The 61,658-nt window shown below is 40.6% G+C and overlaps 1 pseudogene; it reads right to left on the bottom strand.

The window, feature by feature from the left end:
* Positions 1–16,869: 16,869 nt before the first annotated feature.
* Positions 16,870–18,552, bottom strand: LOC111546921 (annotated as a pseudogene).
* Between the last annotated feature and the right edge of the window lie 43,106 nt (positions 18,553–61,658).

The raw sequence follows: 61,658 nt of genomic DNA, 5'->3' as shown, positions 1-61,658 counted from the left end.
CCTCCCCTCCCCTCCCCTCCCCTCCCCTCCCCTCCCCACTCCTCCCCTCCCTTCCCCTTCCGTTCCCTTCCCTTCCTTCCTTCCTTCCTTTCTTGAGATGGAGTCTTGTCCTGTCACCCAGGCTGGAGTGCAGTGGTTCGATCTTGGCTTATTGCAACCGCTGCCTCCCAGGTTCAAGTGATTCTCCTGCTCAGCTTCCCAAGCAGCTGAGACTACAGGTGTGTGCCACCACGTCTAGCCAATTTTTTTATTTTTTTCAGTAGAGATGGGGTTTCACTATGTGTTGACCGGGCTGGTCTCAAATTCCTGACCTCAGGTGATCCACCCACATTAGCCTCCCAAAATGCTGGGATTATAGGTGTGAGCCACTGTGCCCAGCTGACTTTTCTTTATGTTACTAAGAAGAGTAGATCATGCTAAACAGGGTAGATTGGAAGAAATAACTATATTTATTAAAAGCCATGATGAGCTCTATTTACATACATTTATGCTCCAGGAAAAAGGTTGCTTTTAAAGCGACCTTTTAAAAAAATTGGAGAGTTCACAAATTGGAAAGTTAAAGTTTCCATTTTATTAAAACACAAAATGTAGGAATAAGGTAAGTAAATTTAAGTGCTAAATTTAGAAATAACAATGCGTGTCTCTAAAGGAATAGATCAAAGCTCAAGAGATTCAGCCTAACACACTTCTGGTTTTCTTTCCTTTTCTGATGGGGCAAATGTGAGGTTTCCTGATCATCTTCCTTTTTGCCTTTGCTTAAGCAATAACAAGGCAGGAATTAGCTGGGAGGAGGGGAAGAGAAATGGGGAGAGGAGGTAGGGCCTGGGGCTAGCAGTAGTTCTCAAACTTACAGGCTTAAGAGCAATTTTTACCTAACAAAATTGTGCTAGGCCATAACAGCCTGGCACAGTTATGATGGAGTACGTCTGGGCCTGGGGTGGGCCCAGGAATTCGTGTTTCCAATAAGCATTACAGGTACTTCTGTTGCAGTGTCTAAGGGCCATATTTTGAGAAACACTGGGGGACCAATCAAATTGTCCTTGTAAAGCCCATCAGCCCAGCTAGCGAGGTAAAGCAGTCTCTTAGGACCTAGGATGGTGCGAAGCTGCTGGCAGATGAAAGCACTATATGTCAGAGTTTGACGCCAGGCTGTTCAAGTGCTTCCAATTGCTACTCAGGTGCAGACTATAGACCAGCTGTCTTGGCCTCACCTGGGAGCTGGTTAGTAGGTCTAGGATGAGCCAATGCGGCTGGTCTGTTGGCCCCACTTTGAGTAACAGGGCTAGAAAAAAGCAACCTATGCCAATAGCTGGGAAAGTTTCAATGCCAAGTTTAAAAAGACTTTGAGTGAGTTAATTTTATTTATTTGCAAGATAAAAATCAGAATTAAATTCAGCAAGCGGGGGAAATGTGTTTAAACATTTCTTTTTTTCTTAAATTTCTGTAAGTTGTATAGTCTGTTTAAACTCAATACTAATATGAACACTAATGTAACTTAATTTTATCGATGTAATGTTCTAATTATGAACATATCAATGCTAATTGAAGAAAATTTAGAAAACACAGAGAATCAGAAAGCAGAATAAATCATACATATTCCTGCCATGTAGGTAAACCAATAACTTTTTCTTTAATTTACTTTCAGTATTTTATCTATGTGTGTGTATGTATGTGCATAACATACAATATGTATTACAGAATACTTGCACTCGATATGAACAAGGTTTAGAGCATGGCGGGGTGCGGTGGCTCATGCCTGTAATCCCAGCACTTTGGGAGGCCGAGGTGGAAGGACTGCTTGAGGCTAGGAGTTCAAGACCAGCCTGGCCAACATAGTGAGACCCCCCGTCTCTACTAAATACACAAAAATTAGCCAGGTATGGTGGTGGACACCTGCAATCCTAGCTACTCAGGAAGCTGAGGCAGGAGAATCACTTGAACCCGGGAGGCTGAGGTTGCAGTGAGCTGAGATTGCGCCACTGCACTCCAGCCTGGGTGACAGAGTGAGACTCCATCTCCCTAAAAAGGTTTAGAGCATGTTGGAAAATAGTATTCTGAATGAATAGCTGCTAAATGGGATTGAGCAAAAGTCCCTGTGGGGTGGTTCTGGAATCACACACCTGTCCAATATGCAGGGCTGGGTTTATGCTGAAAGCGGCATCCATGAAGATGTCGGTCCTAAGAAGCTGTGCCAGAGAAAATATATAATGGAAAATGTTACTTGTTTAAAATAGATGTTTACTAAAATTATATACCTGTCCCTACTTTTTCATTGGGAGGATCAAGTTTATTGTTATTTACAACATTGATTATTCTTTACAGTGTTAGTGTTTACACTGAAGATGGTGGAATAGAAACATCAGTCTTTACCTTATGAGCCCCCGTGAGACAGTCGACTTCAACCTCAGAATAGGCTGCTCCATAAACATAATACGGGTAAGCATTACCCTCCCCCTTCTCCCAGTCCATATTTGTCTGGTAGCCTCTGAGAAGAGAAATCAGGAGTGAGGAGAAGAGGCACTTTCCCCACTCGTGGTTGGATCACCCCAAGGTGAGAAATCTTGGAGATGAGCAGAAGAGAAGGGCTGACCCACAGGGGCTCCAGGCAGCGTCTGTACCCAGTGGCTGGAGGCCTCCCCACCTTCTCCTGCAAGGATCATGAGGTCAGGGCCGCAAGGCTCCACCGAAGACACAGGGAGAAGACCAGCCGGTATTGGACCCCTGCCCTCCAGTGCACAGTTCCTGACATAGGCCAGGGCATGCATGTAGAGACAGCTATGGTGTCCCTCTGGGCTGCTGAACAGCTGCTGCCTCTGGATAGTCCCCAGCCCCTGGCCCTCCCCCAGATCTCCTTCCCTACCCTCCACGATCCCATGACTAAGGGGTTAACACTGGGCACAGCAGAGCTCCGGCACTATCTGGCCATCTGTCCAGACTGATGAGTGTGCATCACCCCTGCCCAAGTGTAGTTTAAACCAAAGTAAAAATGTCCTTTACTTGAAATATCCAGTAGCTGAGAGACTGATGGAGTCTTCAAAGGCTTTTGCAATCTGAAAGAGATGATGAGTTACAAAAAAATATGAATTTGGGGAAAGTAATGGAAATGCCTTCCATGCTGGGCTTGCCCTCTCTTGTTTGTCCCAAGGTCTGCACCCATACTTCCCTGCAGCGAGACTTAGGCCTGGGTACAAGCTACAGGTCATGCTTTTCAAGGGAGGTTCTTAAGGGCAGCTGCTAGCTGTACTCTGGGACTCTGTGTTTTGTAGGGCTGCTACACAGTGTAAAGTTTGTTATTTTTCACACTTTTTGACTTTTTTTTAATCTTTAAATTTTTTTAATTTTTTGAGACAGGGTCTCGCTCTCTCCCAGACTGGAGTGCAGCGGCCGGATCTTGGCTCACCACAACCTCCACCTCCCAGGCTCAAGGGATTCTCCTCCCTCAGTCTCCCGAGTAGCTGGGACTACAGGCACGTGCCACTACTACCTGGCTAATTTTTGTATTTTTAGTAGAGATGGGGTTTCACCATGTTGGCCAGGCTGGTCTTGAATTCCTGACCTCAAATGATCCACCCGCCTCAGCCTCCCAAAGTGCTGGAATTATAAGTGTGAGTCACTGTGACCGGCCACTTTTTGGCTCTTTAAATTAGGAGAGGGCTAGGCTATATTTAGGTACTTCTATATAGGTATGTACATAGGCATGTTTACCCTGCTTTGTTCCCAAATAATTTGGCTGTCTCAATATATGATTATGTCAGTTTTCCTGCTGGAGTAAACTGTACAGGAGTGGGGAATAATAATCAAGATGGTAATAATAACTATTATTATTAGAAATTCAATAATCCTTTGATCTTAGGATGACTATTATCTCCATTGTACAGGTAAGAAAACTCCACGATCCTGAGGCTGTGGTCTGAATGTTTGTGTTCACTCAAAATTCTCATGTTGACATCTCAGTCCCCCAGGGCGATGGTATTAAGAGGTAGGGTCTTTGGGAGGTGATTAGGTCAGGAGGGCAGAGCCCTAAAGAATGAATTGAGTTAGTGACTTCATCAAAGAGGCCCTAGAGAGCTACCTTGCCCCTCCATCCTGTGAAAACACAGCAAGAAAGCCCCATCTGTGGACCAGGGAACGAGCCCTCACCAGACACCAAATCTGCAGAGGCCTTGATCTTGGACTTCCCAGCCTCCAGAATTGTGAGAAACGAATTTCTGTTGTTTATAAGCCACCCAGCCTACAGCATTGTTTTTTTTTTTTTTTTTTTTTTTTTTTTACAGCAGCCAAACAGACTCAGATGGGGTAAGTGACTTGCCCCATAGGCTAGTGGTGATGAAACAGGGACAGCAGCCCTAGGGGTGCCTTACTTTAGAGCCCATCCTGCTCTTATGCTTAGTGAGAAATGAGGCTCTGAAATAAAGCCAGGTTTCAATGTATACAGTCATCTCTTTTACCCTTTTGAAAAAATAGAACTAAATGCCAGTACATGCTTTGTTTCTTGAAGGGGCACCACCCATCAGCCTATGCGTCTAGGACTGTTTCCTATCTGGATGTAGTTGCCTTTCTGGAAAGGGATAATGTAGAGAACTCACCCAATCCTCCCATTTTCCTTTACGGTTTTTCCTGATGATGGGATGAAGATGGGCCATAAGAGTTTGGCAGACATTCTAAAAATAAACATTTGAAATAATGTCAGAAATAAAAGGCACAAGGAATAGCAAGATGTTAACTCTTTAAATTGATTCAAATGCAGACCATCAATTTGGTGAACCTGCTTCCTAGTCATCTAGGCAGGGTTTCCTAAACTTAAGTAACACATGGAATCTCTTCAAAGGAAAACACATTCTGTGAATACCGCAGTGTTGATTTAAAATTATTTTTATTATAATGTTGTAATATATGCTAACATGAAGCTGGGTAGAGTCTCCTTAGAGTTGTAGCTGTTTTATAACTAGAAAACAAAAACATAATCACAGAGTGTGCGTACCCATCTACATGCCAATGAAACTCAAAATAACAACATTAATTTAGTTGATCGATGATGTTTTCTGGAGCTAAATTGCTGCTTGGAATATGGAAAAAGTATTGACTGCTGTGGCATAGGTACTTTGGAGTTTGACATGCCTATTATGTGCTAGTGGATGGATCGATTTTCTCCCCACTCTTCTTACTGAAATCACCCCTATATTCATTTGCATTTTATTTCTTGCCATCGTCCGCTCTCCACGGGGCAAGAAAACATCATTTACATATGAAGTCCATCTCTGCTCTTGTTGCTTTGGCACAAAGCATACTCTTGGTCCCAAATGCGGACAGAGATCTCACAGCAATATTCAGTTATAAAGCAGTCATTTGGATGATATGAAATATACCTCTACTTACTTTAAGTTTTAAAAGTTTATCATTAAAACGAACATAAAAATTATTGAAGTAAAACCTTGGATTCCTGAGATTACACCTGCTGACTCCTGAGGGTCTGTGAACCCCAGCATGGCTTCCACTTGTAATTCCAGTAAAAATCCATTCAGATCTCTGCTTTTACTCATTCATCTCAGCCTCAGAATGAGACCCCATCTCAAAAAAAGAACCAAAAATAACAACAACAACAAACCAAAAAAACCCCCCTCAGCTTCTGCTGTATGTTTCTTTTGAAAATCTGATGTGATTGTTGGCTGAAAAAAATCTAGAAACTTGGGTTGCTGTGAGTCTTGGTGAGCCTTGAAAGCTCTTCATAATCAACCCATGCAAGCCCACCGAGGAGCTGCAGGCTGTCTGAAGGACACGCAGAGGACCAATCTTCACCCTCTGCATTCCAAGGAGCACTCTCTCAATCTGCTGGGTGCGTTTCTGCCCAAGCCAGATGGAAGCCAGTGTACCGAAAGGCTTCTGTTCACTTTAGAGTTTTCCTACATCTACATTTTTGGACTCCAGATGAAGAATTTTACTTTGTTTCAAAGGTGGCTTGGCAATGTTCACATAGTCCTAAAAGAATTTTTCATGTCGTAATTTGAACTGTATCCATTGTAAAAACAATCTTATTCTTACATGCATTTTTTTTTTTTTTTTTTGGTGCAACCATCACCACTATCTGTTTCTAATACTTTCTTATCAACTCCAAAAGAAACTCTAAAACCATTAAGCAATAACTCCCTCCTGGACCCTACAACCTGGTCCCTCCCTCCAGCTCCTCTGACCTCTAATCTCCAGGTTTGAAAAGGAACTCATCTATAAGGCCTTCCTGCAAAGGGTGAAGTGCCTCAATAGAAAGAGACTGGAGGGGACTTGGCGCTCAGGTGGAGCTGGGGCAGGGCGCAAGAGGCTAAAGCCAGAGGAGAGGCTCTGCCCATGCCCAAGACGCCCGGGAGGGACTCTCAGAAGGCATCAGATGTAACATGGCCAGATTACACTGATGCCAGCCAAGTGAGGTCTTTTCTGCTTTTTACCTCTATGCCCTTCCCTCCTCTGACTCTACAGGGGTCTGAAAAGTAGGTTAAGAAGCTGGAGGGCAGCGCAAAAGGTACAGGGAGGGAGCTGGGGAGAAGCCACTCCCACCCCCTTTCTCTCTGCAGACCCTGATGGGAGGTAGCAGAGACACTGCAATTTGAAGTACATTTTGGGATTTTGGACTAGACATTTTAATTATTGAAATGAGGTTATTTCTGTGAATAAAAGTGATCCGTGGAGTTTTAATGATCTTAGAGTAAATAGAAAGCTCTAGGTAGATTTTATTCAGGGGAAAGAAAGGGGAAGCCCACAGAGGGAACTTGAACCAACCTTGGGAGGAGAAGGCGTGAAGCTGTTTCCTGCAGCGTGCCTTGGAGCGTCACATGGCACTCTTCACAGTAACAGTTTCATGCATTTATTTATTGTCTGCCAGAATGTGAGCCTGGGCTCTTTGGATTTTGTCCTGTTTCATTTATTGCTACACCCCTAGTGCTTAGAACAGGATCCGACACCTGGTAAGCCTCAGTAAATGTTTGTTAAACCCATGCTGAATTAATAAAATAATTGTGAAGTCACACAAATTTATGACTTTCATATGATGACTCATCAAAAATCATCATCAAATACGGAAAATTTTCAAAAAATATTTTTGTTTCCTCATTTTTTTGGGTGTCCCTGTCTTACCATGCCTGAGATCATAGCTAGTTGTTTATTGGGTGTCTCTTTGCATCGTGTGCTTGCAAGGCAATTAACATCTGGATGAAAGGTGAAAAAATGGACTCAGTCATTTACATGGTTTTATAAAAATTTGAGTTTTCCAGAGCATTTTCCTTGAGCAGGTTTCTCTACTACAAAACTTCTCAGAGCCTTTAATATGCAATGTGCCTTAGTGGTGGCTCATGCCTGTAATCCCAGCACTTTGGGAGGCCAAGGCGGGTGGATCACCTGAGGTCATGAGTTTGAGACCAGCCTGGCCAACATGGTGAAACCCCCGTCTCTACTAAAAATACAAAAATTAGCCAGGCCTGGTGGCAAGTGCCTGTAATCCCAGCTACTTGGGAGGCTGGGGCAGGAGAATCGCTTGAACCTGGGAGGTGAAGTCTGCAGTGAGCTGAGATTGCACCACTGCACTCCAGCCTGGGCAACAGAACGAGACTCCATCTCAAAAAAAAAAAAAAAAAAAAAAAAAAAAAAAAGTGCAATATGCCTTAGAAGCCTCTATGAGTGGGATGCAGTAAGCATGCAACATTTTCCAAATCTGTTGACTGTAGAATTCTTTGTTTTTTCCACCAAGCATTTCATGGGACCACTATCCCAAGGAGCATACTTTGTGAAGCCATGGTTCATACGAAATATGAATATATTTCATAGGCTCAAAGCTTCTCTTTTCATCCAGGTGCTTGTCACTTTGTGGAGATGGTCTCTATGGGTGACTAATGGCCAATCAATAGTTTTCTAGTGGAGAGGAAGGTAGTGGTGGTGGCTTTACTCTATAATCCCTGTAATCCGCCCAGCAATTCTATGAGGTGGGTGGTGTTCATATCTCCAGTTTTGCAAAAGAGGAAAAAGATACCTAGAGAGGTTAATGACTGGCCTGAGCCCTTTGTGGAACCAGGATGGGATAACCCTGCATTGCTCTGGTATGCTGCGGTGAGAGAAGATAGAGAGTCTCAGATAAGACGAAGGGAGGTTGCTGAAGGTGCAGGTTTTCACATGCAACAGAACATCAACTATAAAAACAGCTCAGCATGGCAGGAGGAGCACTAAACGGGAGCCTCAGAAAACCTGATGCGGAGCCTTGGCTCTGTCAGTCATTAGCCAAATGTCCTAGAACTTGACCTTTCTTGGCCTCGGTTTCATCTTCCACAAAAGAAAGGATGGGACGATGTTCTTTCCAGCACTATCTTTGAGTTACTGGGAAATGAAAGAAAAGTCACCTGCACAGCCTTTCCATTGATGTCTGTCCCCATTGATCCCGATGTGAGGACACCATTGGGCACTGTGACTGTGCTTGTTTCAGACAGGTGTATGTATGACTGGGGGATATTGAGTTCGTGACTAGCCACCTGCCAGAATCAGAAGAAAAACATTTATTGCATGGACTTTAAGCCTCTCCCCCAAATTAAAAGTTACAGTCTTTTTAGAACTGAGTATAAACCTGGCTATTCTTCTATAGAGACAAACACTTTAGCTGGTATCTTGAGTTTATATGTAGATTAGTGCACTAGAAGACTTTAAATGGCACTGTTAAAGATACATTCCTTTTCAGCGACATGTGGCCAACCAATGCCTTCTTTTAATGCCACTCTCATGGAAGCCATGTGTCAGGATGTTCACTCTAGTGTAGTAAGACAGGTGCAGGCAAGCTCGAGGCCCTTGTCTTAATATTTCACCTTCGTCTTCCCCTTGTGGTTTACAGATAATTTAACAGATTATGTTTCCTTCATGGGACATTTTGGAGGCATAAGGGTTTTGTTGCGAAGAAGCAAGATATATTCAAAGAAGGCCCTGTGGGTTTATGTGATTTCCTAACTCCAAGTATACTATTAAATAATATTCTTTCCTTAAAGAAAATGTCTTCTCTCTATCTCTCTTTGGGAGTGAAGGTTTGTTTCCCATGCACGTTTTTTAATCAAATGTCTCATTTCACATTTTAAAAAAGGGGAAATTTCTTATTTCATATTTTAAAAAAGGGCAAATTTCTGAATGCAGTAATCTCTTGCTCTTTCAACCATATTTGAAACATTTTCTTAAATTGGCACATATAAGGGCCAGTCATGTAATGTTCCTAAGTAGATTGTTAATTCTAAAAGCGTAAATTTTTATCCTACTAAACACATTCACTTCTAATTGAGGATTTGGATGAACACAGTATTGCTCTGAGCAGTTGCCAGAAAGCTTACAAGTATCTTATCTTTGAAATCTGGAATCACATTTTTCAGAAGACCTGTGGACTTGATTCTGTTGTATGCAGGAAGAACAATAGAAAATACTTCCTTAATTCTAGGCCGAGCATGGTGGCTCATGTCTGTATTCCCTGCACTTTGGGAGGCAGACGGGGGTGGACTACTTGAGCTCGGGAGTTCAAAACCTAGGTAACATGGTGAGACCCTGTCTCTACAAAAAATACAAAAATTATCTGGGTGCACTATAGGTGGTGCACACCTTAGTCCCAGCTACTCAGGAGGCCGAGATGGGAGAACTGCTTGAGCCCAGGAGGTTGAGGCTGCAGTGAGCTGTGATTGTGCCAATGCACTCACTCCAGCCTGGGCAACAGAGTGAGACCCTGTCTTAAAAAAATAATAATTTCCTCATCCTAACACTTATTTCCCTCACTCCCCTGCATTTTTGCCTTCCTAAAGTCAGAAGTCTTACAATTGACTTGTGCATTTAGTGTGATGGCATTTCTCAAGAAAAGGCTGTTAAGTTGAATGTAACATGCATATTCTTCTATATTGGAGAAGACAGATACTGATCTCACCTGAATCATTTTGGTGTACAGGCCTTGTCCCAGTTCACAGCCACCATGAGTCACCAAGACAGAGCCATCTAGATAGATGTGAACGAGAGCTGCCGCCTGGAGGGAAATAATTATACCAGTTTGGAAATTGATACAGCCAAATGTTGTTGTGAGTGTAGCCTAGGTTGCTGGATGAACAATCTTGTTTCATTAAGCCAATCTTTTATTTTTTCTTTTACAATTTAAATATATTTATTTCATTAAAAATATTCCAGAGAATACTATATTATTCTGGAGAAGAATGCTATTATTAGTGGCTACAGACAACCTCTTGCAAGGCTTCAAAACCATCAATGTAGATAGATGAATATGTTTATTGCCCATCACTCCCGTCTTCTGCCTACTGGAGGTCTTGTGTGGTTGCCTTGGGAGCTGCCTCTCCAAAGCCCCAACCCACAAACATTTTATAATTCTTCCCTCCTTGGGTATGAAAATTAATTTCAAAGCAAATATAACTCACATGAGTACATTTACAGGCACAGCCTCTTCTTGCTACTAGAGGAACTGGAAGAACCTTGAGGTGTTTTAATGGTTTCCAAACACTGATCTTTTAGAATCACATGGCTGGGGTCCCATTCTGGAGATTCCAATTTGGTGGCAGGAATGACAGGTTGGAGGTGAATTCCAAATACCCATTTTTTAAAAAAAACTCCCAGGTGATCTTAATGATTGGCCAGATTTGGGATCCACTGATTTGTCCAAATTCTTTACTTTGCACATGGGGAATAGAAGCCTAGAGAGGGGGAGACTTGGTAAAACTCAGCTGTCTGATTTGTGGTAAAATCAGGACTGGAGCCCACAGCTCCTAACTTGAGCCCAGTGATCTTGGCGACCATGCCATGCTGCCTTTCAAACTAATTGCTGTTGTCCGTCTCTGGGGCTGATGGTTCTGACTGAAGAATCTATAGAATGTGCATGTGGCTCCAGGGATCAGACGGCAGGAAGGAGGAGGCTGGCTACGTAGGGTGGTTCTGCAAGTGGCTGGAATCTTTCTTTAGAGCAATCCCCATCATATGCTCATGCACGTAGCCAGGATCCTACTTCCTTGTTGATGTCTGTACCCCTGCCTCCAAGCATTCAAATATCGACGAACTCATCTCTTCCAGTCTCCAGAATATGACACTGTATTTGCAGAATCATTAAGTCCTCTACAAGAACTTTTAAACTTTGTGTTTTCACCTCGAAGACAATCTAACAAGAGTGGTGGATGATCCTGTATAAATGAGTATTGCCATGTGCTTTCAGATAACATGCTAGATTTTATGTTGATAATTATGTAAGCACCAAGTACGATTACTTTAATTGATGGAGCATATTAGAGCCAAGAGGTGAGACAGTGACCCACAGACTTTTAGAATTAAAAACTTCACAATGACTTGTGAAGCAGCAGCCATTATCTTTTTTTTTTTTTTTTTTTTTTTTTTTTTTTTTGAGACGGAGTCTTGCTCTGTCGCCCAGGCTGGAGTGCAGTGGCACGATCTCCGCTCACTGCAAGCTCCGCTGCCTCCCAGGTTCACGCCATTCTCCTGCCTCAGCCTCCCGAGTAGCTGGGACTACAGGCGCCCGCCACCTCGCCCGGCTAATTTTTTTGTTTGTATTTTTAGTAGAGATAGGGTTTCACCGTGTTTGCCAGGATGGTCTCGATCTCCTGAACTTGTGATCCACCGGCCTCGGCCTCCGAAAGTGCTGGGATTACAGGTGTGAGCCACCGTGCCCGGCCCAGAGCCATTATCTTTTTGTGAGTGAGGATTTGGTTTTAGAAAAGCAGCATCATTCACCACGTTACATTAATGTTATTTTGAATGCTACTGGCATTAATAGATTATTTTTACTTATTTTGCAAATTTGCTTGTGTTTTATAAAGGCAGGAGCAAAAGAAGCTCATTCTTTGGTTTTTGGTTATATATAGTTGACGAACATTAACATAAATAATTTAAGCAATTTTTGAGAGTCCACAAAAAGGTTCTTCTTAAAGGGGGTCTCAGTGTTACTCTGGCTTGAGAAGTACTACCTGGGGGAAAGATGAACACCTGTTCCAGGGAGAGCAGTGCTCATGGCCTTTCCCCTACTCCTTGTTTGGCTTCCTACCTTGTTAGCGGACTCTGGGGAAGCGTGTGCACAGGAAGTAATTTGGTAAGAGACAGCTTGGGCACACCTCATTCACACCATGAAGGGGTTGTGTGTTCTTTCCTTCGCGTGGGTTTGATTATGGGAACATTTCAGAGATTAATAGGAGTAGAAAAATAATAAAAGAATCAGACACTGAACACCACACACACACACACACACACACACACACACACACACACACACACACAGAGACACAGAAACAAATTAGTTATGGTGAAACTAAAAAGGAGGCTGGGTAGTCACTGAGCCTCATTATAGTAGCTCCAAGTTTCCATGTAAGTCATGTAGCTCTGTCTGTTCTCATGTGGTTTTGAAAACTGTCTTCAGATTACCCTGCTGCGCTCACTAAGGAACTAGGAAAGAGAAAGCGACCCTCTTGTTACTCCCAGTTTTCTCATGGATTTGAAATTTGGCCCCATATGCCAATACCCATGTTTGGGGCCCTTCTATACCAGCCCAGAACCCCTGGGCTGGACTTTACTGTTGATTGCTTTCAGTGTGCCCACCAGGTCTGCCCTGGCACTTGTGGTCCCCAATGCTTGCCTAAACCCACTCTGTTTCCTGCTAAGGAAACTGCCCCAGTTCTTTTGTCTGTCCCCAGAGGGGATCATCCCTTGTTGCACATGATTGATCTTCTCAGGCAGCAGGTCATTTGGAATAAAGCTTTTGCTGAGAAGACATCTCTCCCAGTCTCACCTGATTGTAGTAAGCTGTGGGGATCCCCATGGAAAGTTTCATGGGGACTATGGCAAGTCCCCTCTTCTGCCAGTAATTCTTTTTGTTAAATTCCTCTGCGGCCAGTTTCCTAGCATAGAACGAAGATTTCTCCAGACATTCTTTCCAGCATCTTCGCAATGGCTCTGGATTAAATGTCTGCTTAAAGGCTGTTTTGCTAATTCTCTTATGCATGTTTATTTCTTTAACCTGAAAGATGATAAAATAAAATGGATTTAGGGATAGAAGCTTGTTTCACATGTGCAGTGTGTGTTTTTGTTATATGCCTGATATGCAGAAAGTCTTTCTAAAGAAAGAAAACTATTTTAATGGCTATAAATATGCAAGTGCAAGTGTACGTGTATAAACATCAGAGTAATAATAAAAACAGTATAAACTACTCTTGAGCATTCCATATGCACCAGGCTCTAGACTAAGTGTATTATCTAGTTAACATCACAATCACCCTGAGAAATAGTAGGTTCCAACCATTGTGAACTCTGTCACAAGTTTGTCAGTGGTGAGACAAAATTCTCCTGATTCAAAATCCTTTTACACCCACACAACGTTGCCTCATTCTTAACTGTTCTCAAATTAGCTCCCCAAAGCCTTGAATTGTGGCAAAATATCTGCACAAATGGCTGTAACCATTCTGTGCTCTCTGTCCCCTGGGTGGCTTCACACTGATTCTAAAGCGTGGCTTGCTCTAGCCAATGGGACAGTAAGTATGTGAGGTGGACAGAGATTTGAAAAGCACGTGTACACCAGGGCTTACCACATTCTTGCTGTTCGTGGCAGCTCTGTGACCACCACTACAAGAAAGAATCTGGGCTGGCATACTGGAGGGTGAGAGACTGTGGCGTGGAGATGTGCCTTCCCGACTGAGGCATCCTCGACGAACCAGCGTGATGACCACCAGACATGTCAGTGAAGCTACCTTAGACCATGAAGCTCCAGTTGCTCTCACCCAGACCAGAAGAGCTACCCAGCTGACCCACAGAATCATACAAAATACTGTTGTTTTTTTAAGTTTTGTGGTTGACTTACCACATAGCAAAATCTAACTGATACATAGATGATGTGCTTTATTGTTTTTGAATCCACATAGGGGTTGACATAAAGCATATATAGGCATTTAAGATATATTGGAAGCAGTGATCTGAGGATTTTATTAGGGGGTTATGACTTATTACCTCCTCAGGGGGTAAGTTGCATTGAGATGCCACGGCAATTATGTAAGCTTCGACTACCACCGTACCCTGAGGAAAGCCAAATCCTCGAAAGGCTGTGTTGGATGGCAAATTTGTTTTGCAAGCGCTACCCCGGCACCGGAAATTAGGAATATAGTATGCATTTTCAGATTTCAGCACAATGAACTCCACCACCTGAGTTGAAGCAAAACAAAGTGAAATCTCACATCTGACAGATATTCAAAACCACTTATCTGGATTTTATCTAATTTGAACCTGTCACAGGCAGAAGTTATCTGATTTGTAAGACAAATCTTTATGCAAATAAAGTATAATACATACAGCTCAACTGGTAACCTATGGGAAAGGCATGTTTCTCTCAGACTCATCAGGAGTGCACCCGCCATTGACGTAGTATTTGACATCAGCAGCTTTTATCACACCATTGTTCATGAATCCAATCTGCAAAGTGATAGCAAGTAAGGCAATTTTCTCAATAGTCCTTCTGTGCAATGAAATCATGCTGTACACAAACACATCTTGTCACAATTGTCAATGCATGCTTAGCTTATATACGTGATTGGATATGACAGGAACCAGAGGAATATCAAGGATGGTGCCCAAGTTGAACATGATACCAATAGAAAGTTTTGGGTGGTTTTAGGCAACGTCTAAATATCTCTTTCAAGTGGTGTAGGATGTAGTAATTGTCTTTACTATTGGTTGGTTAACACTGAACAATGTCTTAGGCGGTTTGATTAACTTTTGCTTTTACCTACTTTGTATTTTCCGAGGAGTGGGTGGCGGCCAGCAGTTATCAGCATGTCATCACCACGTTCTAGGATAAACCAGATTGGACGGCCAGTCCTATAGGAAATGACTCTGTTAATACACTGGATGCTTCATAAAGTTGTAGAAACATAGTGATGGGGGAGGGAGACTTGAGATAATCTAGCTTATTGGTTGTCAGTGAGGGCAGTAACATTCTTTAGACAAGCTCCTTGGAAGTGTGTGGGGCATTAGTATTCTTCAAAAAGATCATAATTATTCTGGTTTAGTCATGTCTGAGAACTTATATATTGCAATGATACATTATTTGGTTACAAGTTACTTTCTTTTTTATATTATACTAAGGAATTGTATTATTGTTTTGCAATTATGTATAGTAGGTTTTACTGCTGTGAATTTCACTTTGAGATAGTTAAGACAGCATTAAAATATTAGGTTGGTGCAAAAGTAATTGCGATTTTAAACATTTGCCTTAAAGGGAATGTTGAAGCTAAAAGGGTTGAGCTCCAATACTCCATCGAGCGTAACCTTCCTTGCATTCAGACTCCCTTTTCATAAAATGTCCATCGAGGACTCCTCTGGTTTCTGATGGAATGTTCCCAGTGCCTACAAACCTGCCATTTATAGGACAGTTTTTCCTATTGTTGGAGAGTGTCAATGAGCTAAGATGTTCATGGTTTTTCTGTTTGTAGAAGTAGCCTGGGATAAGTTAGTTTGAATAAGTGAACTTTGGTAGTTACAAGGTTCACAAAAGTCATGGCTATTCCAGTGTTTGGGTATTCCAGCTGGATGACACAGAGGCTAAGTGAACATTCCCAGGTGGTTGCAGAGACCCTGCTTTATTTCATGACAAACTGTGTCTCTTTTGGGGCTGGGGTCTGACATTCCTTCCACATGGCCAACCTCAGCTGAGTTGAAAGCTGAGACGAAAGCTGGGGTGCTGGGCTGAAAGAATGCAGATGGCATCAATGCTATTTGGACTGCTAATGATGCCACTGTGACTCTTACTTGTTGGCAGCCACAGCACTGACAGCTCCTAGCACAGCAGGCTTGGCCACTTTCCCTCCAAACACTCCTCCAGTTCTTTTCATGCGGCAGGTGATTCTATTCCTTGGGACATTCAGTGCTGCAGCCACATATTCCTGCAAGATGTAAGTTCTCAAAGTGATGGAAATGCAATTTTAATAGTCTACTTTCTCATCCTTCTATTTCCCCTCTGCCCAGCAAAAGAAATCTAGTAATTCAACAAATACTTATATTTACAGAATTGTGTAACCATCACCATAATCTAATTTTAGAACAGTTTCAGCATCTGCAAAGAAATTTTGTATCCATTAAGCACTTGCTCCTCATCTTCCCCAAACCCCCAGCACTGGGCAACCATTAATCTACTTTCTGTCTATAGAGATTTACCCACTATGGACATTTCATGTCAGTGGAATCATACACTACGTGGTCTTTTGTGACTGGCTTCTTTCTCTTAGCATAATATTTTCAAGTTTCATCCATGTTGTAGCATGTGTCAGTACTCCATTCCTTTTTTTTTTTAGTTCAGAGTCAATAACTTTATTAGAAGGAGAATAATACTAAAATTTGTCAATGACAGAGACAATCAACTTTGTAACAGAAAGTCAGGGAAACTTTATTTTTACTTCTAAATCCAAAGGCTAAGTATAGCAGAGTTGTAAAAATGAAATCCCACTTAGTCTGATTTACACAAGTACTAACGTTTAATCTTGTTTTCAAAGTCCAAGAACGAAAACTTGCAATTAAACACTGAGCAAGCCACATGTTTAAGTAAAATTTCTTAAAAAGTCTTAAAAAAATATGATACGGGACCTAAGTTTTCATTGGCATATATACTATTAACATATGTTCTGAAAACTGGTAGGTTACATCAGTCCTGAATTAATTTTTAATAATAACAATTTTAAAAACTGACTGAGCTTTATACTTTTTCTATGCTACTATAGTTTTCTTTCACCTCATTTGTTAAATGTCAGTCTTCACTTTATGCCATTTTCACATTCTTCCAAAAATCTTCAAACAGTAGTACTCTGTCTGATCTAAGGCCTTATCAGATTGGTTTTAATTGAACCAAGTATCACATTCAGATTTAGTGTCTTCACTGGTCCCATTGACCTCATTCTTAGTATCGCTTTACTTTGATTCAATGTTTGTGTCTTCACTCTGTTTTTCTTGACTACCAGACTTCACACTATTTTTTATTAATCATCAAATCTTCTCTTTCTCCTTGGATTTTCTATCTTGTTCTCTGTCCCAACTTTTGTCCTGTGCTTATATGACTTTCAATTCTGGCTTTTTGATCTTCTTTGATCCCAACTTCGAGATCTATGTTTTCTTTCTGACTGCCCATGGCTTCTGCTTCTTCATTGATTTCTACTTCTGCTTCACCTTCTTTCTCTGCTTCATGATCTTTTGTGGTCTCAAGACCTGCTGCACATTCAGTCTGAAGTTTGGCTTGAGTGCTGTATTAGTCTGTTCTCACATTGTGAATAAAGACATACCCAAGACTGGGTAATTTATAAAGGAAAAAAGTTTAATTGACTCACAGTTCTACATGGCGAGGGAGCCTCACAATCATGGCAGACGGCAAAGGCAAAACAAAGTCATGTCTTACATGGCGGCAGGCAAGAGAGTTTGTACAGGGGAACTCCCATTTATAAAACCATCAGCTCTTGTGACACTTATTCACTCCTATGGGAACAGTATGAGTAAACTGTCCCCATGATTCAGTTATCTCCACCTGGCCCCACCCTTGACACATGGAGATTATTACAATTCAATGTGAGATTTGGGTGGGGACACAGCCAAACCATATCAAGTGCCTATTTCATGAACACCTTCTCTTTCTTCTTTCTCTGTCATAAGCCCTTTCTTTTTCTCTTTCTTCTTCCCTTCATCTTTTCCTTTCTCCTTCACTTCCTCTCTCACGTTCTTTATCTCTTCCTTTTCTTGCTTCTCCTTTTTTAGGCGCTCATCATGATCAGGTTCTTGAGTCCTTTTTCTTAACTTTTCTTTTGATTCTTCTACAGTAGTTTTAATTTTGGCATATTCCATGTGTTGTTTTTCCAACAAATGGTCATCTACCCAGGACTGGTCATCTCCTACTATCAAAAAGGCTCCACACACTTCACAAGCTTCCATTTGTTTTGTGTGTTTGTGTGTGTGTGTGTGTGTGTGTGTGTGCAGCAAAACTTTCAATTTTCAAGGTTGTGGATCTAGGCAATTCTCTCTCTTCTTTTAATTGTTCAACTAATTTCATCATCCCCTGGGTTTCTACTTTTCCTTCAGACCCTAATTCTTCAGTCTTCTGCAGAAGTACATCAATGTTGTCTGTTAGAACTTGAATTTTTTCTTCATTTTTTCCTGTTAGGCCAGCCACCTCAGAAGACTGCTGGATTTGAGACAATGCCAAATGAGCATGGCCTCCTTCTGGTTCTACATTCTACTTTTGCAAGTAAGCTCTGTAAGTATGGCAAAACAAACAAACAAACAAAAAACACCTCTCTCATAGCCACCTTTCATGAAATGAGAACTCTTCTCAGACTGTTTCTGTAGCTTTGCAGTATGAATTTTCACATGGACCAAGATCAGAATGTGTATATGTGAACAATTCTGCAGAAAAACCACAGAGATAATATTTATAAATGTTCTGTGGTCCCACCACATGTTGCTGCACTTCTTGTCCGGGGTGAGGTTTTGGTCCCAGCCCATTAACTCATCCAACAATTGTGTGGCCAAAATCATAGTGCTTCCTTTGGGTGGTTTCTCCCAGCCCAGGCACCCAGCGACAAAAGTGCTGGTGACACTATCACCAACCTCCTCAGTCTGCTCTCAGGTTGAAAAGCCTCCTTTACATAGGAGCCTACAAGACAAAATCTCCATTCATTTTATGGCTAAATAATATTCCACTGCATGGATATACCACATTTTGTTTCTCCATTCATCAGCTGGACACTGGGTTGTTTATACTTTTGTTTATTATGAGTAATGCTGCTGTGAACATTTGTTCGTAAGTGTTTTTGCATTTATCTGGGGTGGATATTTACTTGCAGAATTGCTGAATTATACGTTCAGTCTATGTTTAACATCCTAAGAAACCACCAAACTATTTTTCAAAGTGGCTGTGCCATTTTTCATGCCCATCAGCAATGTATGAAGGTTCCAGTTTCTCTACATCCTTGCCAACACTTGTTATCGTCTGTCTTTTTGATTACAGACATTCTAGTGGGTGGGAAATGGTATTTCATTGTGGTTTTGATTTGTATTTCCCTAATGACTAATGATGCTGAGCATTTTTTCATGTGCTTATTGTTCATTCACATATCTTCTTTGGAGAAATGTCTACTCAAATCCTTTACTGGGACTGCTTTTGATACTGCCTTAGCTTCTGGGCTACGGCAGGCTGTGGGTACCCAGTGCCCTAGTAACTCTCAAGGAAATGTCTGCTGTTGTGTAGCTGACTGATTGTGACTCAGGAAATGTTAGTAATAAGTGGCAATGGTGACTTTGGGACATACATGTTGTTCATTGGAACTCAGAGTCACATACCCCCCGCCAAAAGGGACCTCAGGAGTGATCTTTATCACCTTTTGCAATTTACAGAAAAGGATGTAGATGCCCAGTGACTTCCAGGAGATCACATAACTGCTTAGGGGTAAAGCCTGTATCTCCTCCAGTTACCTGCACGCGGGTTGGATACTGTGTTCCAAGGTGTAACACCATTTCTTTATCTTCTTCTTTTGGAAGAGCCAGGATAGGCGATGTTTCCATATACAAATGTTCCTGTTCTTCCACATGGACTTCACCTGTAAAGCACAAAACACAAGGCAATGTTTAATCATAAGTTCCAACGTGGGCGCTCTTGGTGGTGTTTTGCTTATGAAGAGTGAATTGCTTTAGCTTATGGAAAGCTGGACTTTTTTTTTTTTAACAGCAGAAAAAAGTTTTTTTTCATATGCATATGGGAGGGCGTCACAGAAATGAATGGAAAATCCCAATGAGGTGATTAGGTGGTTAGACCCAGAAGCTTATATACTATTTTAACAAAGGACAATACATTTGTGGAGAAGTGAGAAGACAAAGGAAATGGGTTTTGAGCTTCTGGGGGTGGCAAATTGTGGAGAGATAAATATACAGGGGAAATTAATGGAGGATAAGGGTTATTTTAGTAAGGTTTGTTATGCAGATTTATTTCAGGGCCATCTCTGGGCTGATAAGAGTCTGGAGTTGTCTCTTGTTCTGCTCATCCTGGTACAAGACAGGGGTCAGGAAACATCTTCATAAAGGGACATTTATGCCCTACTTTTAGGTCAATAGGAGGCGAGTAGATAACTTTTTTCTGTGTCTGCTGCTTCTCAGTTGCCTTTAGCTCAAAATAATCCTTATGTGAAAGTGGCGTATTTTAAACCCAAATTTATTTACTTAACAATCAGATGGTGTTGACAATATACTAGGTATTTCTCTAAGGCTGAGCACTTTATAGACAATTAATTCACTTAATCCTTCTATCAATCTGATGAGGTATGTATCATTACCCCCATCTTGCCAGATGGGGAAGCTGAGACATGGAAAGGTGAAGTAAGCTGCCCAAAGTGACACAGATAGTAAGTGGCAGAGCTGGGATTCAAACCTAGGCAGCCTGACTGACTCATGCTGTGAACCACGACTCCACACTGCTCCATATTGGCATGCTGTGTGACTCTTAGTCATTCCTGCCAAAATTCCTTTCACGTTTCAAATTTCCTACTTGTGCCAAAATTCTGAACTCTCACAAATTTCCGAAATCTCAATTGGCAAAGGTTCCAAATGGTACTCTGTCAATCTGTGCCCTCTGGGTGAGAATAATAATTAAAAAAAATATAGCATGGTGCTTTAGAGCTAGGGCCTTGGGATCAGCCAGTCCTGGTTCTACTGATAACTGAACATGAGACCTCAGCCAATTATCTAACTTTTATAAGCCTCAGTTTCCTCATTTTGAGAAATGAAGCTTCTGATATGTTCCTTCTCAGAGTTGTCCTGCTTGCATGTTAAAAAGTAAGCAGTAAATAGTAGCTTAAAATAAGTTTAATAATAATATTAATCTCTTAGGATTGTTATTAGGATTAAATAATATAATACATGTAAAATGCTTAGACATGGCGCCTGGCACAGTAAGTACTTGATAAGTGTTAGCTGATATTATTATTATTAAATCGTCTTTGACCCAAATTTATAGTTTTTATGAAACCTCATTTAATTTTAAAAATAAAATCCTGTGGAGTAATGAATGTTTGGTATAAGTAGCAGTTACTGTCAGACATCTGAACATCTCTCATAAGTTTACTGGTTGTGTCCTACTATTCTTACAAGGTAGTGTATTGTTTTTATAATTGAGAGGCAGTCTACATTTTCTACTTAAACAGAATGATGTTAGGAAATATACATCCTAAAGGTCTCTCTCAGGTTTTAATAAAAGATAAAAGCTTACACCACTTGCCATTCTAGTTACTTAGAATAATGTAATAGATCCTGTGAAGATTCGTTTTTCTTACCAAAGACCAGCAGTGATTCTGTTACTAAAGACAACCGTGGTTATCTGGCCACACATTAGCATCACTTGGGGGAGCTTTTAAAAAAATATTAATGCCCTTTTCCCATATTCCAATATTCTAATTTGACTGGTCTGAGGTGGGACCTAGGTATTGTGTGTGTGTATGTGTGTGTGTGTGTGTGTGTGTGTGTGTGTGTGTGTGTGTTTTGAGATGGAGTTTTGCTCTTGCTGCCCAGGCAGGAGTGCAGTGGCGTGATCTTGGCTCATTGCAACCTCTGCCTCCTGGGTTCAAATGATTCTCCTGCCTCAGCCTCCCAAGTAGCTGGGATGACAGGCACTTGCCACCAGGCCTGGCTAATTTTTGTATTTTTAGTAGAGACCTGGTTTCACCATGTTGGCCAGACTGGTCTCGAACTCCTGACCTCAGGTGATTCATCTGCCTCAGCCTCCCAAAGTGCTGGAATTACAGGTGTGAGCCACCATGGCCAGCCAATATTGCTGTTTTTTTTTTGAGACGAAGTCGCCCTCTGTGGCCCAGGCTGGAGTGCAGTGGCCTGATCTCGGCTCACTGCAAGCTCCACCTCCAGGGTTTATGCCATTCTCCTGCCGCAGCCTCCCAAGTAGCTGGGACTACAGACGCCGGCCACGTCACCCGGCTAGTTTTTTTTGTATTTTTTAGTAGAGACGGGGTTTTGCTGTGTTAGCCAGGATGGTCTCGACCTCCTGACCTCATGATCCGCCCGTCTTGGCCTCCCAAAGTGCTGGGATTACAGGCTTGAGCCACCGTGCCCAGCCTGCTATTTTTTAAAATATAAAATATCTTTTTTTATGGCTGTATAATATTCCATGGTGTATATGTGCCACATTTTCTTTATCCAGTGTATCACTGATGGGCATTTGGGTTGATACCATGTCTTTGCTATTGTCAGTAGTGCTGCAATGAACATGCATATGCATGTATCTTTATACGAGAATGATTTGTATTCCTCTGGGTATATACCCAGTAATGGGATTGCTGGGTCAAATGGCATTTCTGGTTTTAGATCTTTGAGGAATCGCCACACTGTCTCCTAAAATGGTAGAACTAATTTACATTGCCAACAACAGTGTAAAAGCATTCCTATTTCTCTGCAGCCTTGCCACCATCTGTTGTTTTGAATTTTTAACAAAAGCCATTCTGACTGGCATGAGATGGTATCTCACTGTGGTTTTGATTCGCATTTCTCTAATGAGCAGTGATGTTGAGCTTTTTTCTTCTGGTTGTGGGCTGCATAAATGTCTTCTTTTGAGAAGTGTCTGTTTATGTCCTTTGCCCACTTTTTAATGAGGAATGTTCTTTGCATTGTCATGGATGGAGCTGGAAGCCATTATCCTCTGCACACTAATGCAGGAAAGAAAACCAAACACCGCATGTTTTCACTCATAAATGGGAGCCAAACAATGGGAACACATGGACACAGGGAGGTGAACAACACACACTGGGGCCTCTTGGGGAGTGCAGGGAGGGAGAGCATCAGGAAAAATAGTTAATGCATGTTGGGCTTAATATTTAGGTGATGGGTTAATAGGGGAAGCGAACTACCATGGAACATGTTTACCTATGTAACAGACCTGCACATCCTGTATGTGTACCCCAGAACTTTAATAAAATTAAAATACAGATACATGCACACACACACACACACACACCTAGAACTTAAAAAAATAATCTTAGCCAGAACATTAAGTCTAAAGAAATCAATTAACAAATAACAGTGTCAAGACTGGAAAGGATAAATAAAACTGTCATACAACTATGTACATAGAAAATTCAAGAGAATCTCTGTCTATTAAAATAGTAAAGGAATTAAGCAAAATTGCTAGATATAAGATCAATATACAAAAATTAACTGCGTTCTTATATACTAGACACACAAGTTAAATAAAGTTAAATAAAAATAACCATAGTATCACAAAGCATAAAATACTAGGAATAAATATTAAAAAGGAGTTGCAAGATCTCTATAGTGAAAACTAAAAATTACTGAGAAAAGTTAAAGAAAACCTAGATAAAAGGCAAAATGTACTATGCTTATGGATTAGAAGACATAATATTGTTAAGATTTCAATTCTCTCAAATTGATATATTGTTTCAATGCAATCCCAATCAAAATCCCAACAAATTATTTTTGGCGAGATTTATGAATTAATGATAAATTTATCTGAAAATGCAAAGGACCTATAATAGCTAAGGTCATATTGAAGAAGCAGCAGCAAAAGTAACTTAAATTATTGGGTTTTAAGACTCACTATAAAGTTACAGCAAGTAAGACACTGGTATTAGCAAGATAGGTAAATAGACAAATAGAATATGATAGAGAACTCAGAAGTAGAACAACACATATGTAGACATCTGGAAAACAACAAAAGCTGCACTGCAATTCAGTAAAGGAAAGGATAGTCTTCAATAAATGGTGTTGGGTCAACTGAATATCCACATGAAAAAGATGGAATATTGACTCATATCTGACATCATACAGAAAATTTAATTTGAGGTGAATCATAGACCTAAGTGCAAAAGCTAAAACAATCAAGTTTCTAGGAGAAAACATAAGAATATCTTCATGACCTTTGGACAGGCAAAATTTCTTCAACGAGCACAAAATCATTAGCTATAAATAAAAGACTGAAAAATTGATATTCATTAAAATGAAGAAATTAGACTGGGCGCAGTGGCTTAAGCCTGTAATCCCAGCACTTTGGGAGGCTGAGGTGGGCAGATCACCTGAGGTCAGGAGTTCGAGCCCAGCTTGGCCAACATGGTGAAACTCCATCTTTACTAAAATTACAAAAATTAGCCAGGCGTGGTGGTGCAAGCCCGTAATCCCAGCTACTAGGTAGGCTGAGGCAGGAGAATCGCTTGAACCCGGGAGGTGGAGGTTGCAGTGAGTTGAGACCACTCCATTGCACTCCAGCCTGGGCAACAAGAGTGAAACTTCATCTCAAAAATAAATAAATAAATAAATGGAAGAAATTGTCTGGGCATGGTGGCTCACACTGTAATCCCAGCACTTTGGGAGGCTAAAGAAGGGGGATCATTTGAGCCCAGGAGTTTGAGACCAGCCTAGGCAACATGGCGAAACCCCATCTCTACAAAAAATACGAAGATTAGCTGGGCATGGTGGTGCATGCCTGTAGTCCCAGCTACTCAGGAGGCTGAGGTGGGAGGACTGATTGAGCCCAAGAGGTTGAGGCTGCAGTGAGTGGAGAATATGCCACTGCATTCCAGCCTGGGCAACAGTCTCTGTCTCAAAAGAAAAGAGGAAAAGAAAAGAAATTTTGTTTATAAAATGGCACCACAAAGAAAGTGAAAAGGCACAGCTGAGAGAAGGTATTTTCAATATCCATAGCCAATCAAAAATATATTTAAAACCTCCTATAAATTATGTCATTAATTGTATTAAAATTAATTATATATAATTATAATGCCAAATTGTATTATTAATTATAACTAATTGTTACTTTTAACTTAAGAAATTTAAAAACAGGCAAAATACTTAACAGGCATTTCATCAAAGAGAATATAAAAATGACCAATGCACATATGAAAAGGCTCAACATCATTAGTCATCAAAGAAATCCAGTTAAAACCACAATGAGATATCACTCCACACCCATCAGATCAGATAAAACTAAAAAGGCTGATGACAACAATGAAAAAATGGAACTCTTTTGATTGCTAACAGGAGTATAATTGGTACAAGTTTTATTATTTTTTTTAATGCTTGAAATTAACTTCTAAGGCTAAACATAAGCATATGCTATTATTGGCCAGGCGCGGTGGCTCACACCAGTAATTCCAGCACTTTGGGAGGCCGAGGTGGGCGGATCATGAGGTCAGGAGATCGAGACCATCCTGGCTAACACTGCAAAACCCCGTCTTTATTAAAAATACAAAAAATGGCCAGGCATAGTGGCGGGCGCCTGTACTCCCAGCTACTCGGGAGACTGAGGCAGGAGAATGGCGTGAACCTGGGAAGTGGAGCTTGCAGTGAGCCGAGATCACGCCACTGTACTCCAGCCTGGGCAACAGAGCCAGATTCCATCTCAAAAAAAAAAAAAAGCTATTATTCAGCAATTTCATTCCTGGGTACATTCCATTAGAAATAAGTGCTATGTTCACCAAAATATAAGCATAATAGTGTTTATAGAAATTGTATTAATAATGCCCCCAAATTGAAAACAACTCCAATGTCCTGAATGGTAGAATGAATAAATTGTGAAATATTTGCATAACGGAATACTACCAACGAAAAAACCCGAATCTGTGCAACAACATGAATGAATCGTTCATACATAATGTTAAATAAAAGCAGAAGGCGTAAAAGAGGTTATAAGATTCCATTTATATAAAGTGCAAATGAGGTAAAACTAATTTACAGTGATAAATATTAGAATAATACCTTGGGAGGTTACTAAGAGAGGACACATGGAAGCATGCTGGGGGTGCAGAAATTTTCTATGTCTTTTTAAAATTTTTATTTTTATATTTTGAGACAGAGTCTCATTCTTTTATCCAGGCTGGAGTGCAGTGGTGTAATCTTGGCTCACTGTAACCTCCACCTCCCAGGTGCAAGCGATTCCCATGCCTCAGCCTCCCTAGTAGTTGGGACTACAGGCATGTGTCACCACGCCTGGCTAATTTTTGTATTTTTAGTAGAGACAAGGTTTCACCATGTTGGCCAGGCTGGTCTTGAACTCCTGACTTCAAGTGATCTGCCTGCCTTGGCTTCCCAAAGTGCTGGGATTACACTGTGCCCAGTCACGTTCTATGTCTTGATGTGGGTAGTATTTACACATGTTTATACATATACAAAAATTCACCAACCTGTAAATTTCCTCTGCACTTTAAATTACTGTTTAAAAATCACACTTGAATGAGAAATATTGCCTTTGAGTTTCAGTAGTTTTCAGTCCAGATGATTGAAATTAGAGTCTTCAGCTTCAGAAGCTTCCCTTTTCTCGCTAAGATTACTTACCTTTAATGATTTGGTCAACATATTTAAAGGCTTGCTCTACATTTCCTTGCTCGATTTTTTTCTCATCAGAAAGAAATAAATTGTGCTCTAGGGCTTGGTGCAGTGGAAAAACAAACCAAAACAACAGCAAAAGATTTAATTTTGCATTCTAGCAAACAATTTGTTTCCCATCAAAAGTCCATGCTTCCATGTTTCTACTGTATCAGATCTTCATTACACCGAGAAAATCAGAGCCAGGGCTGCGTGAAGAGTCAGAAGAAGGCGCACTCAAATGGATTATAGGCATTGGTGACTCATTTTGTACAGTGCTCTGGGGAAGGGCTGAGGGGGACACAAGGGTATATAAACCCGCTTCCCACCTGTCCATTGCTGAGTGATGATCTGAGGCAGTTTGGCAGTTAGGTGCTGACTGTCGGGCTAGAGGGTTACTCAAGAGTAAAGAGAGGTCAAGAAGGAGGAGGCTGATGGGGCCCAGAATGCTCAGGAATGGCCTTGAATGGGTGACCTGAGTTGGATCCTGAATCATTTGAAGTCAAAGGCACATCATAAAACAATAGTTTGAGGCTGAAACCAAGCTGAGGGGCCAAAATGAGCACAAGGCCAGAATGGCCAGGGTGCAGGTTTTCTATCAAGAAACAGTGGAAGATGGGTTTGAAAGGTGGAATGTGGCTGGACTATTAAAGACCTTAATTTGATACTAAAGAGTTTGGACCTTATCTAAGGGCATAGTGTTAAATAGGAAAAGTGACCTAATTAACTTAGTGATTTAGGAAAGTTAATATGTTAGGTAGATGGGCTGAAATGGAAGAAGAGAGCCTCTTTTAGCGGTTTTTGTAGTAAATCTGAAAAGAAGATAGTGAGGACTAGGCTGGAGGGTGGAGTGAAAGTGAGAATGAAAAGAAAGGGGCAGCCTTAAGGGACGTTTAAAGGATAACTGGAAAAAACTTGAACTTGGCAGCTGTTGGGAAGAACAGGGGAGAATTGAAGTGGATGCTCAAGACTGAATCTACTTTGTGGGTGGGGGTTTGGAGGGTGTCCATATTGCTTATGCATCCATCTATCCATCGATTTCTCCATCCCTCCATCCCTCCGTCATCCAACATATGTTTATTGAGCATCTACTGTGGGTTTAGAGCTTTGCTAGGCACTGGGGACATAAAGTACAAGAGCACACAACATGTCCTTGCCCTCATTCGTGACAACTAAAACAAAAATGATAGGTAACATTTATTGAATGCATTCCCTGTCCCAGGTGCTATGCTAAGCATTTTACTGGGATTCTCTCATTTAAGCTTACCATGACCGTTTGGTTGTAGGTACTTTTAGAATTACCATTTTACAGATGGAAAAGCTGAGGTATGAGGGGTTTAAAGCTTTTGCTGCTATTAAGGGGCCGCTAGTGGCAGAGTCAGATGATGAATCAAAGTAGTCTGTCTCCAGAGCCTGTCTGTGCTTGAGCAGTAAGTGGGCAGGGAGACAGAGGGCCCAATAGTTGTAATAAGTAAATGTTACATTTTTTTCTGATTTCCACAGTGCTCTAGATTTTCCAGCTGACTGCTTTTGTATATGAGATTATAAGGACATTTCTCAGGTGTTGCTTATCTGCATTCTTAGCCCATGCCTTGGCAAGAGGTCACAGGAGAAGTGGGCACAGAATGCTTCATTTCCACAGGTCCCTGTAGAAGCAGTGGTGGGAAAGAGGAGTCTAAGCAGGAAAGGACTCAGTTTCTGTCTTGAGGGGCAAACTGTGGGAGCCTTCACTCTAAAACTACAGGTAACACTGAACAAAGTATAGATGGAGCCCAACTTATACTATTTTATGACTCCATGGGTTGAACTGTGCCCCAAGTCCACCACTTAAGTCATTCTAGAAGACACAAAGTGGTCTGACTACCTCTATTGTGATAATCCTTGGCTCTATGGCTCTATGTCTTCATAAGTGATCTTCACTTTTTTGGCTGCCTCTCTTGCGTGAGCATAGGTATCAGCGGCCACAGTGCCGACGACCTGACCCATGCAAATTACCTGCAGAAAAGCCACATGTAATTAGCGAAAACACAGACTCATTAAAAAGGAATTACTGTTCCCACATTCTTACATTTACCTATTGGATTTTTGTGACCAAAAGCAAGATTATTTTCTACCTATGAGAATAAATTTACAACAGCGGTTTGAGTGGGACTTAGGGGGCCCAAAGTTGAATGTAGAAATTAATTATCTGGCTTTAATGATCTCCCTTCTGGTTGTTCTTGGCCATATTACTCACCATTCCCTCAGCATACACAGTGATCCAATTAACCTAACATTCTGCTGGTTCTTTCAATGTCTTAGGATCTGTGTTGCTTCTATGACTTTCATGACTTTTGAGAAGTATTCTTTGAGGACTTCTGGCTTTTCTCAGAATCTCAAAAGGGTCCACAATTCAAGAGAGAAGTTGAGAATCACTGAGGCAGAGTCATTGGTTTCCAACAAGTCTTTGTGATGTGAACATGGATCCATGGATGGCTATAGTCATAACCAATAATCATTTTGGCATCTCCAGCAAGGCATTTGAATAATAAGCCACACATAAATCACCCACCTCATTCTGTGCACAGAAAATCTCTCCTTGATAGTTATTATCTCCTGGAACATCCTCTGCTGTTATCACGTCAACAACACCTGGAAGTGCCAGGGCTTCTGAAATATCAATTGATCAGGGAGAGAAAATTTGAAGATAGATATTAAAGTTTCAGGGGCCAGTTCCCAGTGATTCCTCAAACACAGGGAAAAACTATAATGGATGTCATAACTAAATCGTGGAACAATATTCTATGTTGAAAAATGCCAGTATTTAGCGGATGTTCTAACTCTTTCATATCCTTGGATTCTTACATAACTATGCTTAAAAAATGACTGATTCTCAGCCAGAAAAATAAATATGTATTCTTTCTTTTTTTTGTGAGACAGGGTCTCACTCTGTTGCCCAGGTTTGAGTGCAGTGATGCGATCAAAACTCACTGCAGCCTTGGTCTCCTGGTCTCAGGTAGCCTCCTCAGTAGTTGGGACTACAGGCGCATGCCACCATGCCTGGCTAATTTTTTGTAGAGATGGAGTTTCGCTATGTTGCCTATGCTGGTCTTGAACTACTGAGCTCCAGTGAGCTGCCTGCCCCGGCCTGGGATTACAAGTGTGAGCCACCACGCTGGAAATTAATATTATTATTTGAATTAAATATATAATAAGCTCTTCATTTGAATGTGAAACTGTGAATGTGTTTCAATAACATTAAGAATCTCTTTTACTTCCTTACATGATCTTTGCATGAGCTCTGGTGCTGGTGATTGGAGCCAGGAAGAGTTCTTGGTCGATGCAGGGCATGTCATCAATATATACAGCTTCCCCTGTGGTGTGTTTAATGGCCGACTGGTGCATGACTGGGTGTCCAACTGGATCTTGGGGGTTGGTGGGGATCCACACACTGTTAACGGACAAAGTAAATTATTTTGCCACGAGGAATTCTCATGCCCGGAAAATTAGATCTGATATATCTGGCTTACTCACGTGTTAGGGAAAAAAATAAAAAAAACCCAAAAAACAAAAAATTATAGGCAATTGGGTATCCATATCCATGAGTTCAGGTTAATAAATATCCATTAAGTATTAAGTACTATGGTAAGGGATTATATTCTTGTTACAATTCTCCTCTTACCCCCCAAAAGAAGACATCCTAGATTCAGGGTGGTTGTAATAAGGCAGAGAAGGCTTTCTAGAGGCAGTAAATGTTGACTTGGGTTTTAAAGGAAGAACAGGTATTGGGCAAGCAAAGGAGGTAACTAAACTGAAAATAGTGGAGAATAATGATTCAGAATCTAATTCTTGTGTAGCCTTGAGTAAAAGCATAGAAGCTAAACCAAACAAGTTGTGTGTGTATAGCAATAGGTAACATCAGCTGGCTTCAATAGACATTATCTTAAATACAGTTATTGAAAAGAAGGAGAAGTATGCCTAATACATATATCTGAATGCATAAACATTAAAAAACAAAAAACCCTGTCCACCAACCTGAAACATCTGAATTCCTTGGCGTGTTTCTATGGGAAAGTCTTCTAGAGCACTCATGAACTTTTCTGGAATGTTGGGAAACTTCTGGGGATCCTGAACAGAAGATTACTTCACAGTTAATTTTACAATCTGAGTGAGCAGCTTGGAAAAACACATGGAGATAAAGTTATCCAATTTATTCTTTTAGATCTTAGATGCCACTTATTCTGGGAGAAAGCTCTGAGCTTCAAGTTCTGTAAGCTAGTAGCAGTTGCTTGAATAATAACTACATCTATTTATGTGCACAGAAAAATAAATGTTATTTCCAGGAGGTAAAGATTTCCTTTCATGACAAGGTCTTTTTTTGAATGAATGGAAATATGGATACTTCTAAATGTGGGCTGTGTTTTCAAACCTAGGCCACTCTTGTGGGCATGTATCTCAAATAAACAATTGAGGGAGTAGGGAAAGATTAATCTACAAGGATGTTCAATTGCAGATTATTTGTGATAGTAAGGAAACTAGAATTAAGCCAAATATCCAACAATAGGGAACTGATGGTACATCCAAGTACAATATTCCGCAGTTATAAAAAATAACTGCAGAAATGTCTTTAAGGGCATTGAAAAATTCATGAAATATAGTTAAATAAAAAAAGTTACAAAAATTTATGTACAGTATAATCCCATGTTTTGTAAAAACAAAAAAAAAAATACAAAAGAATGTATTCCAAAATGTTAATAGTGGTTATGGTAGGATTATTAGATTATAGTTCATTTAAAAAATTTTGCTTCTCCATGTTTTGAATTCTTTTATAATGATAGCATATATAATAAATAGAAGGTAATATGTAAGATAATATTTGATAATCTATTAAATATGCTTATCTCTTAAATATATGATAATTGAATATGTTTTTCTTTTATATCTATTATGTGTTATATATTGATAATGGTTAACTATCAATACCATTAATATGGATTTTATATGTGATATAATCTATTAAATACACATGTACATATTTTTAGACTGAATATGTATAAAATTATATACTGATTATATATTTTTCTATTGAATATGTTATATAATACATAATAGAGTATACAATGTATAACAGAATATACTAAAATAATACTGATAATAAATAAGATTAATAAAATAATAACAAGGACTGGCTGAACTAACAGAGCAAAGCTCTCAGTCATAAAAGGGTTGTAGGTGTAGTCATCTGCCTGCCATTTTGGGATCACCTCGTGGCTCATCAAGGGGGCACTCATGATCATGGATCATATTTGGAGAAACACTGCTGTGGGGGTTATTTTAAATTAGATTAGGCTAAAAAAATAGTTAACAGAAAAGTAAAAACAATCTAAATGTCAAAAATAAGGAATGGATCAAATAATGAATGGTGCATCTATCCCTAAACATGCCATGCAACCATTATGTCATGATGCCACTGAAAAATAATTAATGTCATTGAAAGATGATTATGTTACTAAATGAAATAAGCAAGCTATACCACACATTTATACAGATACATACACATATACCTATACATCCATAATGAAGGGTTTCAAAGCACACACACCAAAATAGTAATAGTGTTTATCTATGGGTGATGGGATTATAAAAGAATTTCTCCTCTTTTTTAACTTATTCACACTTTCTAAATAGTAAAGTATTATTTTAATTTTACTTATCATTTTAACAAGAACATGTTCTTTAAAAACGGAAAAGATATGGATTTACTTACTGAAGGCTTTTCACTACTGTAGGTCAATCTGATCGTGCATGTTAGTGTTTGTCACACAAATAAGGCAAATGGTATAATAAAGTTGTCCCTTTCTCAGCCCAGGGGTGAGGAAGGGAGAGGGAAGGAGAGGAGCAAAGTGGTCCAGGAGGAGATATTGGAGACTGGGAGCACCACATTGAGGGCCCCAGCCCAGGAGGCCTCCACGTGTTATCAAAGGCAGGCGGGGAAGTCCTTCATGTGCAGATCTGTGCTGAGAATGTCAAGGCGCCCTGAAACCCAGAGAAGCCATTTACCATTTGATCCAGTCCTCGCCTCACTTTCAGGTAGAATTTGAAGAGGAGGCTGATGATGAGGGTTCGCCTGTACTCCACCATGCCACCCTCAGCTGCTGGTGGGATGTAGATCTCATCCAGGACCCATCGGCAGGCATCACTCAGCATTTGGTTATCCCATTGCCTAGAAGGAAAGAATGTTAATGTTTCATAGAAGAAGGCAAAGAGAGACTATCATATTTGGATGTATCATAATTTGTCTTGCAATTTCCCTATTGCTGGATTTTAGTTTAATTTTAGTTTCTTTACTATTAAAAATAATCTGCAATTGAGCATCCTTGTAGGCAAAGACAGACACTAAACTGACATGCAAGGAAAGATGGAGAGCAAGTTGTATCCACCTTTGAAGTCTAGACAAAATATCTTCAAGAGAGTTTGTTAGCTCTCTTCAGTATCTGATGCAGTGGTTCCCAAACTTTCCACATTAAGTCTTCCTATATTATTATTTTTCATTTCCAGGATTGGGAATGTTGATTTACCTTAAATACCTGGGTTAAAAAAGCACTAAAGCCAAAGCTTCCCGAGATCTGGGACTTTGTTGATCTTGTCCACTGCTGTATCTCCAGCAACTATCTTCCAGCCTGGCATACACACTACGCTAGGTAAATATTTGGTAAATAAAAAATTATTGAAGATAGCAGTAAAATATTTCAGAAATCAATGTTTCTATATACATTTTTTTTGGAAGCATGAAGTTATTTTTGTATCTGAGAAAAAACTCACGTTAAGTTCTAATTATTAACAATGAGTGGATAGAAAGTATTATATAAGCACTAGTTGGAAACATTTTTAAAAATTACTTTTCAAATGTTAGCGATAATGAGAGCGACAGGAGGGAGGCCATTTAACCTTTTAAACATTTCATCTTTTTCTTTCTTTTTTTTTTTGAGACGGAGTCTGGCTCTGTCGCCCAGGCTGGAGTGCAGTGGCCGGATCTCAGCTCACTGCAAGCTCTGCCTCCCGGGTTTACGCCATTCTCCTGCCTCAGCCTCCCAAGTAGCTTGGGACTACAGGCGCCCGCCACGTCGCCCGGCTAGTTTTTTGTATTTTTTTAGTAGAGACGGGGTTTCACCATGTTAGCCAGGATGGTCTCCATCTCCTGACCTCGTGATCCACCCATCTCGGCCTCCCAAAGTGCTGGGATTACAGGCTTGAGCCACCGCGCCCGGCCAACATTTCATCTTTTTCAAATGTGGCTTAAGGACATTTTCAGATGTCTTAGGACACAGTGTTGGAGACTTACTATACAGGCTAATTAAAAGTGAAAATTTAAAGATAATATCTACTCAAACTAAGTAATTTGTGTATTAATCGCATTGCATAAACTTGTAATAAAAGAATCATTGTACCTTAAAAAGTGCAGCTTTTGGGTGGCTTGTACTTCATACTTTTCTTCAGTGCTTAAATTTTCTAAATGATTGTATGTATTTTTATCATCAGAAAAAATTCCCCAAGTGCTAGTTTCATTAAAAAAAAAAATCTAAACTAGAAAGGCCTGAGTATCATGCCCCAGATGTACTATGACATACCTCCCAATGAGCTGCTTGCAGGTTTGGCTTGCAGAGACAGTGGTGGGGCCCACGCTTCCATAGAACATTTGAAGTTCCTTGATTGTGTTTGTGCCGTCTTCAAACTTCACGCTCATCTCAGCATTGACAATGGCAAATGCGTTCTCCTGACGCTGGGCCATCCGGAGTCCAAACACAAAATGCCTGGACTCCGGATGGCCCAGCACTGGAGATAGGAAAACACCAGAACATTTAGTGCTTACTCCACAGTCTGCCATACAGCAACACCTTCGATGAGTGGATCTCTAGGCACTGTGACTGACTATAATCGACATATATGCCATATATGGGTACTGTCCGATGTGGCTCATGTATATTAATACTTAGTCCTTACAACAAGTCTGCTCATTTCCAATTTATGATGAGGAAACTGAGATGTTAAGTAACTTGCACAAGGTCACACAGCAAGTGGCAGAACTGGGGTTCCAAGCCAAGCAGACTGACTCCAGAGTCTACGCTTACTGGCTAAGCTTTATGCCTTTCAACTCTGAATGGTCACATGTGACCTCAGGCAAGTGATGGAAAAAACTGGCTCTTATTTTTCTTTAAAGTGAGAAGGCTGGGTTAGATCAGGTGGTGCCTTAGGGGCTGCTGAGTTGAATGAGGGGAAGATCGGCAGATAGGATGGCTCTTAGATGGAACTACCACAGCTTCAGTTTTATCTGTTTTAGTTTGCTGTTCTATGTAAATTTCATTAGAATAAAGAGTTGTATCGTTAAAAAAAAAAGAAAAGAGAAAAGAAAAAGCTTGAAAACCACTGGACTACTGGTCTCCCCAGTTCTTTCTAGGGGTAGGCCTGTCATTCTTGGTTGAATCTCATGACTAGAGTGGAACACTGGAGCCATGAAGTGGGAAAGCCTCTTTGTGTGGCCAGCATCTTGGCGGGCATGGGGGAGATACTAAATCCTACCACCATGGACCTTGTCAAGGATAAAACATTTCTGTCAAACAAAACACTGGTGACAGAGAAGTGTTTGAGACACGCTGATCATATTTACTCTGCTCTACTGATGTATGGAGACTTTCCTCTCCATTCCTGCTGCCACTGCCCTCACCACCATCTCCTGATTTATTGCCGGAAGTGCTGCATCAGCCTCTTAGTTGGTCATTCAGTCTTTAGTCTCTCCCCGATCTAATTTATCCTTTAACTTTCTACTCCATTTATGTTCTTAAAATACCACTTTCATTTAATTTTTACTTTGCTTTAAAGCCTTCAGAGGTGGCCATCTGTTAGAACACATACAAACTCTTTGATGGAGCAATGGATGTGTTTAGTGATGGAGCCCAGCTTCCCTTTCAATCGCACTCAGGGGCTGCTCCAGCCCCATGCCCCACTCCCTGGCCTCCCAAACTGCCATCCCCAACCCCCAGGCTCTCCTCCCTTCTCTCCACTGATTCAAAGGCTACCATCTTCTATGCTTCACCCCCATCACCCTTCCTCCTCTTTCCTCCCTTTAGGGAAAGGTTCTTCCCCTCACTGAGCTACTCTGAGTGGCTTGCTGTCCACTCATTTCCTGACTGAGGGGATTAGTTATTTCCTGCTTCAAGCTCTTCCTGTTAGATTTACCGATCTTCAAGGACAGGACCCCTTCTGTGTCATAAACCCTTAGTGTCTTCTGGGTTTACCACACTGTGCCTGGGATATAGATTGGTAGGTGGTTAATAAATAATAATTTTATTTAAACTATTTGGTTAATAAGTGTTGATTGACTTGGAGGTAATTTTATGATAATGAACTTTCAGCCAGAGACTTGCTGTAGATGATGTTGACTGGATTGACTTAATCTTGGGTAAGATGCATATTTACCTGAGACCGAAAATTCAAGTCACATGAAAGGTTCTCCTTTTGCAAGGCCAGTGGGCCCTTTAGGTAATATAATCTTATAGGACCACTGCCACTGTGCCCTTCAGGTAGACTGGCTTTGCAAAAGGAGAACCTTTCATGTGAGATAGAGCCTAGGATACTTTTAGGGGCCCAGGGAAATGTTTTACTTTTAATTTACTGCAGACTACTAGATGGGGAAAGGAGGGAGGGGGGCATGAGTTGAAAAACTACCAATTGGGTAATATGTTCACTACCTGGGTGACGAAGTCTGTATCCCAAACCTCAGCTTCTCACAATATACTCATGTAACAAACCCGCACCTGTAGCCCCTATATCTAAAGTAAAAGTAGAAATTTAAAACATCTTTCAAAATAAAAAAAAATGAATATAAGACACTGAATGCAGCTTGGATTTATATTGTTACAATCATGTTTATATATAGATATAGCTATACAGGCATAGAGTTTATTTTTTTATGGAGGAAGAGATTCAAAAAGGCAAAAGTGCCTACGGCCCATAAAAGTCATAATGTGGCCCTAATATGAAAGCAAATCAAATGGTCATTTGGAAATTTGCCCCTCCCCGTGTGGCAGCCCAGAAAATCTCCCTAGAGCATTGTCCCGGAAGCCTGTCTGCAGGCTCATCGCACAGGTCAGCCGGGCTTCCCTTGGGCTGGGCACTGAGTCAGGGAACCCTCACCTGAGCGGAGTAGGGAATATAAACAGATGACACAATCTCTTCTGATTTCAAGTCCGCCTCCGGTGATCTCTCAAGGAAAGGACCATTTAAAGGAATCTGCTGTTGTCCTTCTGCTTGAGAAAATCACCCTTGGTTAGGATGTGCTTATCAAATTGGAGAATATGTTGCCAGTGACAGATGTGATGTGTGGTGGAAAGAGGGTGCAGGCTGGGATCCATGTCTGGTTCTAGCGCCAGCTCCCAAGCTGGGCCTCCTTTGGCAAGTCATGGAAACTTTGCGGTTCTCAGCTTCAGAGTGGCAGGGTTGGTCAGATAAACTGCAAAGTCATTTATGGTTCTTATAGACCATTATATGCTACTCATAAAATTTGGCCTCAAAGAGCTTTAAAACTATTTGGAAACAACCTGGTACAATGTATACATTTCACAGATGAGAACACTGAGCTCCAGAGAGGTTGAGTGACGTTTGCAAAGTACCAGAGGTGGGACTGGTGGCAGAGATGGGATTCCTGATAGTCATGAGACATTTAATGGGGATACATTCTGAGAAATGGTGTAATTAGGTGATTTTGTTGTGTGAATATCATAGAATGTACTTACATAAACCTAGATGGTGTGATGTACTGCCTACCATACCATCTAGGTTTGTGTAGCAATAGCTACAACTAGGCTACGGGGTGTAGCTATTGCTCCTAGGCTACAAACCCACACAGCATGTTACTGTGGTGAATACTGTAGGCAATCACAACATAATGGTAAATATTTGTGTATTTAAACATATCTAAACACAGAAAAAGTACTGCAAAAATATGGTGTTATTAATGTAATCTTATGGAACCACTGTCATGTATGTGGTCTGTTTTTGGCTAAAAAATTTTTATACATGATTGTGTGTGTGTGTGTGTGTATATATATACACACATATGTGTGTGTATGTATTTATATACATATATATATTTAAAACAGATTACCATACTGTTTTTTGACCCATACTTTTTAAATGTAATTTTAATCAAGAAGACATCTTACATTAATAGCCCTATGAATAATATGCATTTATTTTTATTTCTTTAAGTTTAAATCATTTTCTTTCCACAAAGCTCATGGAGTCTTTGAATAAAGAGAGAAGGAATAAGTAATATGCCCCACAAACTTGATTTTGTTTAAAACAAAAAGTGCTATAGGAAAAATGGCCATCTTTATGAATCTCTGCAATAAAATGTGGCATAAACCTTTAAAACTACAGAGATACTTCTCATTAATTTTTCTTCACCTGCTTTGATACTGCAATTTAGATTGATCGTAAATGTGGCCAAATATTTAAGAGAAATTGTCAGATGCAGTAAAGTATCTGACCTACTACACATAGAACAGCTGGAGAGCAGGATAATTGGTCACAGTTTCACTCTTAGTTTTGAGGTAATGTAAACATAGCCTATGAATCTAAATTAGAAGTACTTGGGTCCCTAGTTAATGGTTTACAGCAGGAGCTATATAACTGATAGTGATGAGCACAGAAAAAAAAAATGCTTAAAGCTTGGTCTCTTACCTTTAGATATCAGATTGATGGCAGCATTTCCTGCTGCTAAAATGGGGTTTAGGTCAGAAAAATTAGGCCGGCTCACCACATGTCCTCCTAAAGTCTAAATAAGAAAAAAGATGACATTTTAAAAGCTATACTTAGTTATTAGACAAATATGGAATTATATATACAGGGTTCTTGTGTAAGTTTTTAATTCTCTCTCTCTTTTGCTTCATTGAAAGAGCTGGCAGAGTTTGGGGGCAGTTAAATAGATAGATAATACATTGTGCAAGATTCCCACTCCTGACTCCATCCAAACTGAGAGCTTGAGAAAATATTCCTCTTCCATGTGCAATGAAGAGGAACATTTCTTTGAGAACTGACCCTAGTATGCATTTGTCTTTGTTTAGAAGCCTTCCTTGATAAGTATGTTTACTTATGAGGATAGACAAAAAGGGAAGTGAATGGGAATTTAGGGCCTGGTGCCAGCAGGTTAGGGAGAAGAAGGGGTATAGTGAAAGGGAAGAAAGTGTGCACCAATATGCGGTAGGTAGAGAGACTGGAGCCTGGGGAAACCTAAAGAACCAGAATAGGAGCATCGCATTCAAAATGCCTGTGGTGCTGCTGGGGAGTACAGGCCGCTTTGCTGCCCTAAGCCCCAGTAAAGGCTGCTTCATACACAGCCTCGAACAGTGGGCCTTTGAAAGACTTAAGGGGACAAGTTGATGTTGAGAGGAGCAATATGCTTCAGAAAAGGGACAGAAGATGCAGAAGGTGAAAACACATAGTGGGTTTTGAGAATCAGCCGAAGGGCCAGAGGAAATCAGGAGACAGGAAGTATCTCCTGGCCCTATTAAATCCTGCTGAACTGCCCGTCATATGTGAAATGAGGAATGACTCAAACTAATCATTTTTAAGTCTTAAATAATAAGAAAGCTCCATAAAGCTAAACAACTGGGGGATATCCAAGAATGGACATGTCGGATACACATGTTTAGAAATTCACCTTGGTGCAAAGGCCTAAGAGGAGAACCAGCCATACAAGAGTATTTTGGAAATGCAGGCTTGTGTTTACTATACCTTGGATAAGACATGTTTCATGGAATTTTAGAGCTGGACATAGAGATAGTCTGTTTGGTTGAATCTTAGAGATAGTCTATTTGGTTAAATAGAGACCTTAGAGATTGTCTATTTGGACCTTAGAGATAGTCTGTTTGGTTGAATCTTAATTTTTGATGTGACTTTTTTTATCTTAAATTTTGGTTGATGTTTTTTGTCTGTAGTTTTTACTGTTATTTAAAAATTTTAGATTGACAATAATTATATATATATATGGGGTGCAATGTGCCGTTATGATTTATGTATACATAGTGGAACAATTAGATCAAACTAATTAAAGTATCTATCACTTCGTGTATTCATCATTTATTTGTGGTGAGAATATTTAAAATCTACTCTTGTAGCAATTTTGAAATATACATTATTACTAATTATAATCATCATGTTGGGCAACAGATCACTAAAGCTTATTTCTCCTGTCTAACTGAAATTCTGTGCCTCTTGACTGACATCTCCCCTTACACTGGGCCTTAATTTTTCAAAGAAACAGCAGCTTACAGAGGTCAAGCGGCTTCTCCAGAATCTTGTGGCTCCAGCATCATAGTTTTGCTGTACCATGTGTTACTCACTTTGCACACACACACACACACTCAACGTGATGCCTTCATCTTGGGCGTATGCATGCTCATACTCATATTGTACAGACTTGTTCAACATTGACTTGACATTCCTCTTCAGAGGAATGTTTGTTAAACTGAACCGAACTGTATGACTGTCTATAACCGTGACTTATCTCATAGAACAACAGAACATACGGCCATATTCCTAATCTGGGCTCCTGCAAGTGTCCTCAGATGCTTCAGCAGAGCTCGATGGGTCTTAGTCTCCTCCTTCGGTTGCTCCAAAACGATAAAATGTAAGGCATCATTCAACTGGGCTAGGCTGTATCCCGCACCTATTGTCACCCCTGAAACACGGTAGTGAGATGTCAGCTTAAAGGAACTGTAACCAGAAGGGGTTGCATGTAAATGGTCTTTTAAATATATCTCCTCTTTTCCTATTTACTTAGAATGACAAGACCCAAAGATAATTAAAGATATTTCTAGCAGCTTGCTTTACTCCCAAATATTTAGTACCAAATCCTTTTCCCCAGTCATGTATACAGTCATGTATGCCATACATTTTGGCACATATCAACCACAGATATCTGAAATTTATTACTTTCTTTATTTCCAATTTAGTTTTCCTGAATAAATCGATCCAATATGAAAATTCCTGCCATGGTCCTACAAGATGTTTTAAAGATCATCAAGCCTAAGTGGGAGCTGACCTGCACAATGTGTGTGGCCCATCAGCCCGTCTTCCCCAGCCATCTCTTCCTATTGCTCTCTTATCAAAAAGATGACAATAATAGATACCTTCCTGTACCTTGGGTCAGAGTTTTGTTTGTGGGTGTGCTTACAGAGTACGATTTGAGTAGTGATGTCATCTACTCCATGTATTCTCAATGGGGGCAGTACTGTTGCCAGGCTGGAGTGCAGTGGGACGATCACAACTCACTGCAACCTTCAACTAGCAGGCTTAAGCAATCCTCCTGGCGTAGCTGGGAGTATCGATGCAAGCCAGGCTTGGCTAATTTTTACATTTTTTTTGTAAAGACTGGGTCTCACTATGTTTCCCAATCTTGTCTAAAACTCATAGGCACAAGTAATCCGCCTATCTCAGTCTCCCAAAGTGTTGGGATTACAGGCATAAGCCACCGTGCCCAGCCCAAAATCTCACTCTTCTTATATATAAAGCACCTATTTGCATTCAACACCCTTGACATAACTAACTCCGTGTTAGAAGAAGACTCCATTTTGTATTTCATAAGGCACTTTGCCAACAAGGATAAGATGTTTTGTTTAGTGAACAAATAAAAAAATAAACACTACGTCCAACCAGATAAGGACACAAACAAGCACACTCTTCCACTATCATGCCAGAACACTCTGTGACTATAAAAGATTTGGCTTTCAGTAGCTTGAAATGGCAGTTTTAACTGACATCAGCTTGTAGTCACTTACCGTAAAAACTCAGCATCTGCCCTGAAGGCACCTCAGACTTCCCCGCAAGACCAACGGGCTGCCCAGCCCAGAGAATGACTCCTTTTGTCTTCTTCCCTCCCCCTGCACTGGTTCATTAGCCCTTTCTTCCATCTTTTTCCTCTTGATGCTAAATGTTACTTCACTGTGGAATGTTTAACTTACAACATCTACATGTAGACTAAGTGTATTATTTTGTATGGTTTGCAATATTGACTGTCTTGTGGAGGGGCTTGAGCCTGTGTGCCCACAGCTCTGACTACTGAGTGAACGGGAGGTACTAAGGAGAACTGCCTCCTTGGGAACTCCGTGTAGCTAGTGGCTTTTATGATTGAAATACCACCAACAAAAGCCTGACTCTGTGGAAAGACACAAACATGCATGGACCTGGCTACCTGTAACCTAAGGACATGTACATAAACAGATACACAGTTTACCTGTGGTATTAAAATTTCAGGGAGGGAAGATTTGGGAAACAAAGCCTATTGCTCCTTACAGGGGTGACAATGAAGAAAAGGTTGAGAAACGCTGATCTAGTTGTACAGGCTCCACCTCCCCTGTCCTTCTAAAAATAACGAAACCTAAAATGACTAACTAAATTCATTTATTTAACACAACTTTAAAAATAACTAAAAATAACTAAATACCCACCCCCACCATCCTCCCAACCCTCTCCCATACCTGGCTGGCCTCCCCTTGCTCTGTCTCTTCCTGTGAGTCTGTTAATACAGACTTTCCAATGGGTAAAAAAATGAACAAGCAGACTGACTGCAGCTTGGCAGGTCAGAGGGGACAGCATGACACTATCCACTTGATTTCCATTTTCTCATTGAGAGAGCCCTGTTTTATTGGAGTTTTAGCTCCTAAAGCCTGTTCTCCATTTAAAGGTTTAGTGTGGGTAGCAGATGCTGGGATATGTTTTTCAGACAGCCTTATTCAGTGCATGGTGTGGAAGGAGTGAGGGGACCTAGGATTTAGTCATGACTTGGCCATACGTTAGCTGTGTGATGCTGGAGCTACCTAAGCCCTTTGGTTCTGTATCTTTGGTAGGATAATGGAAATACCAAGGCTACTTGCTTTGTCCACGTCCCAGGGTTATCATGAGGATCAAGACATACGAGATGTGAAACCACTTGGTAAGCTGTGAAAAGAGTGTAAAAATAAATAAGACTGTTGTTCACAGTTATATTTCAAATCTTGTGGTCCAGACTTTTTGTGTGTGAGTGTGTGAGTAAGTGTGTGTGGGTGTGGGAATAACTTTGACAAATTTGTGAATGAGGGAGTAATGTGTGGCGAGAACCTTTGCTACTGGCTAGCAAATGTCTTCAATTTTCTTATTTGTTCAACCCCTCCACACCTGGCCGAGCTATGTGGCGTCTTCCCACCACTGTGGCTCCTATGACATATAGTACTCAGTGATGCAGCTGAATGGGTCAGTTTGGAAAAGATCATAGAGGACACAGAGTAGGTGCTGAATAAATAGCTTTGACTGAATAAATGAGGTCAGATATTCTATGAATTGCTCAAATTTGCCCAACGCATGTAATCCATTACCAACAGCCCACCAACACCAAAGATTACATCTTATTTGAAAAAGAAGGTGCTTCCCATCATCTGTGGTGTTCACAAAATGTAGTTCTGGAAGCCCAAGTGGAGATATAAAAACTGGATGGAATTCATTTTTGAATTTAATGCTGGGTCCTGAAGGGAAAAGTATTTAAAGTAATCAGAAACGCTTGAAAAGGAAGACAATGGACGCCAATAGATGTCATTTACTGGTAAGCCAGAGGGCAAATTGTGACTTAAATGATTCATTTGCAAAAGAAGATCCAAAGCGTTAAAAAGGACCATAAATATCGTTAATAAAAATGAATTGCATTGATGAACAGTTTAAAAAGAAACACAAATATTTGGGCTACTTAGTCTAGACTAAAGAACATGGGTAACAACCACCTACCCAATTCTGTGTTTCCCATGACAAGCGGGCCTTTGGGGAAATTGGCTTTCAGCTCCAGAAGGTCGTTCAGGGTTGCAGGGGTGATCCATGTGGTTCTCTCCCCTTGGAAGGTTAGCCTTCTCTTGTTTGGATCTTCTGCCGTTCTCTGCAGAGAAGCAAAGCCAATTTGTTTTCAAGTAAGGCTCTTGAATAACAAGCTGTGAGTGTATCTGCTGCTCTGGGCATCCAAGCAGGCTGCTGGTCATTTTAGCTTTCTGAAGAATCCCAACTTCTAGGGATCAGGAAAGGGTGGTCTGTTTGAAACTACCCAGACTAATAAGATCTGCATGGGTACCACTGAATAAGCATCATGACAGGTGTCTATTGATGACTGGATATAGAATAAACTCTGTCTGTGAAATGAGCGTGTAAAGAGGAAGCAGCATGGTACCGTGAAAGTGGCTTAGTTAGGAGTTAAATCACAGGCTTCTGGTTCTGGTTCTACTCTAACAGTGACTCAGAGCGGGCTCATCTTTGGGGATTAGGGGGATTAGGTATTTATTTTTGTTTTTTTGTTTTTTGTTTTTTTTTTTGGACAAAACTGCTTATAGGCAAAATTAACCTTAAAAAAATCCTTTAATCTTTTACCAGGAATAGTGCAAATGGAATGTATATATGTGTGTGTTGTGTGTGTGTACACATATATACATGTATATACATATATATACACACACATATATACAAGTATGCACATGTATACATATACATATATACATGTATAAGTATATACATATGTGTATACATATACACACATACATATTTAGATATGAAGGTACTTCATAAAGTTTGTCGAGAAATGGAATTAAAAAATAAAAATAATAAACTTTATTTCTCAACATAATCTCCATCACAAGACACTTTTGTAAGTGATGATACCAACCATTTAGTCAATCCCTCAAGAACTGAGGTTCTTAGAAATAATCATGTTAATGCAATCTGTTTACATTATTAATTGAAGAAAAATGGGTGCCTCTTACAGATTTTTTTTTTTTTTAAGATTAGGAAACATAAAGAAGTCAGAAGGAGCCAAAACAACACTGTAAGGGGGATATCTAATGACTTTCTTTCAAAACTCTCCCCACAATGTCCTTGTTTGATGAGAGGAATGAGCAGGAACATTGCTGTGGTGTAGAAGGGCTCTCCGGGGAAGCTTTCCTGGGCATTTTCCTGCTAAAGCTTGACAAAAATCTCGTAGGAGGATGCCAAAACACCCTCCTAATAAGCAGATGTTAGCATTATTTGGCCCTCCAGAAAGTCAACAAGCAAAATGCCTTGAGCATCCCAAAAAACTGTTGCCAGGACCTTTGCTCTTGACTGGTCCCCTTGTGCTTTGACTGTGCCACTTACACCTCTTGATAGCCATTGCTTTGATCAGGTTTTGTCTTTGGGATCATACTGGTAAAGCCACATTTCATTTCCTGCTACAATTCTTTGAGGAACTGCTTCAGGTTCTTGATCCCACTGGTTTAAAATTTCCATTGAAAGTTCTGCTCTTGTCTGCAGCTGATCTGGGCTTAACAGTTTTGGTACCCATTGAGTGAAAAGTTTGCTCAACTTTAATATTTCTGTCAGGATTATGTAAACTGGGCTATCTATGGTGTTGTCCATGTGAGATGGCTATGGTGTTGGCCATGCGAGGTGTCTATGGTGTTGGCTATTGTTTGTGCTGTTAACTACCAGTCCTCTTCAATTAGGGCATGGACAAGATGAATTTTTTCTCTGAAAATTGATGTGGGTGGTGTGCTGCTACAGCTTCAACATCATCTCGTCCTTCTTAAAACAAGTTATCCATTTGTAAACTGTTGATTTATATGAGGGCATTGTCCTCATCAACTTTTTGTAAAGCATTGATGACCTCACCATTTTCCACCTAAGCTTCACCCTAAATTTGATGTTTGTTCTTGCTTCAATTTTAGCAGAATCCATGTCACTTGGGCTCTTTTTAAACAGATGTCATATTCTTTTTAGTGCCTCAGACTAGATCCTATTCAGGTGTGTTATAACAAGTTAGTAGGAGTTTACTTTGGTGAAAAAAATGTTGAAATCCATGTACAGTTTTTTCATAATATGAAATTTTCATGAACTTGTTGAAGACCCCTCATATATACACATGTATACATCTCTCTCTATATCTATATCTATAATTTAAAAATACCCGACTTACACCTGGGGTGTCCAAGTTCTCACACTATGCATGGTATATGGGGACTGACACCTTCTGAGAAGCTAGTAGAATCCCATCTCTCATCTCATACTCTCTCCAAGACATAGTGATGGAATGGAACGGTGGGCATACCACAGTACTTACATTATTTTTCTCTCCCTCTCTTTCCACTGAGTGGAAACCATCGAGGTTAATTGTATGAATAGTGTGATGCCATTAGTCTAAGTATCATTTGATTTTTACTTCACCAACCTTCCAAAATGCCTGTAAGATATCTTACAGCGTCACTGTGTGACCTTGAGAAAGTCACTTACACTTTAACCTCTGGATCTTCAGCAGAGGGGGTTGAACCAAAGCACCTCTGAGGTCCTGGCAGCGCCATTCTTCTAAGCAGCCAGCTTTAAATTATTTAGAGGAGAACTGAACAAGTTTCTAAAAATAGGTTATTGCTTCATTGTCGCATTGGACACACTTCCAAATTTTAATGTCTAAAACTGGGTAATTCTATAGTGTAATACAAAAAGGCATATACAACACCATGTTATGAGACAACAAAAGTAAAGTATCTTACTATGAGTTCAGAAGGGAATATAGGCTCCTGGGATGGATCCAAGGGCTGGAATTCGTCTTCATTGTACAGTTTGGTGCACATCTCAACAAAACAAAACAAAATACAAATGGAACTTTAGAGTCACTGAGAGAGGTACAGGAACTGTGAGACTTCAGAGTGAGGGCCTCTACCTCTGACACCCCCAACACAAAATGGAGGAGCCAGAACCATAGGTCGTTCCTGAATGAAATATTTTTCACCCTCACAGGACTGTGGGTTGGTTTCCCCTGAAGATTAACTGGATTCTGATTTTCCTCCTCTGGTGCCAGGAATTGGCAAAGGTTTTAAACTCCTATGCTGGGTCTCAGATATTTGTGGATTTCATCTGCCACCATTGCTTAGACCCTTAGTGCTTGTTGATTTGGGGTGTGTGTGGGGAAGTGACTGGCAAACTCAGATGAAGCCACGAAAAGTTGTACTGAAGGAAAACAGCCTTCTGTGGTGACTAGTCTTACAGAAGTCATGGGTTGGCCAATTTCGGGAGCTCTTTAAGATATTTATGCCTTGTATTCACTTAGTTTGTACTTTATTCACTGAAAAGAATAGAAACCTTGAATAAATTTGGATTTATGTGGGTATTTCTCAGTCAATCCCAAGGGAGGTGGAAAAACCAGATACTTACTTTTTCCCATCTATTCACCAAAGACCCATATTCTTGATCCATGCAACATTTTCCTGATCCTTTCAGTTCACAAACAGTTGATTCCTTAGGAGGTAAAGCAGTTTAAATAAAATTCATTGGTTGCTTCGTTAAACACCTACTTGAGTACCTGATGGAGAAAGTAACAAGCTATACTATCACTTAACAATTAGAAAAAATTAAAGGGAATGTGCCACCAAACTCATGATAGAGTCTTGTAAATGGTGTCACTCAAGTCTCAGGGGAAGACAAAAGGGGTTCGAGGTGGGTAGGTGGGGTCAGCCAGCTAAGGCTTCCTACTAGAAGTGAGGTATATGGAATAGAGTTGTAATATGGTAACTAAAAAACCCAAACACTGAGTGCAGTGGCATGCGCCTATAATTCCAGCAACCCAGGAGGCTGAGACAGGAGGATTACTTGAGCGTGGGAGTTTGAGGCTGTGGTGAGCTATGATCATGCCTGTCAATAGCCACTGTACTCCACCCTGGGTGACAGAGCAAGGCCCCATCTCTAAAAAAAACCTCCCAAAACCAATCTACCCCCAAAACCCAAAGAGACTGCTCTTCTTTATCTTACTGGTGATACAGCATGTATCTAATAGAGTCCTGGGAAGAAAAACTGCCTTTAAGACTTTCTATACACACATACAAATAACTGAAAACCTGAGTTCATTTGGGTATTAGAGTCTTTCTGAATTATTTGGATGACTCAAGTCCCAAACCATTTAACCTTAATTTTCAAGACAGTCATGCAGACCCATAGTAGTATTTTCAGCCTGAATTCATTTGTCAGTTACAACTATCAGATTGTTTATTTATTTGAGACAGGGTCTGAGTCTGTTGCCCAGGCTGGAGTACAGTGGCATGATCTCAGCTCACTGCAGCTTCGACCTCATGGGCTCAAGCAATCCTCCCACCTCAGCCTCCGGAGCAGCTGGGATTACAGGTGCGCACTACCATGCCTGGCTAATTTTTGCATTTTTTGTAGAGACAGGGTTTAACCATCTTGGCCAGGCTGGTCTCAAACTCGCAGGCTCAGTGATCCGCCAGCCTTGGCCTCTCAAAATGATGGGATTACAGGTGTGAGCCACTGCGCCCAGCCAGACGAATTATTCTTGTTTGCCCTGTTCAATGTGCAACCAAGTTGTCTAATGATCTGTGATGATTTGGAGACACGGTGCTTCTTACATGGCATCAGGGAGACCTGGGTTCTAGTTCCTGCTTTAACACATACAAGCTGTGAGCTTGTTAAATTAGGATAGTAAGACCCATCCTAATCAGGTTTGTTAGATTTAAATATGAGAAAAGTTTGACACAGTGTGTGACACATAAGAACTGCTGCAAAAGCATCAGCTGACACCTTTATTTGAAAAGTCATTTTCTTTTTCTTTCTTTTTGTTTTTTTTAGACAGAGTCTTGCTCTGTCGCGCCAGGCTGGAGTGCAGTGGCACGATCTTGGCTCACTGTAACTTCTGTCTCCTGGGTTAAAGTGATTCTCCTGTCTCAGCCTCCTGAGTAGCTGGGACTGGAGATGTGCATCACCATGCCTGGCTAATTTTTGCATGTTTTGGTAGAGACGGGGTTTTACCATGTTGACGAGGCCGGTCTCAAACTCCTGGCTTCAAGTGATTCACCCTCCTCGGCCTCCCAAAGTGCTGGGATTACAGGCGTAAGCCACCGTGCCCAGCCTGAAAGGTAATTTTCTACAAAGTTAAGAAGGGATTTGGATTTTGTGACAATGCTGTGCAAATCATATGAAGAAGTTGCTATTTTGTAGGTCAAAATGGTGAAATATTGGCTATTCATATGTTTTAAAATAAATAGTATCTTGCCCAGGATTTAAAATAAACTAGCCTGTAGTTTGTAAAATTTCTTGAAATTCTTCTTTACTGGCATAAAAAGTACATTTTTTTTTTTTCAAAGACTTCGTAGTACTTGGAATGGCCTGGTGCACCTAGAATTGTTTTTGTTTAACAAAAATTATATCAAATTAATTTTCCTAACTGAAACCTTCTCAAAAGTATGTCTTGGTCAAGTGCAGTGGCTCACGCCTGGAATCTCAGCACTTTGCAATGTTGAGGTGGGTGGATGGCTTGAGCCCAGGAGTTCAAAACAGAGAGAGAGAGACCCAGTCGCAAAAAAAAAAAAAAAAAAAAAAAAAAGTATGACTCTGTCTCCTTTTACATGAAATGTATTTTTCTTCCCACCTTCTTTGGTCCTATTTTGTTCCTCAATCTCTGAACTTTGCAGGCGACTTGGATTCCTTTCTCACTGCACTCTTCACTGTCTGGTGGTTATGATTCTGGCAATTCCTTTCTGGGAAGTTATCATTCTGTCCCTACATATGCCACACTGGTCTGGGTTGTCACTCCTCATGCATGGGGTACTGCACTAGTCCATGCCCTCACTTCCCAGCACATCTCCCTAGGCTTATCCTTCCTGTTGGCAGGTGCCAAGAATTCTCCTCCTGAAATACTGTTGTCATTGTGTTACTCCTGGTTTGCAAACAGTGACTACATGTTGTTTATCAGCTTTAAGGCTACATTTATTTTCCTTTCTTTTTTTTTTTTTTTTTTTGAGACAGTCTCGCTCTGTCGCCCAGGCTGGAGTACAGTGGCCAGATCTCAGCTCACTGCAAGTTCTGCCTCCCGGGTTTACGCCATTCTCCTGCCTCAGCCTCCCGAGTGGGAGTGCCTGGGACTACAGGCACCCGCCACCGCGCCCGGCTAATTTTTGTATTTTCAGTAGAGTGAGGTTTCACCGTGTTAGCCAGGATGGTCTCAATCTCCTGACCTCATGATCCGCCTGTCTCGGCCTCCCAAAGTGCTGGGATTACAGGCGTGAGCCACCGCGCCCGGCCTTTTTTTTTTTTGAGACGGGTCTCACTCTGTCGTCCAGGCTGGAGTGCAGTCATGCCATCTTGGCTCACTGCAACCTCCACCTCCTGGGTTCAAGAGATTCTCCCACCTCAGTCTCCTGAGTAGCTGGGACTACAGGTGGGCACCACCACACCCAGCTAATTTTTGTATTTTTTGGTGGAGGTGGGATTTCACCATGTTGGCCAGGCTGGTCTCGAACTGATGTAAAGTGATCCGCTTGCCTCAGCCTCCCAAAGTGCTGGGATTACAGGCAGGAGCCACCACGCCCAGCCAAGGCTAAAGTTCTTAGCTTCAAGCAGTATCTTCTTTCTCTCCAATGTTTCCGTTGCATCTTTCTCTCTTTCTCTCTTTCTCTCTCCCTCCCTCCCTCCCTCCCTCCCTCCCTCTCTCTCCCCTTCCTTCCTTCCTTCCTTCTTTTCTTCTTTCTTTCTTTCTCTCTCTCTCTCTCTCTCTGACAGAGTTATACTCCTTTGCCCAGGCTGGAGTGAAGTGGCACGATCTCTGCTCACTGCAACCTCTGGCCTCAGGGTTCAAGCAATTCTCCTGCCTCAGCCTCCCGAGTAACTGGGACTAAAGGCATGCACCACCACGCCCGGCTAATTGTGCTTTTAGTTGAGAAGGGGTTTTAGCATGTTGGCCAGGCTGGTCTTGAACTCCTGACCTCAGGTAATCCACCCACCTCGGCCCCCCAACATGCTAGAATTATACGTGTGAGCCACCGTGCCCAGCCAGTTGCATCAATTTCTTATCGGAACCTTGGTTAGCTTTCTTTTTCCTACTTTCATACATTTTATTAGTTGAAATTTTCTACTGACCTTTCTTCAGTCATTCATTTCTATTACTTCCTTTAAGACTTAGCTCAAAACTCCCCTTCTTCAATAAGTCCCCTCTGTCTCTCTTCTTCTCATTCATTAATTCTATTTAATCCAGGTTCCTTTGACATTTATGTATATAATATATAGGATACGTTGAACTTTTAAAAGCTTGCTTTTAAATTACACTTTTATTGTTTCTGTTTCATTTTCTTCAATAGAGTGTTCATTTCTTGAAGTCATGGGCAATATACTATACTTCTTAGGAAAGTACCAAATTTGGGGCTATAAATGAGATAGATGCTAAGAGTTGATTAAAGAAAATACCAACAGTGGGCATTTAAGCAATTTCAGTGATTAGAAAGTTCAATGTTGGGCTATTTTAGAAATTATTGAATGAAATAGATTATTTTATGCAAAGGTTCATTAATATATTAAGGCAATAGAATGAATTTTTTTTAAAACTTACCACACAGAAAGTTTTTCCACTTTCTACAATCGGTCGGTATCCAGTGCAGCGGCACAAATTACCTGATTAAGAAGGGATCACGTTTTAATGAGTAACAGAGGAATATATTGCATATCTGTCCTTAATGTTTTCAGAGAAATAACTATGCTAGTAATTAGATTCTTTTTTATTCCCTAAACCCAGCCAGTTGGTTCTTTGGAACAAATGTTTCCCCTGGAGATATTCTTCAAAAATAGACCTTGTGATTACATTTTCTTTCTTAAATACCACAAAGCTTTTTTTTCCTTCTTGTCTTATTTCCAGCGCAGTGGCATACCTGCCACACCCTATAACATCACATACTTACCACCCTATAACTCGCATACCCTATAACATCTCATGTGTGGCACTTAGTCAAGCCTTTCTCATGTAGTCTCTTCTTCTTCAAGTGCTTTCTTTCTTTTTTCTTTTCACTCTTGTTGCCCAGGCTGGAGTGCAATGGCGCAATCTCGGCTCACTGCAACCTCTGCCTTCTGGGTTCAAGTGATTCTCCTGCCTCAGCCTCCCGAGTAGCTGAGATTACAGGTGCGTTCTAGCACATCTGGCTAATTTTTTGTAGTTTTAGTAGAAATGAGGTTTCACCATGTTAGCCAGGATAGTCTCGAATGCCTGACCTCAGGTGATCCACCAGCCTCAGCACCCCAAAGTGCTGGGATTGCAAGTGTGAGCCACTGCGCCCAGCTCAAGTGCTTTCTTAGGGGAAGAGGGACTGGAAACATTCTTCAAGACGTCCATTCCCCTTCTCCATGGGGTCTGCTCTAAACCCCAGGCCAGAGCTGTACCATTTACTGTCTGGATCTTTTTGTAGACCTAGCATCCCCTATGCTTGAGGAGTAGGGTCATTTATGTGTGTATGTCTCCCTCAATGAATCTTAAGCTCCTAAATAAGGTAAAGTTGACTTGGATGTCTTTGAACCTCTCCAGAACTGCACAGTTGGTGTTCAGTAAGTACCTGGTATTGTTTTAACCAGTCAACAATTCCAACGTGTGGTGGAAAGGGTGGGGGAAATCACTGTCTTTAAAAAAAAAGTCTTCATATTTTGCAGCCAGTAAGAATGATATAAATGAAGAGGTTTTAATAACATTGGAAAATACTTATACTATTAAATTGTACATATAATTAAAAAATGTATATATAATGGTCACAAGTGTTTAAAATAAGCAACAAAACCGATATATAAAAAAAGACTGAAAACACAGATGTATTTGACAGTGGTTGTGTCTTGGTGGCAGAATTATGAATGAGTTTTTCCTTGTTTTTTAATTTTTTGGACATTTTGAGTAATATGAGTATATTATTTTTATACCAAAAAGTAAATATAAAATTACTTTCAATTACAGATTAAACATTCTAGAAACAATGTGAGGACTGGGCAGGTTTAAACATCTGTAAGTAAAGTGTTGTAGAACCTGATGCAGTGAGTCATATGAAACCTGAGTAACAGGTATACTCCAGAATTCTTTTCATTATAATGAGAATAATTTAGGAAGAAACTGTATATACAAGAATGCCTGCAGACACCATAATCTGTTTCTTCATTTTGCTAAGAAGAAAAAATACAGAAGGCTGTGAACTTAGAATTCTTCTTTAGAGTAGAAGGATGGAGCTACAATGTCTAGAAGATAACTACATGACATGAACTAGAAGTATTTAAGAGGCAGTGAACACCTTCTTGCTGATAAACTGTAAGCAAACATTAAAGGCTGGTGTGAGCCAGCACTAGGGTGCTTTGTTTTGTTTTTGTTTTTAGCCACATAGTCAGTGTTCAGTCTATAAGCCCTACTAAAGGCCCACTAAAGGAAAGCTAATTACACACATTACAGAAATTCTTCTGATTCTGAGAAAAAAAAAATTCAAAAATTCTCTTCTATTCTCTTAGTCTTGAAAAGACAAGATTAAATGAAACAATTATTTGAACCAGTTAATCATTTGAGAAGTTATGTGCTTATACTAATTACATTTCTTTGAACTTTATTTTATATTATTGTTTTTCTTAAAATATGAACATGAAGATTATCAATGAACCTAACATTTATAACTCTAGCATTGCACCATTGCACTCCAGCCTGGGTAACAAAAACTCTGTCTCAAACAAACAAACAAACAAAAAAACAGTAACATTCTCTTCTTCCACACTATCCAAATTTCCACATTTGGAAAACATTGTGTTAAAAGTATTAGAAACAGCCCATTTCAATGCCTTTGCGGAGTTACAAAGGGCTTTACTAGAGGAAAAAGTTTTGTGAGGAAACCAGTATCACCCCAATTTCTGGCATCACTGTTGCTAAGGCAAAGTAGAAAGGACTCGCGTCAAGACAGTTACTACAGAGGCCTACCTGTTGGCCAGGTGCCTGGAACCCCAAAGCTGTGCTACAACTTCTCTCCATGGCCTGGGACACCCTTTTTTAGTTACTTGGGCACTTTCTAACCTGGGCTTTGCCTGCAGAGGTTCAAGAACGCTCACCTGCCAGAGCTTTGGTGATCTGCTCAGGGGTTGGCTCCTGGTGATTCCTCAGCAGTGTGTAGATGGACATCACCATCCCTGGGCTGCAGAATCCACACTGCATGCCATGACACTTGGCAAGTCTTTCCTGGGAGACAATGTACATCATTCATGCTTTAGACCTCTTGCTTCTCTACCTTGAGCAACAATAAGCAGTGGAGCTTGTATATTTAGCTTTCTAGAAATAACTTCAGGGTAAAAGATGAAAGGTGTATCCTGGAAGAAAAACACTTTTATTTCTTGGAACCATATGCATATTATTTTTGTCCTCAAGAACAGCCTAGTGGCAGGTATTAATTAAGTCACTTTACTCTCTAGATCCTCGTTTCTTTATCTGTGAAGTAGGAAGTATAATTTAGGGGAAGAAGTAAAATGCTCTGAAGCCATGTTCATGTGAGTTTTAGTCCTTACTTCAACTCATTCATTGTGTGACCTTGAGTGATTTACTTGACTTTTCTTCATCTTTAAAATTGGGATAATGTATTTACTTTACAGGATGGTTATAGGAATAAACGAATGAAGGTGTACAAATCATTTAATGTAGTCTCTGGCAAGTCATTTTTATACCTTTCTTCATCTATATGATAGAAGTTGTTATTAATTAAATACCATAATCAATATGAATGCTTTGAGAATGGTGAAGTGCTATTTAGCAGCATGCTAGTAACATAGGTAATTTATGCACATATAACTTTATATACTCAAATATAATGACAGAACACACAAAACAACGAAAAAGGAGAGTGAGAAATGACAATGTACTTTGTCTACTCTATACAGAGACCCTACACCACGAAGATACAGATGTGAGCCACGGCTCTAGGGGTCCCTCTGTGTCAGTCCTATGCCTCTCAGGGTGCTCAGCTGGCCGGCTTGAGTGTGATTCAAATGTTTTCGAATAAACATTTTCCAAACAGCATGGCTCCTAAAATGAAAACCACAGACTTCACCTGTGGCTCAAAGGAAAGGACAGCCATTGTTGAAATGTGAGAGGAAAGTATGGCTGTGTTGGACTTATTGCTAGATGGCAAGTTGTTTCAGATGTGGCATGTTAACGTGCTGTAAATATGCTGGGAAATATTTAACAGCTGGCTCTTCTGAAGGAAAAAAAAAGTCCTGATTTGTATTTTCTGTCATTTTTTGTAGTATAAATATTTCCACTATGGCTGATATTATTTTATAAGTTATTTAATTGTAAGTTTATATAGTTTAATTTTTAATAATGGCTGTGTTCCAAGACTGGCTTGCAAAATTCTTTAAAATTTATCATTGGTTTTCATGAGCCAGTACAAGCAAAATTTATTACTGGTTTTTATGAGCCAGTACAAGCTTGCTGCAGGGTACTACTTAACAAATCTATCATCTGTACTATCAAGATTTGAGAGAAAGAAATCTGACCAGTACAGCATAAAGTGCTTTTATGACTGTTAAGGGGATGAGTCAAGTGTGGGATAAGATCTTAACGAGAAAGAAAGTCATTAAGTTTATGGCTGAAAGACACCTATTATTATGACTATTCATTTATTTTCATAACCATCCTCTAAAGTAGATACCATTATTACCCTAATTTTGAAGATGAAGAAAAGTCAAGAAAATCACCCAAGGTCACACAATTAATTAATTACAGTAAGGACCAAAACTCACACGAGCATGACTTCAGAGTATTTTACTTGTTCTTCTAAATTACACTTCCTAGTTCACAGAAAAAGAAAACAGGATTTAGAGAGTAAAATGACTTAATTAATACCTTCTGTTAAGAAAGGAGAACCCTCATACATTGTTGGTGGGAATCTCAGTACAACCAGTATAGAAAACTCTTTGGAGGTTCCTCAAACAACTAAAAATAGAGCTACCATATGACCCAGCAATCCCACTTCTAGGGATATACCCAAAAGAAAGGAAATCAGTATATCGAAGAGATATCTTCACTCCTATGTTCATCGCAGCACTATTTACAATAGCTAAGGTATGGAATCAATCTATTAATAAGTGTCCACCAACACATAAATGGTGTTAAATTGAACTAAATATGGCCTGAGAAATGTCCATACTTCCATATTTGAGTTCTTGTGGAGGAACAGTAACCTAATTTAGCAATAGACAAGACTGAAAACCTGACTTAGAAGTATGTTACTGCAACAGTAGCTGAGTCCCAGCCAATCCCAGCAGCCACGCTTCAACCACTCATACACTGCTGACTGTTCAAACTGTGTTCAAAAAGCCAAGCTGTAACCAACCCAGCTGAATCCAGCTGTTTCTGTACCTCACTTCCATTGCTGTACATCACCTTCTTTTTTCTTGTCTATAAATTTGCTCTGACCACAAGGCATCCCTAGAGTCTCTCTAAATCTGCTGTGACTCTGGAGGCTGCCCAATTTGCGAATCATTTTTTTTTCCTTGCTCAGTTAAACTCTGTTAAATTTAATTTGTCTGAAGTTTTCTTTTAACAGTGGAAAAAGACTGGATTAAGAAAATGTGGCACATATACACCATGGAATACTATGCAGCCATAAAAAAGGATGAGTTTGCGTCCTTTGTAGGGACATGGATGCAGCTGGAAACCATCATTCTTAGCAAATTATCACAAGAAGAGAAAACCAAACACCGCATGTTCTCACTCATAGGTGGGAACTGAACAATGAGCTCACTTGGACTCGGGAAGGGGAACATCACACACTGGGGCCTATCATGGGGAGGGGGGAGGGGGGAGGGATTGCATTGGGGAGTTATACCTGATATAAATGATGAATTGATGGGTGCTGACGAGTTGATGGGTGCAGCACACCAACATGGCACATGTATGCATATGTAACAAACCTGCACGTTATGCACATGTACCCTAGAACTTAAAGTATAATAATAATAAAAAAAAAAAAAGAAAATGTTGTACATATACACAATGGAATATCATTCACCTGTAAAAAGTAATAAGATCCTGTCATTTGCAAAAACATGGATGGAACAGGAGGACGTTTTGTTAAGTGAAATAAGCCAGGCACAGAAAGAGAAATATCACATGCTTTTGCTCATATGTAGGAGCTAAAAAAAAAATTGGACTCATGTAGATAAAGAGTAAAATGATGGTTACCAGAAGCTGGAAAGGGTAGTGGAGAGGGGGATACAAAGAAGGAGTCCAAAGCACAGTTAGATAGAAGGAATAAGATCTAGTGTTGGGTAGCACAATAGGGTGACTACAGTTAACAATGTTTTATTGTGTATTTCAAAAGAACCAAGAGAGTATGATTAGAATGTTCCTAACACAAATACATGATAAATATTTGAGGTGATGGACACCATTTACTCTGATTTGATCATTACATATTGTATATGCTTGTATGAAAATATCACATATACCCCATAAACATGTACAACTTTTATGTATCCATAATATTTTTTTTAAAAAAGAATTCTAATTTTAAAAATACCTTCTACTGTTAACAAGTGCCCATCAAAGGTAAGACACTGTCATTGTAGAAAGCTCTTGAAAGGAGAGCTTTGTGTTCTAACCACAGTCTTCCAAGAGAAGGAATCTCATGGGAAAATATGGCTGTTTATAATTAATTTTTCTATACATTGCCTTTAAAACTCAACCTTTGCAGAAGTTCCTATTCTAGTATATAACTATTACATTACCATTTCTTTTAAAAGTTGTCCAAGTTTTAGTAAACGCTTTGTTATTTTAGTTGTATTTCATTGTAACATATCGTATGTTTACTTGTCAGACATCTGGAGAGCACCTGGGGAGTATTTGTACGCATAACTGGCTTCTCCATCAGAATTTAGTAATTTTGAAATGGAGTGGACAGCTAGTTTTTTCCATAAACTTCTGATTTGTTATATCATTTTCTTGTCAAACTGGATTGTTCTTTTTTCACTTTAGGGCAAGGATAGGGCTAAGAAAGTCTTGGGTTTAAGATATATTAAAATCAATGAAAGGCTCTTGACAAGATCTCTGAAAAGATCTGTAGCTATGGAGTACTGAATCTTACAAAATGAGAATTTAAAAGCGTAAAGGAATTCAAAAGTGGTGACCTAAATGGAGTACATTAGACTACGTGGGATGCCATCAGCTGGTCCAGACTGCATTCTACTCTTACCTGCACAGGGTGAATCCTGGTTTTGATGCTTCCCACACCTTCCACGGTGGTGACTGCAGCCCCATACAGCGAGCAGATGGGTACCAGGCACGCCGTTGCTGGATAATGGCTGTGATAGGATTAGGTAAAGAGAACACATTGGAATCCTGGGGAGTGGGTAACATAGCTCGGGAGTTATTTCAGTCCAGGAGAGTCAGGAGACTGTATTTCCCTGAGAATAAGAGCAGGCTGGATAGAAAACCATAAATTTATGGATGTGCCCAAGAAAAAACTTAGGTGTGACTGGTGCAAAATGGCAGAAAGAAATGGAAGAAAAGAATAATGAAGACCTTGTGTAGGACCTTCAAGACACCCTCATTCTCCTTTTTTTTTTTTTTTTTCTCATTCCAGGGAAAGGAAGCCTTTTATTCACCATAAAAATAATCTACCGACTTAGTAAACCACCGTGGGTAGCTTAGCCCTGTTGTTCTTAACCATGGAAAGCTCTAAGAACTGTAGATATTCTGATTGTACCCTAGTCCAGTTAAACAGAACTTCTGGTGAGGGATCAATTAATCACTTTTTAAAGCTCTTTGGATGATTGCAACTAAGGAATGGCCAAGTATGAAAGTCACTGTTTTGTGCCTTGCCTTGACCATCTCTCCCATCCTGGCGCCTGTGTTAATGACATGGCAGATTGGCTAGTACCAGATTTCCATCTCCCTGCTTAGGAATGGAGTCCAGGCTTCATTAGTTAAATTTAGCTTCTTCATACCCACTCAGGCTAAGTCCCAGCCTCTTTTCAGGTATGGGAAATTGCCCCTTTCCCAGGGAATGTTTCCTTTCTTTCCCTACCCAGGTTGGGAGCATGAATGCTATTCTTCTGAAGAAAAGATAGAGTGCTGATCGTGGTTTCCCCAGCCCTTCGAATCAACAAAGCTGTTTGGAAGCCACCCAGCCAACTAGCTAGGGACCCTGGAAGAGTGCTTAGTGTAGAGAACGAGGGTGGGCCCCAGGCACCTCATGCAACAGATACATCTTTGTTTTTCATGTCCTCCGCTTCCCTCCCTGTTAAGGTCTATTTCCTTTTGATCTCGCCTCCCTCTGCCTTTTCTCTCAATGACTCTTCCTATGCTCATTGCTCTCCTCAGTCTTGCCCTTATACCTCATGCAGGGAATAGAGCCATGAGCTCCCTCCACCCCTAGCCTGTGGCCACTCATATCTGCAATCAGTCTCACCTCCACAAGGCCCAGAGTGTACGGAACCCTTCTTCCTCCCTTTCCCCTGATCTCCGGATCCCATCTACTCTTGGCGCCACATAGATTTGCCCCATCATCAATGGTCCTCCTACCTTCTTTCTGTCTAGGCTTCTAGTTTCCCCAAATTCCCTGCCTTTAGAAATAAATTCAAATGTTTTCTATGCTAAAAAAAAAAATTCAAAACCTGTGTGCCCCTCCACCATTGGCCCAATTTTCTTTCCTTTCTTGGTCGTTTCTTCAAGAGCTGTCTACGGCTTCCTTGCCTTCCAGTCACATCTATACCAACTGTACCTTCCCTTCCAGCTCCACCATTCAGCTGTCATTGCTCTGGGAGCAATCCAATGTCCCGGGACCACTCCTAGTGTTTCATACTAGTGACCATCTCTGTCTCTTTGGAGCTTTCTCCTCTCAATGTTCCTCCTTCAACTCTAGCTACTTCTTGTTGGTCTCCTTTGTGAGGCCTTCTTTCTTTGCCCAGTTTTCTTTTTGTTGTTCTATAGTGTCCTATTCTTATATGCTCTCCCACAGTTCCTGTTACCTTCCAGGTGGCCTGGGCTGAAAACCTGCCTTTGCCATTACCTGGCCTGTGAAACCTTGAGCAAGTTATTTAACTCTCTTTGTCTTAGTTTCCTCTTTTTTTTTTTTTTAGTGTGAGTGATCATAATGCCCGTCTCAAAGTTGTTTTGGGGTCTAAATATGATAACATATGTGAGCTTCTTTGAACAGTGCCTGGTATACCATAAGCATTCTATACATATTGAAGTTATAAATAAGTTCCAGTAAGTCATAGCTCCAGATGAGATCTCTTCTCTAAGTAACAGACCTGTCTATCTTGGTGCCTGTTGGACAATCCCTTGTAGATGTCCCATAATTACTCCACAGCTAAACCTACCACTTTCCCCTCCCTGCTCCTCCTCTTCCAAATTCCCTAATTTGTGAATGGCACCATCCAGGCACCTAAGGCAAAAGCTTGGGACTCATGCTAGACAACTCCTTCATCACCACATTCAATCAGTGAGCAAAACTACATTTGTAGGTCAAGGAGATGCTGACTCAATCATGTAGCATGACTTAAGGTTTCATTCAGCCTTTTCAGGCAAGCAACTCTTAGTATATGTTGCATACCTGAATCTTCCACCAGGACTACAACTGGCTTGGGTCAAGGTTAAGATTTAATCTTCATCTTGGAAATTGCTGACCATGAATAGATAATGCAAGATCAAGATATTCCTGGTAATTTCTTTGTGTTAAGCCATTCTTGCCTAATCTTACCCTGAAATCTCCTACTCAGAAGCAAATGAAATGTTTTTACAGCAATAGAGAGCAGAGCCTGATAGACAGGCACACAAGGTAGATACATTCTGATGGGAAGAACGTTTGTGGAAAGATCTGGAGTTTGGGAAGTTATAGGGAGAGCAGGCCTAGAGGCAGCATGAGTGCATTAGCCACCTGGAGAGAGGAGGGGCGCAAGGCACATTGACAAGAAAAGTGGCAGTTCCACACCCTTCCCAGGCATGCCCAGAGCAGCCAGGGGCCAATGCCAACCCGAAGGATACTGGATTGCCTTGGTCGTGGAGTTGTATCTTGACATCATTACTGTACAGGCACCACAGCCTCCTCCTCCACAGAAATATTTAGTGCCTGTAAGACGAACTCAAAGGAAGGGAGTCAAGGAAAAGGGTGGCCCAGACTGCTTTGATTTCTACATTTTCCCCCTTGCATACTTATAACAAGCAACATGTTTTCTTGAGTCTTGTACCAAGTTGGCCACGGTTTCTTGCTTAGAGAGATTGTTCAGCTTTTCCTTATGAATGAGCTCACTGATGAAAGGTAAGAAGAAATCCTTGCAGGGCTCCTCTGCCTTGTCTGAAAACCTCAGGTCCAGATGCATTTCTGAATTTAAAATCATTCAGATTTTAGAAAGGTAATAATATAGCACTCCCAGTTGGTCTAGGGCAGCACCTTGTAATCAAACATATTGATGTCTCCTCAGTGAAACATGTGCACAGTCATATTAAGTAGGATACAGGAAAACTACATAGAGCCTCATGCCAGTTAGGTTGGGGTTTGCATCCAAATGAGTTGTGAAAAAACCTGCTGAATTCTGAGTTGTGGACAATGGATTCTGAACCCATGTAACATTATTGCTGTAGAGGTGGTGGGATGCGGTTTGTGTGCAGAACTTAGAAAAATTTCCCCTGTGAGGCTTAACTTTTCCTAGTACCGCAATGTAATGCTATTATATTTTTATGGGACTAGACGTTATTAATTTAATAACCATGGCTCCTGAACCAGTTATGTCAACAATCACTATGTATCTTTTTTCCTGTAAGGTGTTTGCATACAAAGGGAGAACAAATACTACATGTAAATCCCCTGCTTTAGGTTCTATAAGCATGTACTGGAATTCGCTTGCAACCTTCTCTGGGTGAAGTTTAAAAAGCATTTTATGGGTGGAGGTTATCATCAGCTTGGGTAGAGGTTAAGATTAATTTTCATCTTGGAAATGGCTGCCCATGAAGAGGTAATACAGGGTCAGGATACTCCTGGTAGCTGTGGCAAAGAGTTGAGAAATTTCCTGCAGCATCCTAGAAGGGCTGCACATCCCTCTCCTCTGTTCTTTTGTCCCCAGCTTGAGCCAGTGATGCCACCTCTGGGCACTAGACTGCTCTGGCAAGTCCTGCTTTTTACCTGTAGTTAGGAGGTTAAAAGTAATGTGGGTCATACCTTAGTTAAAGAGCCTACTGAATAGGGTGTGGAACACAAGGAAATTCTTTATTTCTCCTTTTGGTGTCCCGAAATTTCCAATCAAAGAACCCAGGTGCTATCTGGCTCAAAGATGGAGGTCACTTCTCGCTTGATCAGACCTTCAAACAGCTCTGTGAAGCTGTGTTCTCCCATGGACCCCCAACAGCTAGTTTGATGCCCCCTCCCTCCACCCTCAATAGAAGTGCCTGACTCAGTTACTTCTATCTTCTGTTGACTCATCCT

Source organism: Piliocolobus tephrosceles, chromosome 11, assembly GCF_002776525.5.
Source record: "Piliocolobus tephrosceles isolate RC106 chromosome 11, ASM277652v3, whole genome shotgun sequence".
Classification (NCBI taxonomy): Eukaryota; Metazoa; Chordata; class Mammalia; order Primates; family Cercopithecidae; genus Piliocolobus; species Piliocolobus tephrosceles.
This window is presented reverse-complemented; position numbering and strand designations above follow the sequence as displayed.